At 38.1% G+C, this 60,948-nt stretch overlaps 1 protein-coding gene across 2 annotated transcripts; it reads right to left on the bottom strand.

The window, feature by feature from the left end:
* Positions 1-579: 579 nt before the first annotated feature.
* CHODL (chondrolectin) lies at positions 580-27,398 on the bottom strand. 2 transcript variants are annotated; one of them, XM_068931209.1, is made up of 8 exons: positions 27,265-27,398; positions 11,707-12,016; positions 10,814-10,971; positions 7,479-7,526; positions 7,008-7,091; positions 5,289-5,391; positions 2,764-2,842; positions 580-1,105 (listed from the first exon to the last, which is right to left on the bottom strand). In XM_068931209.1, the coding sequence occupies exons 1-8, from the start codon at positions 27,362-27,364 to the stop codon at positions 1,103-1,105; spliced, it is 885 nt and encodes a 294-aa protein (XP_068787310.1). In that variant the 5' UTR covers positions 27,365-27,398; the 3' UTR covers positions 580-1,102. The 2 variants fall into 2 exon arrangements, with proteins under 2 accessions (XP_068787310.1, XP_068787309.1); XM_068931208.1 differs by lacking the exon at positions 2,764-2,842 and having other exon boundaries at positions 27,265-27,390.
* Between the last annotated feature and the right edge of the window lie 33,550 nt (positions 27,399-60,948).

Here is a 60,948-nt window from a genome sequence, read left to right as displayed (position 1 = left end):
AAGACAACTTTAAATGCATTATAGTTATAAATCTGCTTATCAATTAATATAATTAATACTTTTCTGGCTATTAGTCTGAGTAATGTTGAGATGGATATTAGTGCAAGAAAAGCCATTTGTCTTCTCTCCTTTGACCCAATGTTACATTATTCCTAACGAACTATTATTAGCTATATTGAAACCATATTTAACCTCCTTTTACATAGATTTACCTAAACAAGTAATTTTAATCTTAAATTCTCAGCCATTGTGATACTTACCTTTTTTTCCCCTTTAGAATAGAGTACACAATGTTGTATTTAAATAACAACTAACAAAAGTTACATTCAAAGCATACCTCATTAATGTTGTATCACTGACCAAATGATCCGTGTTGTCTTTGGACCAACAGATATGGTCTAAAGATATGGGCGTTTACTGGCAAAGGGAATTCATCGTGTCAAATGACTTATGAATCCTTGAATTTTGGAACAGCGGCTCAATCAGTTGTCTCTACCAGTACGCATAATTTATGTAAGATAAGATAAAGTCTGGGAACCGAGAACTGTCTTAAAAGTATGCAAATAAATCCTGAACAAATGTTTTGTATCAAACATTTATGCAAAGATAAATAATTTTCTTACACTGTAAAATTGTCAATTCAATTTACAGTACATCAGCTAAGTTACAATGCAGGAGAGATTAAAGAAAACAAAGAAGTTGTACTGAACTACAAACAATCTTAAAACTGACGTACATTGTAGATATTTCCCCATAAAACCTTCAAATGTACTGTTCATTTCATCGCTCACTACTAGCTCACTTATGTCTCTTAGCAAACATATATCCTATATTTAGCATGGCATATTTTGTTACTGAATTAATAATCAAACATTATAGACAAAAAAATGATTTGAACATTTGCCTCAAGGGGGAGCTTACAGTTCATCTTGTTGATCCTTTGCAATTTTCAAGCCATTCCAAGCTAATGTTCTGAGATGACACTATAACACAGGCTCAGTCTTTTCAGTCATTAAATCATTATACCTCCATGCTACTGTCCTTCCTAGGCGTCTTTGAAATCCATAGTGTGGACTGGTTTGGACTGGTTTTTGTTCTTCCTTTACTGAAAAATAAAAATATAAACCGTTTTCAGCATGTGTGTCCCTCCGTGGTCCTCATTCAGGTTTGTGATCAAATCTGGATATTTCATCCCTACTTGAAGGCCATCTTTGTTGTTTACATAGCATAAATACCCCTTCTACAAAAGTGTTACGCCCATGCTGCACTAAGCATATCACCACAGTGGTCAGTCAAGGCAAGTAACCGTTACCAAAGCTATTAGACCACAGTGTTTAGGAGAGCTTCTCCCATGAACTGAAGTTATTCAGTCTATTTATTGCTTTCAGTTCACAATCATCCACACCTACACATATTGAGTAGTCTTTTCCAGAGATGGATATTGACGCTGTTTGACCTGGGTGGTGGGAGGCTACATGCTTCCCTCACCACAGGCCAGTACAATGGGGGGCCAGGAGCGCGCGCACCCCAGAGCCTGCGTCCAGTGCGTCCGGGCTGGAGCCCACCCGCCCAATGAACTACTGCATCCCTCCCCACCCTCATCCTGCAGCTGCACCTGTGTGACCACGATACACCAACGGGTGCTACCCTGTACACCTAAGCCAGAAAATCTCTTCCCTTCACCGTTTGACCTAACTTCTAATGAAATAATGGGATATGAATCAGACTCCTACTGATGAATGACTGTAGTAGAAAGCGTCCTTAAGCCTAGTTTTCACTCAAAACTGTTAGGGTTTTTGTTAATTAAAAAGATAAAACTGTTCCCAAAAGTACTTGCTCTGCAACATTGTATAATGTTCGGTCTCTAATATGAATAAGAAGCCCTGAGGTACCCTTTAAGTCAAAGCCAGTCTTTCCCCATGGCTAGCATCTTGTCTAGTACTACTGCCACAATGCACCACCTTCCCTCACTTAGATGGCAGACACTGACACTGCACTGTAATCTAGTGAAAAGAACAGGCACTTCATAAGCCACTGCAGTTGCATTTCAATCAAAAGGTTTTAGACCTTGGCCAGAATATTTTGCACTTTGATATTTTTTCCAATTATGTAAAAACCAAAGGAGGAGTACCCTTGTGCTACTACATAGTTCTGTAAATTGGAAGCCTGGGAGTCAAGAACCCAGCAGTCCTATATATTCAGATGCCAGTAAGTTTAAGTGAGTAATGTGAGTGAATTTAAGCTGATTTAAAGTGTAATTTAAGGGAGCAGATGGTACAGTAATTTTTAGTCCCTCCAGACTTACCTCTGAAGTCCTACAAAGTAATGCATTATGTACCTGAGCCCATTGAAGTAGCTGAAAAGACTCCCATTGATTTCAGTGGACTTTAGATCAGGCAACAATGCTATAAACAAAGCAATTGCAATGGATCAAACAGTTCCAGTATTCTTTCTGTAAGAAAGATTCACTAGTGCCTTCCAGATTAATACACCTAAAACCAGGCATATTTTGTAAAATTGTAATGAAATGCCTTGAATGGAGGGTCCTTGCCACAGAGCAAGAACAATTTCCAAACACCTTGGATCAGAACTTTAGCTGTCCCCACATGAACATACCTTCAGCTAACCTATGCTAATTTTCACCAGCTATACATCTGGTTCAGGAAATAGGTTTTAGTTAGAAAGGTAATAAGGTGCCATAAACAGCTTGAGGATATTACTGTTTTTACTATGAAATGTAATCATAGAAACTGAGAAGTATACCAGGTTGGAATTTAAACTTTCTGCAAGGCATTCAGATGATAATGGAGATGGGTCTTTGAAGCAGTTTCTCCTTGCTTCCCTGGAAGAAATGAAAGGGAGAGCATCTAAGCATGAATGAGCTGATCATTTCTACTAGCTACGAGGAAGATGTTTTTGCTTTGCCTTACTACTACCCTTTAAGAGCCCACGCCAGGCAAAATTAGTCATGACCTTTCAAGCTAGGCATGTCCTGGTTGGCCATGGATTGTGGCTTTCAGAGGAAAGATCACCGTGTTGTGGAAGCCTAAAAAAGAATGAGAAGTCAGGTTCATTTGGAAAGTTGGGGATCCCTCCTTCCCCAGCAGGACAGAATTCCTTCTCTAAAGCTCTGCAGCGTCCAGCTGACCAGTGAAAGTGGTTACTTCTTCTTTAGACTTGCTTTTTGCCCAGGAATTGTGTATTTGTGATGAACCAAAGTGATTGGCAAAATATTGGGTAAATACAGATGAAAATAAAGTGAGAAACATTTTTTTAAGAATTAAAATTCTTGTTTTGACAGATATAAAAGAAAATACTTACTTTGGAGATATTAGTATATTTTCTTTTGACTTAAATAAATTTGAAAGAAAAAGAAATTTTATTTTCTTTAATCAGAAGTTTTGGTGCAACCCAAAAATGAACACTCTGAAAATAAAAAAAACTATTTTAGTTCAAAATTTCCCCTTGTTTTTGTATCAGTTCACCTACCAAATCAATCAGCCAAACAGAAAAAAGTACAATTTTCCAAGCTGATTTCCAATATCTGTGTCATGCAGTTTCAAATTCTTGGAAGTTCAGAGGAATCATTTCTGGATCAATTGCTATAGCAAAGGCCTGATCTAAGCCCACTGAAGTCAACACTGCCGTTGCTATTGATTTCAGTGGGCTGTGAATCTCATCTTCTTGCTAGGACTATTTGAGAGCTGAACTGATCCTTACTTCAGCCTCATAATCCTTCTTTTTGGGGAGAAAAAGCTGCCAGAAGAGGTATCAACATGTATGCCATTATACTTACCAAGAAATTCAGGAGCTCTGTAATGTGTCCTAGATTTAGATTTAAATAATTACTATTGTTATACATAGGATACCTTTATTACTGTTTCTGCTCTGAGTTTCCATCCTTTTATCCAAACCTCAGCACTGGGACTAGAGAAACTTTCGTAAGCATGAATTTGCCCGCCATAACTGAGGTTGAAAATGCACATTTTTCTTTTCTTTATAAGAAAGTGCATGTAATTAGGATACAATTTGTTTTCCAATGCAGATCTCAGAATATCCTTTCTGTATGTTCACTCCTCTCAGTGGGACATGTTACTAAGGAGCATTGTGAACACCAGTGTATAATGATACAGATATGAGCAGACTGACATTTGAAGTGTTTTCTCACTTACAGTAAGGTTTTAAATATTTGCAGAAAATTCAAGATGAAAAGCCACAAAGATGGAAAATAAAGACTTAAAAAGAAGATGAAAATTTTTTAAATTTCCTAAGATATTCATATCAGAGAACCCTTATTAGTATTCCTTCCCTTTCAAGAGGGATAACAGAGCTTCTCAGATTATTACTGTTCTTGCTATTTTACCAAAATTTTTAGCCATAAACATGTTTCAGTCAATTATTTTTTTTCTGAGCTACATTAACATGAGAACACTTCCTGGAAAAAAAAAAAAAATCACAGAATGAAAAATATTCTCAAAAGTTTCAGAAAGATTAGCCCAGGGGAAGAAAAAAAAAACAAGCAAACTTATGTCACATCTTGATAGCATATTTTGAGAAAAGTAAAATGTCAAAGGAAAAAAAAGGTTAAAGCTTGAATTGAAACACATACCCTTTCATAGGCTAAAGGGTTTCTCATTTGTGTAGTAACACAACTGTTTGACATTGAATCTATGAAAGAAGATATAAAAAGTAAACAGAAATTGCAAGGCCTGTGGCTCAAAACACATTTTTGCTTTTTGTTTTCAATGTGTCTGCTATAATGGCCCTTTCTTTACTCTTACAGGATGTGCACTGAAACAGAAGTAACCAGCTGCTGGCCTCCCGCATTTATCCTTTGAATAAACTGCTCTTTTGGTTAGAAGATGAGGTGAGCCCTCCAGTTTTCCCTCTGTCATTGGAGACCCGACCCGACCCGACCCCCCCCCCCCCCCCCACCAGTTATTTCCCAAAGCCCAGATGCTGTATAGGTTGGAATCACATTGAAAGAGGTGAAGTGAAAATGATGACAGTGGCTCAGCATATCAAATGGTCAAAGATACACTTTTCAGAAGTAGGTAAAATCATAGTGGCAATATATACTTGGAGACCTAGAACTATTTTAGATCATTGTGGAAAGGCCTGAAGGCGAATGTTGAGCTGTAACAGCTGTAAACCGCTTGGATTTTAAGAGATGAAATGATATTCATTTGCATATTTGGCAACAGATGTAAGCAGTCTTTCAGTATGAATAGCTTGCCAATAGAAGTATGAATCCTGCATTATAAAACCAGTTCAGATCAGTATTTTACCTTTTATGAAGCATCTGGAAACAGCACGTCCCAAAAGCCACCAATATCAACAGCAGTAGCGGTATAGTGGGTATTACAACGTATATTAGATTTGGAATTATACCTACAAGACAAATGTTTCTCATTAATGCCTCCCATGTTGAAATATTCTTGACCATGTCAATAAAAGAATCTAGAGCAAAATATCAGAAATACATTAGCTTAAATAAAAGAACACTTCTGCATTCCTTCTATAGGAACAGATCCCAAAAGAAGAAAGATCTGGCAATATCAGTAACAAAATAATGCTTCCCCAGTATTATGTAAAATATGACCTTAAAAACCTAACTTCTGATATTTTCTTTGTGCATCAATGCAAAATTTCCAGCGTTGTGATTCCAAAGTCACGTATTTAACAAAGTACATTTCACAGCCTATTATTTTTACAGTGTAAATAACCTGTCTACTCAGTTGTCCTTAGATATTGGATTCTCACCCATGCAGGACCACAACAGGGCAAGCCCTGCTCTCGTCCCCTCTCATTCCTTTCTACACGCATATTTATACTGTCCCTGGCTAAAGGGGGGAAAACTGAAGCTACTCCCCTGCAGGTCTCTGGGAAAAAGGAGGAGGAAAGTGGTATGAGGCCAGGACTCTTAGTCACTGCATAGAACAGCTGACTGGGTTTAGTTTCCAGAGAGGATCCAATTGTTTTTCAGTAACTATGTGTCCATGTTTTATAGCAATAGGCATTTAAGGTACTTATTGTAGAGACTATTTCCTACCCATCATCCTTTTTTTGAACATATTTTCACTAGCAAGCATAAATATGAACATTTAGATACAACACCTGCTTGTTTGTTGAGTTTGTGTACAGCAGTATTAAGTTAGATATTGAATCTTTGCATGGTTCATGAAACTAGTAACACTGATTTCAAAATACTAATCACAAACAACAGTGGGAACATCAGTTAGGAAACTGGCTCAAATCTAGCCAACAGGGGTGGAAAGGGAATGACAACTTTCCATAATCCAGTGCTGGGGTATTATAAGATTCTGAGTGATGTGAGGAACACCTCAGAGATGTTCAGTTCTTCAAATTAAGGCCATGCTGCATTTCTCAAGAGTTGCCGGCCTCCATGCAGAACGTAAGTTGCTAAATACACTGGAGTGTGACAGCAAGTTCTTAGGCAGTCGCTGCCCACTTTCAAAATATCGAGCTTCATGGCTGTTGGAAACCTCAGCAAAGCATTTAGCTCATGTCAGCACACTGTCCTCCCTCAAAACACAGGCTACCTGGCAGAGCTATGGCACAGTCCTTATTTGGCAGATAACAGAACTTCATGCCCTATCTGTTAGGGAAAATTCACGTATGCCCTTTTTGTGAGTCCCAGTTATCAAATGTAAAAGCATATATGCACCATATGTTCGTTAGACACTTGAGCGTGGGTGGGAAATGAACAAGGTTTTGGCTATCACAACCTAGAAGATGTCCCATAGCTGGGTGATCACTGGGGAAATCTTGTGCCTTAGCAGAGATTCACCAAGTTCAATATTTGGTTTCTATAATTCAAAAAAAACCAAAAAAACCCACACACCACGATTAAAACTCTGGAAATGTTATTCAAGAGTATTCCTTTTCAAGGCATTTCCTGGAGCAATAGGTAGCTTCCTCCTATTGGCAATAATGGAAATTTTTAACTGTTTTACCAGAACACTAAATTCATATGAATACATTACCTGTTTCAGTAGCAATAACATGATACTGATCTTCTGGTTTGTTTGCATCATAAGGATTTCCAGCTGGCACTGTTGGAAAGATACCTGAAAAGGACATTAGATATTTTAGAACAACAGTAAGTACAAAATATGGCAGTTATATTGTTAAATAAATAATAATTACATTTGGAAAAGTGAACATTTGCATGTTCACATAAATGAACAATGTTCATTTATATTATTGGATATAAACATGTTAAAGCAATTTTATTGCAAAATTGGGATTACATCTGGAGCAAGAATTACAAGCACTGAACTATATCCATACATCTGCAGCTATTGTATACTCTCTACAGGATTCATTCCTCATATATTCCAGTGCTAATCTATGCCTGCTTTTCTAATTCATGCAATTTTTTGGGTTCCTGTAAGTTACTCTTACAATTATATATTTACCATTGCAACTCAATTTAATGCTTCAAAATATCTTACCATAATCTGGCTCCACTCTGTCTCCTAATTCTTTTTCCAAGACATTATCTGTTAAAATCAATAGTTGAACAATGAAAGAATGTGTGTAATAAATTTTGTACATTAGTTTGCGTGCAGTACCACAGAAGTAGATATAGTCTCCAAAACAAGAATTTCTTAATACTTCGGTATTTAGCAAGTGCTTCTTACCAAAGATTACTTGGAAATTAGTATCAATCCACTTTTAGTTCATACTTGTCTAAATTTTTTTAAAAGTGGTATAGTATAGCCTAGTTCCATTGTTTGGTGGCATCTGCTAGATTACTGCCTAAATCACTGAATCTCATACTATATTGTGCTGAATAAAACTCCTGGATTTAGTTTTTTAACATATCCAAAGTTTCATTCAGGCAGATGATCCAAAAACAGTTGGAGAGAGGAAGTGTTCTTTATTAATATTCAAGCCTTATTCATATTTTCAAGATAATGCTCCAAAAATATTAGCTATGAAGCAAAACAGAGAAGTGGAAGTTCAAGCTTCATTTGGTTTGGTTTTGCAAGAGGCAGCCCTAAAATACAAGCAACAAGCAGCGAGTTCTAATACATCAAACAATAAAGAAGTAAAGTTTCCGAAAGAGGAATGACAGCATCGTACTTGTAACACATAATAAACTGGACAATCAATTCATATCTGAGCCACACAGAGAGGCTTGTAAGTTTACCCATTGAAAGGATGGTCACAGATGTGATACCTGCATTATCGTTTGAATACCGTTCCTTTACTGTAAGATTATAATAATGCCACAGTACTACTAGCCTGCAGTTTAGAAGTGTCCTGATAAATGCAGAATGCAGAAATGAGAAATCAAACAGGCAATAAAGCTTGCTAGAACAAAAACAATTCTTTCATTTACTCTCGTAAAAACTGGCTGTATTTGGCCGTGATATTGCGTGACACCGCAATACCACAAAACTGAGTTGCTGGCTCTAGACAGCAGGAGAGGAGATGAGTTTTTAATTTGATTGCATATTCAAACCTACAGGAGCTGGTCAGGAACTAAATGTGGTTGCAATTGCCAACCTACAATTAAGTTTAAGATCTTGAAATGATCAATATGATTTAAAGCCAGACTAAACATTACAACACCAAATGTTGTCAAGGGAGGTACTATAAAAAGGACTTAAAGCAAAATAGAAATAACTACCAGAAGTGTAGCTGTGGCTTGTGTAAGACTGCCTAATGAGGCATAGCCCTGAATTCACTGCCGATACAAGTAGATGCAACTCCATTACTGCCACGTACAGCCTCTCAGTTTTGGCCTATGAGTGGCACCATACACCATATACTCAAAACAGAGGAAACAAATACTGCTGGTAAAATTGATGTGTTTTGTATTACAAATAACTAAAGCTGTTGCTATTACAGTAATTTGGAAGGAAAAAAGGTCTTTTGTGTGTTTCATTAACTTTTAGATAGTGAATGTACTCTTCTTACTTTGTGGTACTTTCTTTAGGTAGGTAAAGAAATGTCATATACCTATTTATATACATTTATATAGCTACTCTTCTCTTCCATGTGATAGACAAATACATTTCCGGAGAATAGTCTGCTTCACTAAAGAGCACAATTCCAGCAGCTTTGAAAAGTAAATAGCTACAATTTAGCAGTACTGCATTTAGCTCAATAACAACGTCAATCTTAACAACATTCTACCTATTGTTTGCATAATTGGTGTGACGTTACTCATTATACACTAGTAATCTACTTCTACATGGTAAAAGAAATATAAATTTGTTTTCACTGTTACTGTTCTGTCTTTTGTTTTCTGCTAACCCCAAGACACCTAGCATTTTTTGATGGTGAAAGCAACAGGAATTAATAATTCTGTATCAGATTACAACTGGAATGGGTAAGTAGCTCACTATTACAAAATAATTACTTCATTTATATGTTTTGTTTTTAAAAGATATAAAATACACTTGAAATTGAGCCATTTTAATCAAACCTGCATTTTCCAAATTAAAAATGTGAAATTATGTTGCAATTAGAATAACTTAAAACTTTACTTTATTCTCTCATTTCAAAATAATTGTGACTAATTGTAAAAATGATAAGGTATTGATTAGTTGCATAGGTCATTTCCCTGTATGGCATGTGTGACCAAGATCAGCAAGAGGCAGATAGTCACTAATATTTTTTTTGGTGAAATGTTTGAATATATCAAGCCTTCTAAGTATTATTTAGTATTTGCTGGCTTGATATCCCTTCTCATTAAGATATCAGAGAGTAAGAAAGTTATCTATCTGTCCAATAAGACTGGTGGAAGAAAACAGATGTGACAGATGTGTGTCTACTGATCTACTGACAGATGTGTGTCTACTGAGGGATTGTATTCATTGCTAGATCACGAATACAGAGATAGCAGGTAGGAAACTCTGCAGACTTAGATAGCTCAAATGGCTGCTAAGAGTAGGATTTCATATGCATGCTGATTCTGTTGAGCCAAATTTGTGATATCTCTATTTTTCAAAAGTACTTTGAAAATATTTGCATAATCCTGCTGAAAAACATGTTTTTCATTGTCTGTAAATACCACCAAAAGTAGAAACTGTTACAGACTCAACTTGAAGTTTGCTTTTCATGTCCTTTTTCTGTTTGCACAAAATTCTAGTTTATAGTCAAGTTTCCTATACTGGCATATGCAGAATCTATGTCATGTCTGGAAGTACGGCCAAATTGCATAAGATCTGGATTTTTCTGTCACCATCTGAGCTAGTATACATCTGCTGCTCATATGTAGATATCTACGTGTACAACTGCAGAATTTTCTTCGTGCTGTTCCAGACCTCTATTGCTCTCTTTAAGCCAAAACTTATAGAAGTAACTGTTACACATAAGTTCATATAAATTGTCAGAGATGTGCAATTGCAAGGACAGAACACTTTTTGCAGTATGACCAAGAGATGCTTTCGTCATCTTGCTTGATAAGGAGCAGGGGAATTAGGAAATGGCCACTTATAATGCTTTGTGGAGGTTAGAGTAACTAGGGAACGAGTTAAATCAAAATTAAACCAGGAATATATAACAGGTAAACTAATTTTGAAAAGAGTATTTATTATAAGGCCTCATTTTAATGGAGAAAAATACTGCATACAGATAAGTATGTACAACTTTCACTAGAGTACATGTACTACACCCCCTCTTAATGTTTAGTTGCTCACACACTAAATGAATCACTATAACATGCAGGTCTGATGGTGTCGCCACAAGATAACCTGCAGGTTCCTTCACAAAACAAAAGGCACTGTTTTTCTAACATTTCCCACATATGAAATATGACTTCAGTTCCACCTACCTGGGCCATACTTGCAGATAAAATTGTGCTTCATGTTACATCTATCATCATTCCATTGATAAAGATATGGCCCTCCCAGACCAGGGTTTGCAGTTGGCTGATGATACATCACAACACAGGCTTCACTTCCACAGGAAGGCTCATCTGTATACCAATTTCTAACCGCACACATAAGAATATTCAAATATTGAAGATTAAAGATTCATCAACACATCTAGGGAAGTAATTTACGTGCATGAAGAAATGTCAACCCCAGTGACCTCATTCTGTTTTAAGGTAAGCTGCATTTCCCACAGCTTCTCTGGGAAAGAGTTTAGGACGTAGGCTTCAAATCTCTAGTTCTTAAAAACATTCTCAACAGCCAAAGCACCTCTGCAGAAGTGACTCTCTGCCATTTCGTTATCTGTTTTCTTTCTTATCTGACCCTTACCTGTCCTTTCATTCTTTGAGTCCTGTAAGCTGCTACTATTCTGGCCTTTGGCTTAATTAAAGGCTTTTCAAAAGATGAGGTAGGAACAGAAGCATTTACATTAAGTAACATGCATTAATTTCCTTGCTGGCCTTCTGATTTGAGGTGGCCAGTCTTGCAGAATTTGTCTGCCTGCTTCCAGACCACATCCTAAATCCTCCGTGTGGGGCAGAAAATCTCTGAAAGCCGTTTAAAGGCAAACTGATGAGGTAAGAGTAAGGATAATTGTGGAGTGAAGCCACATCATGTCATCTTTCTATAGCTTCAGATACAAAACCTTGGCTGTCAGCTTCCTTTTACCTGAAGAATTTAGGAAGTCATGATATTAATTTCATGGGGCAGCATGTCTTCTTTCTTGTTTATAAAAAATTTAACTTGCTAACCATTGCGTTTTATTTCTCAGTGAGTGATTTCACAGACTCACCTAAATGGTGAAATGCTTCCATCAGCCCATTTGTAGAGGTCAGGACAAGCAGTTGTGGCTAGTCCATCGCCATTTCTCCACAGCCCAATCCAGAAATCACCATCAGAAATCCCAGAGCCTGATTTAGTGAGGTTTTGTAACATGTTTTCTATTAGCTGCTGTTCAGCTTCACTTTCCAAGCTCAGCAAAGCCCCACCATCCATTTCACAAGCTTGGCGGGCCTCCTCAAAGCCCACACGTCTAGACAAGTCCTGGAAATATGCTATCTTGTAGCACGCATGCTTGAAGTCACCATAACATACCTTCTGACCTGAAAAACACAAACACAAGAGTGTTTAGAGTATGGCAATAAATGTCGCAACTGAAAAATATAGCACAGCATGAATATAAGTGCTGTAGAAGGACATTTTTTGGTTTCTGTTTTTGTTTGGTTTGGGGGGTTTTTTGCCCCTCATTGAAAGGGCTGATAGTGATAGCGTTAACCCTGCTGAAAACCTTAGCTTGAATTTGCTAAAGTTTGCAAATATCACACAGTTCACAGGAATTGAGGGCTTTCTTCCCAAGGCCTGTAAAACTCTCCAAAACACTGAAGACTCCCACTAACTTCCAGAAAAATTATCTCTACTTAACGACTATACCATTGGGTCCCTCTGTTAAAGCTAGGATTTAGTTTGGAAAATACCCTCCAAACATTTCATACTAGTGGACCACCTCCACTTCTGCTAGATAATAGTAAAACTATTTGAGTGATCAGAACAAAGTATTTCAAATTCTCCATTTTTAGTGGCATGGAGAAGTCAACAGTTTCTTCAGTCTGTTATCTGACATTGAGAGGCTGTGTTCACATCACATGCATAGCTAAGTGAATTCACTTATCTACTGAACTCCATAAGGGGGAGAGGGCAGGGGAAGACTTCTGAAAATATGTAAGGAAATAAGCTAACCACCCTTTTTAAAAGATCAGTTTTTTTCAGCATGTGATTTTAGCATTGGAGAAGGAAAGTTTGTCAGTTTATTTTGCTAAGTAAGAACTACTGAAGAATACTTAAGTAACAACAACTACCAGACACTATCTAGACCATTTAGAAGCCAACAAATTCTATCATTTTACTGCCTGTAAATCTGAAATTTCAAAAGGATGATATTTTACTGTATCATACTATTTGTGCTCCCATCCTTAAGCTTTTACACCCATCCTCAAGCAAAACCAAATACATCACTATCAAGTAAATAACTCTTTGGCTTTACCTTTGAACAGGTTTTATCCTATCTTACCATTAAAAATATATCTATGTATAAAAAACACATTGTCACTGGGAAACAGAAACAATACCCTATAACTTTAGTTCTACATTTGCCAGTGTTTGTCTATACACAAAAAAAATAAACAGTAGTGAAAAATAAAGCCTAGAAGATACAATCATTCTTCTTGCTTTAGTGCTACTTCACGTTCATATTTAGCAACAAAGTAGCACACGCTTCTTCTGTAGCAGGTTGCATACTGCACAGTAGTTGATGGAAGTTTTGTCTCTATTTACAGGTGCACCGAGTATAACTTCAAGAATTTACAGAGAAGAATTGGGACTGCAAAGTTGCATTAACAAAGGAACATAAAACCATGATCATCTAATGCCTTCTAGCTAAATCTATAGGTAACTCAAATTGCTGGAATCTTTTTCATTCTGGAAATCTAAGTTATCTAAATCAGGGGCCGTAGGGATAAACACCCTATATTTAGTTTTTCTAGCATTTCCTATGATTCTTTTAACCTATCACTGAAACCTTTTCTTTATAACATCCTACCAAAATTCATCTGAGAGAAAAGACCCTCAGTAAGAGGAATGTCTTTCTGTCTCATTCTTATGTAGACTTGGCGAACAAACTTCTGAGAAGTCTTTTTTTTTTTTTTTAATCAGTAATTAACCTGACTAAATACTATAGGAATAAGAACAACTTAATGTAAGGACAAGCTTTTACCAGAGACCTGCCAAAAAAGCCAGACTGTGAGAGAGATCAGGAAGAAAGCACCTATTTGGACTTTCTCTGACAACGTCCTGACAATTCTGTGCATATCCTGATTCCCTTCCTCCCATTTCCCTTTTTTCTTCTAGATTAAGGGCCTTGTTATCAGTGAATGTAGTTAAGATCCACAGTCCCAGCTGGACTACGGTGCTGAAGGATCAAGAGTCAGACTCTCCATCATTACAGATGCATGTAAGATAATGTATTTGTTAAGACTTCTTTAACAAAAAACTAGCATCAGAGTAACAGATTTAAACACTCAAAAGCTAAATGTGAGAATGAAAGCTAAATCTGCAACCACAATTCATCCTGTGTGTGTGTGTGTGTACAAAATATATAAATGTATGTATGCCACAATTGAATCCTACTAACCTGATCACAACCTTTTTCTCTCCCTAGAACGCTAAGTCTCATTCACAGGATACAGAGTGCACAGTGAAAGAGAAGCCGTTCAACATTTTCACCCTCATTGTTTGGTGAGTGACTATGACTTATTGCACACTTATATACATATGTGTACATTGGCTAACAGCCAAAGGCCAGTACTGAATTACGTGAGACAAACATTTACAATAAAAGACGAATCACTAGTTCTAACGCACTAGTTCATATAATTAAAGGTTAGATTCAGAGCTTTAAATCAGGATCAGTATGTAGATTTATGAAGATTCCCCTGCCCATTGTTGTATTCTTTTTTCATTTTCCAGTGGATTCTTATGAATCTTTTATGACTTCTTTCATTTTGTGCACACACTTCCCATCAAACTTAACAAGCAAATTATGAGCAAATTCAGGTAATAAAATATCTCTACCATGATTTCACTCATGCAGGAATACCCAAATCAAATGAGTTGATTGGTCACTACAGATGTCAATTCGTACACTGACTCCCTTTCACGATAAAGTAGCTAGTTTCCCCATCTATTCCTTCCCTCGTCTCCTCCTCTCCCAATGTTTCTCATGCGTCTGAAGTGACCCTGTGCCCTGTTCCCATGCACGTTCTCTGCTTTCCAGTTCCCCCTGCTGGTGACTGTCTCAAAAATTGACTCCAATGACCTACCCAACAGGAAACACAAGTCCTTGCAGGCCAACTGTCTAAGCATCAAGAGCGTATTTATCTTCCAGATATGTGCTGATGGATCAGTCAGCTGCTGTTAGGAGACACATTACCAAACAGCACGTGCTTTTTGTGAGCAGCTAGATGGCTTACGTCCCTAAGCTGTACGCTCTGCTGTATACCAGTCCAATACTGAAGCGGCATCAGTGTCTAGGGTCACCTTCATTGCCCACATCAAGCTGGGGAAAGCAGGTAAGGGAATGTATGGAGCTGGGAGGACAGGCACTGGTGGTACACAAGGGCAATACAGCAGCTCTAGAGGTGCTGTTACAGCCCCAGACATACCTTCATTTTGTGGAGCCCAATAATAGCTTGCCACTACTATGCACTTGGAACAGGAAGCCTCCTTGGAGCTGTCCAGAATATAAAAGCAAAGGCCCAATCTGTGCCCAAAGGTTTTAACTTATTAAGCCTATTAGACAAAGCCTCAAAAATGTGTGAAGATCCTTATAGCATTTTCAAATTGATCTGAATAACTTTCGAGGATACCATTATTATTACAGATTTTTGTGGAGGATTAAGTAACTCTGTATATAAAGGTTCACTGATACATTTATTTTATAATAATGTTACAATCTAATCACTAAGTTGCTTCTGTCCCATTTGTTTCCCTCTACATCTGCAGCAAAATAAATAAAGTTTCTTCCTTACAAGCTGAGTGCTCATGCAACAAAATATAACCTCAAGACAAAATGGAGAAAACAGCAAGAAACTGAGAAATATTTGGGATGAAGACCCACCCTGTGTGAATGAGATGTCCGATGCAGAGCAGTAAACTTTTTGGAGAAAGCTGTGAATATTTGTTTATTCTAGTTAATTTAGTTCCTTCCATTTAGGAAGGAACTCTGAACTACTCTGAACTTCTCCTTTCTTCTTCTGAAGGGGACTTTTATCATCTTATCTGCTATAGCAGAACTAGTTCAATGTGTTAATGGAAATCTGGAATTGTGCATTAATAGCTAGAAAAATCAGTTGACATTTTAGTGCTCTTCTTGGAGCATGCTGAGATGTCAAGTTTTCAAGCTTCATTTTTAACAGCTTTGTCTCCCTGCTAATTTATGAACTACAAAGCAGAAACAATTTACCAGTGAAAAATGACAGAATGAACCACATATTGTATGGCAGACAAAATACACATGAAAACATTAACTATAGGCTATTTTGCCTTTTTCTAACAGCAGACAACAATCCACTCTTAATTCTAAAGTAACATTTGCTATTTCTACTTTTAAAGTTTAATTCCAATTTTCCTTCCTTCACCATGAATAGAAACCAATTTTGTATACAACTCTATTGGAACATCTCAAGCTAAGATACTATGCAACATGAATACATATAGGTAAGTCAGGCCTTTACAACCTTTCCACAAAATCTGCCCTAAGCTGCTTGGGAGATGAAATGAGACAAAGAAAAACATTGTGCTTCATCCCAGGGCATCCAGAAAAAGGACAAAAATGTAAATGTATTTACTACTCCCTTGAGCATGAGACCAAAGATCCAACTAATGCATTCTATAAGCTCTAAGAACTCATTCTTACTATTATCCCTTACAATATGTTTGGGCGTTTTCAGGCTTCAACCAAACAATGCCTCTATGTGACTTATCTGCAGATAGCGCATATGAAGGTGGAATGCTTATATCTTACTTTTAGGGAGTATATTTTCTCCTAATCTTTGACCCACCTTCCCTCACCCAAACGTAACAGCTCAGACCCTGGTCAGAAGAAGGCATAGGTACAGCCAAAACATTCACTTAGCTTGGTATCATGAACCCACATTACCTTTTCATCAACATCAGAGTCCTAGAAAGCAAACTTGCTTTCTTGCTTGTGAGAGAAGAGTGCAGTATTGAAGCAATGACTAACTGGCAGATGGGGAGACGGTGCTCTTTGCACTCTACCGTCTTTGAGCCGGGGTCAAAACAGCAAGACTAGCTCTCTTTGACTTCCTCACTGGTAGTTTCTTCAATTTTCTTCTTTCTCCTCCTGAATATATCAGGCATACCTCTGGCCTTGCTCCCTCAGCCTTGGCAATTTCAGTTGCTACAGTGCAGAGAAACTTGTCTGAAATTGCCGCACTTTCACTCACTTTGTCTCACTGTCCCATTAACAGAAGAAAACAGATGCACAGACTCGCTCTAAGAAGTGCTAGCCACCATCTTCCTCCACATGGAACACTTTTCATCCTTGGGTGTCACACAGCAGCTCCATAACAAAATGTTTTGATGACAACATTAAAATAAAAATAGCTTTTCATTCAGATGCTTGATACTTCATTAAAACATTTCTACAGATACTAATTTTGTGGAGAAAAAAATCTCCTTTAAGAGAATGAGAAACCACCAAACAAATAATCAGCTGGTATTTCAGTTAATTAGGTCTCCATTATGTCCTCATAATGATGCATCATTAAACACAAATAAGTTCTTTTAGGTCTGCCATGACAGATAAATTATACCAAAATGTCACTGAGAACAAAATTACTGACAGACTACCCAGCTCTAAGACTCATCCCCCTACGTGGTCCTAACCATGCCAATGGGGTGCACAAAGGTTGTATGGGAAAAGCATGCAGCGTGACTTAGCTTGAATTTTTGGAGATCTGAGGAGCTGCCCAGCAGAAGAGACGCTCTCCGCAAGAGAATCCTGTCACCCTTCCTTTCGAACCTGGGGAACAAACCTACAGTCCAGTGCCCCCTTCAGTTACTATTAGCACTCCCCTAGGAGATTAGCAGGGAACAGCAGCTGCACTCCTTTGTTTTCTCTTTTCAGACACTATGCACATACATAAAGCCTGCTGCAGCAAAGTCCATTATGTTTTCATACTGTGACGCCCCCTCCCCACTCAAGATAATGAATTCAGCAGAAAAAGCAACAGATGAACATTTGGTGCAGAGGAATGTGGAATATTTAACACTAGAGTCCCAAAGGTCAGAAGGAGGCTGATGGAGGCCTCTGAAAACAAAGTAAGAAAATAAAGACACAGACGCGAGTGAAAGAGATCGTGTATTAATGAAGTAATAATATGAATGAGATAAGAGTATGAGAGAAATATCAATATAAATTAAGCAAAATACTCCACTGGCTATATATGTTTCTCCCGTTGCATTGTAAATACTAGGCTTGGACTTCAGCTTGTGTGTATCAGCACATTGACCTCAGTGGCAGTGTAACCAGTGTTCAAAACACAGGACACAATTTGTTTTCATCTATCCTTGTTTCACAGTGTTCCCTGCTGAGTCCCTGTAATGCACTTTAGAATGTGGCCAATAAGTGGATAAAAGGCATTAAAACCTTCTAATTATATTTTAATTCAAATCTGATGCATTATATGTTACCTAACTTTTGTATCATCCAGTTAGATTGATTAGGTTCAGCTACTGGTCATGTTTTGAAATATTATGTTACAGCTGTTGATGTTTTACTGTAACATATTTGTGTCCATCCAGTCTACTGAATTTAATTTGTATTTTTGATGAATCATATTTTTTTTTCCTTGAATTACTATTGTGATAAGATTTCATAATTACATTCTGCCTTCATTTATGATAAAAGCAAAATTGCCATCTTCTCTGCCAAGGTTTGTAATACTGAAGATGCATTGCTCTCTAATTTAGTCATAGTACTCAATTTACAAATGTTTCCCAGTTCATGCGCCTGAGAAATCTAAGAAGTTCAGTGTGCTACCAATTTTGCTGTTTAAATACAAACTGCTACACAGATCATTTTGCCAGCCAGTATCTGTGTCAATATTCTCACAGCTATCTCCTCCACACCTTAGAAGGGTAGGCAAAAAGTACCTATTAACATCTACAAGTCTGCAGAAATAAGAGCCATTCATTATGGAGTCATACTATTTCTGGTTCAAGGGTTATAGCTAAGGGTCATAACAGTGTTTCTCTTACATAAGAGAGTGTGTGTGTGCATGTGTGTGTGTGTATAAAAAAAGTCTTTTTTCAAAGGTTCCGAGTCGCCTTCAAGGGCTTACATGAAGTACTTGGTACTTCATAGAAGTGCAAACCCCTCCTCCTCCCAAAACTGTGAGAGGCAGGGGCAAAGCCTACAGCCAAAGCCTGGCAGAAAGTAGAGTTTACTGGCTCATTGAGGAAAGCAAATCAGCATCTCCCCCAGCAATGAAGATTGTTTGTATGTGTCATGTCACTAGTTCAACAGTGCACAGACAAAGTCTAAGGTGGCTTAGAGTCTGGCTTCAGCCACCTGTAAGCCATTCATTGCAGAATGCATCTAACAGCCAGAGCTTTTACAATACTTTTCATAATAGAGTCCTTTTATTGATAAATTGTTAGGTATTAACATATTTAAAAGTGATAAGAGACAAAAATCTTGGTTGTCTCTCAAACAGAGGCTGGACAACCTTTCTTTAGTTATTAATCAACTAATATCCTATGAAACAGTAAAGATGATCTGCTAGAGAACCTCAGTCACCAGCAAAACAGCTACCTATAGGATTAATTTAATTCTCACACAGAAAGAATACAGGGAAAGATTGGAGAAGTTTTGAAGAAAAAAAAAAAAAAGTAATATTGTGCTGCATTGACTGCAGAGAGAGATTTAGTATAGTCAGGCAGAATATGTAACTACACAAGAAGCCGTTTGTCCAAGCTAAATATCTTTGTTTTCCTCTTTTGCCATAGATAAGTGGTCACGATTTTAGGCTCATCTACTGCTAAAATTGATTTTTCACCTGTAATGCCAGCCCTTATTTATATTATGGTGTTATGAAATGTTTTTGGGGACAGGGAGTTGCTCTCCTTATTTCTGAAGAACAGCTATTTCAGCTAACCAGCGATAGCTACAGTTGTATAAAGCAGAGCTAACAGAAAGAGCACAGTTTGGTTTGTAAAGTGGCACTGGGTAGTGCTGATATGAATATTAGCATTTTATCATTGCTCCCCTCACTAATACCTAACTGTTCCACGGATTTTGCCATCTGGCTGAATGCAACCTGCCTATCGTAGCAACAAGATAACTAGTCTGTAAAAACAGAAGTGTGCACATATGAATGCTGATATTCATCTGAACTGGTTACTTTTCTGCGGTTTATTAAAGCAAAGTAATTCTCTAGCCTCAGAATTTATACTGCTTTATTTCTTGGAAAGCTGGAAGCAAAGGCTCTTCATCCTGAAAGACATGGGTAAGTTTTTCCATTGTGCTGAATGAAGTGCTGGAAGGATTTGCATTTCCCAGAGCAGAAACCAAGTTTGTGTTGATTTTCAGAGTCAGGGATGCGATGTTTCAAACATTGGCCTGTTCTTGACAGGCTGGAAATAAGAATATCTGCCCTCATGAAAGGCTATCATTTTCCCCAAACATCAATAGGTTTATTCACTCATTTCACACAGAAAATATACACAAGTTAATTTCTTCTAATTAGCTTCACAGTACAGACTGCAGGAATCTCAGGTCATTGCTAAGAAGTAGCTTGATATCTAATCTCATTAGAAGCTAATCAGCGTTTCACTGTCCATGATTACCTTTGCAAAAAAACATACCATTACAATAATACCTATTTTTATGAAACAATGAAAGTTTTTAGTCACCCATTTGTCAGTGTCCAAAAAATAAGTTTATATAGTATCTCCCGATTGGTTTTGCTGGTCAAACCATTACAATCATGACATCTTTCTCTTCTAAGGGAAATACCTATTTTTGACACTGGTTCCATTTCAGATACTTAGCATTTCATAAGTGTAAAGCTCAAGACCTGTTTAGCTCTGTCAAAACTATTTTCTTACTTCTGATTATGTGAACTGTATGGGTGTAATAGCATAGGGCTGATTATGGCAGACAGCCATTCGCCTGTATAAATGGCAAGATGGTACTGCCCTTGGGTTTCATCCAGGCAAAAATGTCAACACAGCTGCTATGACAACCCTCTTAAATTGCAAGTTGACTTCTTTTCGCATGTTATGAAGGAACTGAGATGACAATGTCTGACCCATATTTCTTCCCTCCGTCTTTGAGGGGCCTGGCAGCATTGTCACTGTGAGGAAGACAGGGCCCTTGGCCTCCCTGAGCATGAGGAAGACTAGGTACTTCAGTTCAGCCCAGTTATCTACAGGGATTAGATGACTTAGGCTAGCATTTCACACAGAATATGCACCTTCTCAACGGGCACTGCAGAAAATCATCAGGAGCATCGGATATGAATACATCTTGCACATGAAAATGTTTATACTCTGGGACCTCAGTTTCCCTTACAGTTACACTTATTAAAAAAAAGAAAGTATTAACAACCCCATTCACCTCCATAGATTCAAGCAGAGACCAATAATAATACCTAAATGTCAATGCAACCTATTCAAAATAAGAGGAAATGATACATTAGAAAGATCTACACATATAGTCTACTCTGAGTTTACCTAGGAGTTAAACGCACTTACTACTGAAGCTGCTAGCAGTGATATCATTGTTTTCATTTTTCTGAAAAGCCTTCATCTTTCTGAAGTTTGTTTTATATATATACACACACACTATCAATATATGTACATACACATACATTTTGTTAAATATATCACAGCCTAAAGACAGGTCAAGAACGTTCCATTTGATCTGTTTAACAAAACAAGTGTAAGTACTAACATAGAAATGCTCTGACAAGACTACTGGCAATTTGAGTCTCTTCATTTATGGATTTCAGCGTGGCGGTAAAGATCAGAACAGATTTCCTATATATTTTTAGAAAGGGGTAACATGCCTGCTTAGTAAGTTGTGGTTAGCATTTTGCAGGCTCTCTTTCACAGAAAATGTAGGATCCAAATACCTTAAAGCAAACGTGTGACAACCTAGGGGAACAGGGAATGTAGTTATTGTCCTGTCCTAAACCAGCAGACATTTTCATACATACATAATTTTATATATATCAGTAATTTTACTCAACAGGATTTCTCAAAGGCTTAAATAAGCACTTTTGTGAGTTTTTCCCCTCATTCCTTATTTTTTATTTTTGTCTCTAGAAGGAAGTAGTTTGTAACTCTTTAGTCATTGAAATACATTTATCATTCATTTCTCAGGTATAATAAGGTATATCTGTTTACTTTATATCACATGTATATCACCCTGTACAGGAAAAAAATTAAGATACCTAGAGTGGGATTCATCACACAAATTTAGCCATCCACAGTGTAGCTGTGGGCATCTGGCCTGGCTCACCAACCTCACTGTACGAGCAACTGAAAATAAGCATTTCTGGTATATGCACTATTTTCATGCATGTTAAGATGAAGTTAATCACACTCTAGAAATTCCTACTTTTCCTTCACTGCCTATAAAATGAACCTAGAGTGATTAGCTGCATCCTGCAGCTACATTTACATTTAGAGCCATGCCAGCTGTTTAGTATGGCTCAGTATTCTTAAGATTGCTTGGAGCTGAAGGTCCTCCTGCCTCTTAGTGGTGGGACTGGGGGCTTCTGCAACAGTCTAATCATTTCAGATCAGTGAGTGCTTGGTGTGAGTACAGGACTGTAATGTGGAAGTGACTATCAAGTCATTGTTGCATCTTTTTTTCACATTAGTACTATATATTTTTTTCTAATCTATGAGACTAATTTATGACAAGAGAATGTCATTACCAAGAATTAGTTTTGAAATAAACTTACAGAATAGTGTTGTAAGTTTATAGATCCCTTTATGACTTAAGGCATATTTTCTGCAACAAAAAGCTTATGATCCAGAAGCTTCTTCTGCACAAGATCAGACCTGAACACCACAGGAGAAGAAAACTCGGAATCTGAGTCCAACAGGCAGGTGAGACACTGTTTTGTACCTAGCTGCTGCAGTGGGACAGCACAGTAGCCTGGTCTCACTGGGAGCAAGAAAAGGCCCTTAAAAGGGGTGCAGAACATTCATCCTGTCCCACATGTTATGGGTAGGAAAGTAGCCTCTCATCATCTCATAGTTCCCTTCATGCTTCCAATCCTAAATTTTTTCTCTTGAGATCTTAAGCCAAATTGAGGCATGGGGAGTACGAGGGATTGCCAGTCTCAAGAGTTTGAGAACTTCACTGCCTTACTCTGTCTTTGAACAAATCAAAGAGGGCAAATTGTACTCCTGGAAAGTGTAGTTGGCTCATCTGAGACAAGAGACCAACTTTTTGTCATTCTTTCTTCAGCCTCTGAATAGAGCTGCAATGCAGCCAGCCTGAATAACTATCCCTCAGAGGCAAGGTAAGCTTCCCAGAGTTGATATAGTGCGATTGTCTCTAATACATGCATTTGATTCCTGCAACTGATTTCTACCCTGCTATGGCATTCACCTACCATAAAGGAACTCAGGTTATCAAAACTATATTCTCATCTGAGAGATTGCAGTTTACCTAATACAAAATGTCTTTCCACAGGATATAAAGGCATTTCTTGCTTAGGAGCAGGAAATGCTCGGAAGAAACATTTATGTCCTAAAGTTATCATCTCATTTCACTTTAAGCTTAACCGTGTTCATTAAGTAGTTTCCAGCAAGTCATTGCTCAAGATAGGTGTCTAAAGAAAGAATTAATACAGGAGTTGAAGGGGGGTTAAGTGCCTGGCTTCCCTTGCAGTTTATCAGAAGGAAGAAAAAAGTCCCTAGTTTTTACAGAGACCTACATATGAACCAATCAAAAAAGACCTTTACCATGTGAATGTCTATTTCCATTAAAACCTTCTTTAGTATGGAATCAAATGCTGCCATTATCACCTTCATGACCTAGTTGTGAAAACATGGTAGTTTCACTCCTAAGTGTTGCGTTCAACTATGCAACTGTTACATGGATACCTTTTCTCAACTATGTTGGTAGGGTTTTTCTAATTTTCTAACTGTTTCAACTTCTCTCACATCTATAAATACAGTAAAACAACCTTAAGACTAACAGTCCATGTTCCTGAAAAGTAACAGAAGATTTTATCTACCAAAAACGCTCAAAGCCTGACAGGCCAAACTCCAGTTTAATAAGCAGGATAAACCAATTGAACTAAATTAAATCATGTCTTTTGAGAAAAGGTTTATGTTATCTCCACTCAATTCAATACCTGTGAAGGTACATCTTTAATTATCTTGCTTTACAATATTTTATGACCGTCTTAGATCAGGTCATAAGCTACATGAGTGAACACATCTATAGCCTTAAAGGCATCTGAAGTAAACAATCCTCTAGTTTAAGAGCAGCTTTTGTTGCTTCACAACCCGACAAATGTTTTTCCTCATTTTTATAGTGTTATATACCTAATTATTTTGGCATCAAAATAGACCTGTATTGCTTTAAAATACTGTACCACTATTTAATCTCCTGTGGATATTTTGCCATAGTGAAATATAAGATTTAAAAAGCCATCGAACTACAAAGTGCCAGCAAACAGCAGTCATTAAGGTATAATGTTTATGATTAAGACATAGGTTGTTAAATGGTTAGTAATAAGATTAGCTTGCATCTTTCCTGCCCAATAGATACTTAAAGTAATTGCATCTCTGCAAAGTGCATTATCATCACTTCAGGTTCTTTATGATGTCATGGGACAGCAAGGCGGACTCAGCTGTTTTTACTGACTCCACTTCGGTTTTTTCCTCCCCTTTAAGAATCAATTCTCTGGCAACACTAGATATTCTGATACAGGAGGCTGTGAAACATCTCAGTCCACTTCAATAACTGCAGTCCGTTTTTATTACTTCTATTTAACAACTCCCAGATTAAAGAGGACTGATAAATACCACCTAAGTGTAAGAGATCTGACACAGAAAATGTATTTGAGAGATTAACACCTTTGGAAGAAGAGAAATGTAACCCTGTTAGTTGAAGCAGTGGCATCCTGAAAAAGCAGACCCTTCCTTTTATGTCCTCCTGACACTATGATCAAAACTTACAATTCTGTAATTATTACTAGGTGTGATGCAAACTGAAGAAGTTCATGGAAATCTCTCCAAGAGTTTTGACTGGCACTCCAACCAGTCTGTTTCAAGAACATTCTTTGTGAGGGATGACATAGCTTATGCGGAAGAACAGTGGAAAGATTCCTACTTACTAAATATTACGGTGACTGAAGCATAAATAACAGTTTTCCAGTATGCTACATGTCTGTTTCTAGAAGACATAGGCTAATATGATTTGAAATGTGCACCTGTTTAAGTCTACAAACTGTTGCTTCTTATATACAGATAAGCTACATGAAGTGAGGAGAAAGTATACACTTTTAATAGTACTGCTTCTTGTTTGAAAGAGCACTGATACTGCTACACATGCACATATGGCAGGATAGGGGTGTAGTTCTTGCCAGAAACAGCAAGCTCCCCTGTCAGTATTTCAGAAGATACTTGTGCTCTGCAGGCATAATAAATACATTTGGCTATTACTGAACAGTATAGATCCCCTTTGTCTAATGCATACAACTGCAGCTAATGTATCTAATAAACCTTAACTTGTTTCCTCTATAACTGGCTTCAAATCCCCTTCTGTATTACATTAGCTGAGTATCAGTTAGCATAGTACAGTGACATAACAGATCCATCACATGCTTTGAAACGCTTCACAGTGAAAAATGGGGTAGAGCCTGTATACCTTCTAAAACCTGAAGTCTCATGTGCATCTAGGAACAGTTTGACTAAGTAGTATATATGTACATACGTTGTTTTAAAAATTGGAGCTCTGGTCAGTTTGGTATGTACGCCACTTAAACATGGAAGATTCAGTCCAAGGATTAAGGCCACAGAGCCACACATGTACTCCTACACAGAGGATTTTGATGCAAAATACAAACACAGGGATGAGCAAACTTCACTGTTCCTTAAAATAACAAAGCACATTGCTAAGGTCACATACAGTACAGCAAAGTTCTTAGGTTTAACATCATCATAAAGGTAAGTAGAATATTTCAGGATATACTTTGAGCAGGTATGATTTTTCTAGAAGTACTGCTACTTAACTATTGTTAAGTATGTAAGATGTGTTTGTATTTAAGATGAACAGTACATCTTCTTTCTACATATGAACTTGCTTCAAATAAGATATCACTGAAATGGTCAGCATCTATTCTACAGGTGACTAAGAGGAAAAAATACCTTAATTCAGTAACCAAGTGTGTTTAATACAAAAAACACTCTAAAACTAAAAACATGTTAAAGTCTTCTTGACATATCACCATTATAGCACATGAAACAATTTGTATACAAATAGCTTTTGTTGTTTTGGAACCAGTTTACAAAGACATATTCTTACCTGCATATACAGAGATTAACACAGCTTGCTAATAAGCAGTCAGATGTGTCAATCTTTATTTGAAGACAAGTGTAAGAATTTGTTTGTTCACTCCACATACATCCAAGAGCCTATTAGCCTTTCCATTAAGCCTAGCAGCTTCTGAGCATACATATGCTTGTGTGGCAGAAATGCACAACAGGATCCTAGAGCTCTTTAGCTAGCTTAAGTTCACGTTTTAGTTACGGACTATCTCTAGGGTACAGTCCTCCTCTTTGTTTTGTGGCAGCCCTCAAGAGACTTGTAACTATACCCACAGACAGTAAAGTTACAATTTATGCTGGATTTTAAGTTTGCTTCTTTAACTCCATTAGAACATGGAGAAACATTTCTGTATGGTTGCAAACAAGTCTCAACGTACTATTATTTCTCAATAACACACTGCACCAAGCCCATTCTCTCTTTTGAACTGCTGTGTTCAAACATAGGAGGAACTCTGTTCTTCAGGCTATCAATCAAATCTAAAAAGCTATCTGTAGAAGAGAATACCATATCGGCAGGAACTGATTTTAAAACGTTGCAGAAGTTTGACAACCTAGGTTTCTATCACTGAGGACACAGAGTTATTAAAGACACAGCTACAACAAGAGATGTGTAAAAAATGCCCAGTAAAAATATGAAGTTAATTTTGCCTACACACTCCAGAGAAAACTTCATTAACACCTTGCTTCTATACTCTCAATGAAGAATTTGGGTCCAATTGCCTTATTTTTAGTGATTCATCTTCCTTTAACCCTTAGATTTGTGCCTCCACTCAGTGCCTCGATAGCACAACCAAGCATGCAGTAACATCCAATGCAACATCCTCCACACAATTTGAAACCAGACCCCTTAGCAACACAGCTCCCTGTCTCGAGTACCATCTTTCCCCCAGCACACTTGCACACTACAGGGAAAAAAACAAAAACAAAAAAACACTACACATTACCAACACTGCCTAAAAGCAACCCGAAACTCCTTACTGGGCAGGTAAACTTCATTATTGCAACAGCGCCGGCTCAGCTGCCCAGACTGCCCTTTGAGGGGGTAGGTACCCCGAAAAAAAAAACAAAAAAAAAAGAGAGAGAGAGCGAGCGCCAGCAGCAGGGCTGCTGCGAGGGGGGGCTGCTGTCCTGCGCGGCCGCCCCACGGGGCAGAGCGGCGGCGCCGGCCCCCGCCCGCCCCGGCCCCACTCACCACTGAGGACCCGCACGGCGAGTCCGCTCGGCGCCCACAGCGCGGCGGCGGCCGCCAGCGCCAGCAGCGGCACCAGCCGGGCCCGGCCGGCGGCGACCATGGCAGCGGTGGCGGCCCCGCTGCCGCCCTCCCGGCGAGAGGCGCGGGGGCCGCGGACCTCAGCCCGGCTCGGCTCGGCTCGGCTCAGCGCAGCGGCCAACCGCGCACCTAGCCGCCCTCCGCGGCGCCGCCGCACATGCCCGCCGGCGGTGCGGTGCGGTGCGGTGCGGTGCGGTGCGGTGCGGTGCGGTGCGGTGCGGTGCGGTGCGGTGCGGTGCGGTGCGGTGCGGTGCGGTGCGGTGCGGTGCGGTGCGGTGCGGTGCGGTGCGGTGCGCCTGCCCTGCGCGCGGCTGCCGTGCCGCTGGCGCGGAGGCGCCGCGCTATATAGCAGCGGGGCGGTCCCGGCCCCGGCCCCGGCCCCGGCCGCCGGCAGCCCCCGCCCCGGAGCGGCGGGAGCGCAGCCTGCCCGCCTCGCCCGGAGCCGGCCCGGTGCTGGGGCGGGGGCCAGCTGCAGGGCCACGGCGCCGTGTCCAGGGGGTGGCCCCTTGGCCAGCTGCCCCGGGCGGAGGTGTGTACTGATCTCCCGCTCCCTGCGGCCGGGGCTGTCGCTTCCCCCTTTGTTCCTGAGACTCTTTGGGTCGTTTCTGCAAAATCCCGCGCTGCGGGGATCATTCGTCCGTAATAACTTACTGGCTTCTCCGTGTGGTCGAGACCCAGACCCGTGTGAATCACATATCTATATAACGGCTATCTAGATTTTTTTCTGTAATCTGTGTTTTCCCTCACAGAAATAGGAATAAATACTCTTGCCAACCTAAAAATACTTGTACATATGCATACGTACACGTACAAACCCAAAAGCTCCTTTTTCTCTCTACCCTAGAAGATCCTGTAGCCGGCCGGCTTCACGTTGTTGTCACTCTTAAAACACACTGTGACAGTCCTTTTCGACCTCTTCAAAGGATTGCTATAAAGACTTTCTCCTTCAGAGTCACGTTCTTAAGAGTTAAACGTGTACAGTTTGTAGATTTCCAAAGGCCCATATTCTTTCCATGCATCAATCTATTACTTGTGTACATGTGAATGGGCTGACTTTTAATGGGACAGATCGTTACAGAACATAGGTTTAAAGGATTTTCTGTATGCAAACTCTCCAATGGTTTACCAGACAACTTCTTTCTCAGAACTCAGCTAGAGATCATATATACATGTCACATTTGTAAGTCATTTTCCCTCTCGATGTTTATAGTCAGGTTTGAAGACGATATATCTCAGATTATTATGGATTTCTAAAACACCTGATGGATTTCCTAGCTGCTTTAAAGCTACCTGAGATCTTACTGATAAATCCACATGAAGTTTATAAGCAGTAGTGGAAAATTATTAGAAGCACTACAATGTTGTACTCTCAGCTTTTTTAATTTCTTAATAACAAAGTTATTTGTTTGTTTGACTGGTAGAGACTTTTCCCTATGAATTTAGGCTTCCAAGCCAATATCTGTTTTTCTCAAGATCTATACGTAAGTTCAACACTAGTCTAAAACTGGTCATACTGAGCAATAGGTACTGAAACGGAGAATTTACCTGAACTCTCCCTAGTATCTGAAATCTAACCTTTTCTTCATGTGAGGCTGATGGTATTGCAGAAGGAGAAAAGCATAACCAAAAAAGTATAATGAATACACAGAGGATTTTGAAAAATGCATGGTAACCAAAGCTTTACAGCACTGTATGTTTGTAACTTACTTGAGGGAGTTCAAGTCTCCCTAAATTCTCCAGGATCTTAAGTTATGTCCAAAGAAGGTGAGGAAAATAACAAGGATGTTAAAAATTTTCCAGAGTGCAGTAATCTCCTACTCTGTCAGGAATGACAAGTAGATAGTAAGGGATGAAATTCCCCAGATTGGTGGGAATCTTGTCTTAAATACTTGCCACAGATACCAAGAAGATCTTCCTACTTCTTCTTATGCATTTGCAAGACTTAGTTATCATCTCATAAAGCCACAGTTTGTTGAACTGAAATTATATCTGTCATATATTTACACAGCTAAAGAAACTATCCAGGTGGCCACAACACCGTCTCTTTTCCAGTGGAATTAACAGCATGCAGAGGGAAATATAAAACTAATTCTATCTTTAGTGAATTATCCAGCACTTTTTTGACATGCTTTATGTTAGTTTATTAGCCAAAATTGTATATACAGTGACTATTCCTGGTCTTGTGATGATCTTTGGTGCACTTATCATCACACAAGTCTCTTAGAGGGAAAAAAGAAAAAAAAAAAAAAAAAAGAAAGAGTATGGCCAGTTGTGTTTTAAGACCAAACAGCATTTCCATACTTTTCAGGTTCTTCTTCATCCTACAGCTACTTGTTCCAGTGGGCCTGCTGAAAGAAAACAGGACTTTGGTACTGCGTCAGAAGAATTTCCCTTATCGATGCAAGTTCCCACCACGTAAGAAGCTACCTATTTTTTCTGTCTACCTTCCCCTGTCCCTTTCATAGTCAAAGTATATTTCTTTTTTCAGGAAATGGTGTTTTCAATTAAAAATAATTGCTTCTCAGACCTGGCAAGTGCATAATTTGCAATTGTTTACCTAGGCCGATTAAAAGGCCCCTGCAGAGGAACAGTTGGTTGCTCACCTCAGGGACCACACTTATGGCCTTTATAATATGTTCACTCTGTGCTGATATCCTGCTTTCATTCTTAGTGTATATCACATTTCAGGACTGTGCATACCATACAATAGCATTGTCAAGTGACTGAGCAGCCTGGAATTTTAATAAAATCTGATTAACTCTGTTACGACTCAAACACTAACAACACATATTTTAAGGTTCTAATACCTAGAACATCTATAACTCTAGTCTCTTACATGTTAGGGTGTTCCAACTATTTCAAGTTTAAAACGATTGCTGCAAAATCCTAATACCGTGAATATCCATGAAACAGCTCTCTGAAAGATGGACTACCTTTTCTTTGGCAGCATTATTTTGCCACATCGCAGGTTTTGTTTCCTACTCCGGAGAAAACAAAATCAGAAAGAGGGTAGTTTAGCTGACATTAAGTTGTCAAAGTATTGCTATCTTCAAATCAGTGCTAGGTACCTTTCCAAGATGAGTTTTAGTTTAACACAAATTATTTGCCTAATTACAGGAGAAAATGGGTAAAACTGTACACTTTTATTCCACTAGATGTGTAAATCATTGGATGACCTAATGGTATTCAGCCTGTGAGTTTGTGAATTAACATGATCTTTAAATGCTGATGTGTGTCTCTCCATTACTTTTTAACACTTAAAGAGCAGATTTGGCCAATCTTAAAAGGGTACCATTTAGTATCAGTAACAAATTGTCAAACAGGCCTAAAATGGAAAAAAAGGCACTTATATCATACAGTCAGTCACCCTTTGCAGCTTCTTTTGAATTCCTCTATTTTAGCATTCACTAAAGTGGTAGTGCTTTATATCTTGTTTTCATGAAGTACTGTTTAAATGTCAGTGACACCTGTATGCTTAGTTAATTTGTCATCAAAGATTATTTTCATTTTCTTATTAGTTTCCCACCCATATCTAGATGCCTCGGTGTATAGGTAGGAGGAGAAAATAGTTTTGCTTGTTTACAGCAAGCTATCGCACATGGATAATTTGTTAAATAATATCAGCACAGTCTATCAGTCTGATATGTCATTGTCTTCCAAAACTGGTTTAAGCTACTTAGCTTCTCCTGCCAACTTTCTTGGTATTTTAACGGTATTATATTTTTTATGGTTTTTTTTCCCCTGTAATTATGGAAAAGAATTCAGTACAGATCCTGAAAACATTTGAGAAGATGCAGGATTTACTAAAGGGGGAAAGGGATTAGAGAAATTTTAAGTTTCCTTTCTCTCCTCCTTCCTGCAGGAGCACGTGAGGTACCATCCACACTTGGAGTTAATGCGATACAAAAGAAAAAGAGGAGAGGAGAAGAGAGGAGAGGAAAGAAAATGTAGCATTGTTTGCAGTTCAAGCGTCTAAAAGGTGACAGTGTCACTTAGAAATATCCAAGCTACCTGTGACTTAGTGGTCTGCGTAGCCTGGGACCAGCAAGCCGCACATGAATTCTGATGCCCCAGTAGCCCATTTCGAATGGCATTGTTCCCATGTTCATCCATCTAGCTCTGAAGCCAACTCATACAGCGCTAACTCAGGTATTTCTGCAGAGTGCTGCTTTGCACAGTGCAAAATACCATTGTGGTTGTACATGGAATGCAATACAACTGACAGTTACAGAAAGTCCTGCCAAGAAGCAGCAAAGTAATTTAATTTCCTTCAATTATAATCCATTTAGGTATAACATATAGCAGAGGTAGCTTTAAAAAAATGAATAAAACCTTTTAGATAAACAGGGTCTCTTAAAGGCCACAGGACATTTTTTTGCAAATTACTACAAACGTAGCAAATTCACAGAATTTTTAAACATTCTTAAACTGAGATATCTTGTATTTAGTTAAGTAACATGCTTTTTTCCTCCCTCAACATTCAGTTAAAAACTAGTTTTTCAGGAAAATCATAGTGGCTACAAACCTAATTTACTCATATTTCTTTGTTTTAGTTCAGACTAATCAGTAGAATGAAATTCTGCAAATGTTAATTAAGCCTGTTTCTCAAAATAGATGCAAAATATTAGCTCTAAGTGAGCAGCAGTTCTGTCCTAGACTGAGATAGTAAACCCTACTTTGAATTGCCAAGATGGACATTACAATAACTTCAGGACTTTTCTAATAAAGATGTGTTCAAGGCAAGGAGTTAATTGAAGACAGCTTTTATTAGAAAAAATCATCTTTCTAGGTGAAAATAATGGTTCATCAGAATTCACAGTTGTGTCAAATTTCTGGTGACTCTTCTTTCCCTATCCTCTCATAGGAAGTAGGAATTGCATAGAAATATTGTCCAAGTTATATGCCCAGCTTCAATGTCCCAGTGGCTTCTACCAGAAGGAGATTAATTTACATATCCTTGGGTGAGTACAAGCATATACCTCTGCTTGATTTGCTTGGATGAAAAGTTAATCCTGGTTACTGGTGTTCATCAAATATCATGTAGAAAAAAATTGGGCGAGCAGAGGTGTTAAGGTTAATGCTATTATTCCACTGTTTTATCCTGTTTCTCCTATGTATGAGGGACCATGATAGGACCCCATTTGGTCTTTAAGGTCTCTGTGTATTACAGACACAAGCAAGATTTGTCTGAGACTTGCCACTGCATCCAGCCTGAGAGTATAAACATTTCATTTTTATTGTGACTTTTGTGTAATATTACCTCTGTGTAATATTACCTTATGCTTATATGTTTTATTAAAAATTTTAGAAGTTTCTGTAGAGTTTCTGTAGAGTAAGGTTATTTGGTATGTTACAAGAGTCACTCATCAAATTTTCAGACCTTGTTTTTAGTGCTTCCTCTTAAATAGTGTTGTAAGAGCAATTGAGCAGAAGAGGTTTTCTGGGAGAACTGATAGGTGCTTTTGTGAATGAGTAACCATATAGAGAGAGCATAGATTTTTATCTTGTACTTCTTAGGTTTAGTTACAGTGTTGTTTTTCCCCAACAGCTATCTGTTTCTAAAGCATGACTGTTATCTTAACACACCCATTCTTCCCCTCTCAGCTGCTTTCAGGCTTGTGAAAAGAAGAGGTGATTAGAAGATCTGGCAACCAATAAAGGTTGATGACAAGTAGGCCTGCTCAGCAGTAAATGTGTGGTTGCTCTCTTTCCTTATTTTGCTTGTAGAGCCTGAGCTGGTTTGTTGTGCTTTGTTGTCTCTTCTTCCAGCTAGAGGTATTTGTATCTAGCAGGTGAAGGGTTTCATCCAGGCTGTTGAGAACAAAGGAATGGCTCAGGTGAGTACTGTTTTTTGTTAGGGTATATAGTTAACTATTTTCAGGTGTCTTTTGCAGTTGTATTTCTTATGAGTTTCTTTAATGTCTATCCTAAGTATGATAACTGTATGGGCATTATTGTAAGGATACTTCAGTGTTATTCTGCCTCCTTTGTTCTTTCTATGTTCCCCTGCTATTAGGGCCTGCACCTCATTCTTACTCCTGACACACTCGAATCATGCTCTATTAGCCTTGTAATACTGTGGAAGCAGGATGATAGTGCTGTTTAATCATAATCTCATTTGAATAGCAATGATATTGCCACCTGCAGAACTTTCTTGTTCCCTGCCACACCCAATTCACTAACAAAACTTTTTTTTTCCCTCAGGATCTGCTGCCCTCTAGTGCTGAGACATGGGATTCTGACATGTCAGATGAAGAGGTGAGAGCCCAGGCAGCCCTGACTGGTGGGGATGTCTTTTCTCTCCCTCCATCTCTGTAAGGGCTTAGTGTTTCCTAAGCAGAATAAGAAGTCCTGCCTGTAACTCAGCATCTGTTTTTGTCAGTGTTTTTAATGACCTAGGTGACTCTATTGCAACCCTACATTTGAGTGGAAGGAAGAAAAAAGGGTGCTTCACAGACTAGTTCCATTTCTTAATGGGTCCTAATCAAATTGTGTGATTTGTCATCAAGAACTCTTATAATACAGAGCTGTGAACTCGGTGAAGTTTATAATGCACCTGCTTCTATCTCCCCCAAGCAAAAGGGGAGGAGAAAGCGGCAATGCTGATGTTGACAAGTTACAATCCCAAGTCTTCCTCTTATAAGTAGCTGTTTGACTCTCTTCCTCCTGGCTTGGATAGGTCAGCCCATATCACTGAGCTAACCTACCTGATATGTTTCTCTATAATATGAAGAGTGAAAGAGAAGATGTTGCATGTTGTGTCTGAGCAGCCTAAATTATACTTAAAGTCAGGCTGGCTGGTCTAAAAGTGCAAGACATGAGTGCTTCGTGCAGAGATAATTTCTTGCATCTCTGCTTGTTGAATTGTGTGGACTATATGTCAGTCGGGTGTTAAGACCAATAGAAGTGAAAGTGCAAGAGCGAAGGGAAAGAGATATCAGAAATATACATGAACATAGACTGTCTTGTGTTGCTCCAGAGGCTATTGTACTCTGCTTTAAACAGCTGACCTCTCAGGCTTTTCTTGCTGCCCTTCTGATCTAGATCTTCTTGCCAGCACTGCTTGGAAGACCTCAAAATAAAAATTTAGTTTCAAGAGTAGAAGAAAATTGTTACCTTTCAAGGGTTCCTTGAAAGTTCCTTAGAAAAAAAGACCTGATGCAAGTAGGTTAACTTATGTTAGCAGTATGTAGTATTTTCCAGCCTTGATTGAACTTTCAGGTTGGCAAGACCTGCTTCTTTAAGGCAGAAACTGAAGTAAGAGCTCCCTAAATCTCTGACTTGCAATTCCTCGTTGGGCTTATGTAGGCTTATAGTCTGAAACTTTCACATATGCCCCCAGTTCAGGACACTCTCCTGTGCAGGCACTAGATCTGATCAATTTTTATCACTGTGTCTAGGTTTCCACTAAGAAAGAGTTTTACTCTTGCCTGGGAGAGGATAACCTGGATGATACCCTGGAGTATGACTTCTCTGGCCCAGCCTTAAGGAAAGAGATTACAAGACCTCAAACCCTGCAGATGGGGGGCGGGGCTGTGGCCTAACAACAGGCAGGAAACTGAAGGATAAGGACTAAAGGCTTCACATCTGAGAACTTTTTTTCATCCATACAAGAAGCCTCCCATCATCCCAATTCCCAATATTGAAGACTAGAAGTTGGGTGCCAAGATCCTCATCTCCTGTCTTCTCCTTCATTCCCCCAACCTGCCCACATGCGCTTCCTGCACAAAATAGGCCTTTGCTGTGCTGGCTTTGTTCTAGTCTAAAGTTCTGCCAAAAAAAAAAAGGGGAGGGGGGGAAGGTTTGGAAGTTGGATCCTGCCTCTTGCCACAAGGAAAAAGGTGGCAAGTGGTCTCTAGGTGCCTGTGACTGGTGGCATTCCTGTACAACTCCTGGTTTCTGACTTACCCTCTTTGTTTCAGGTGCTATCCAGGGCAACTGGATTTTGGTGTTTCTCTGGCTGGGCAGCCAGTGTTTTAACTATACAGAGAGTACAAATGTACACAAGTTTAAAATTAAAAATTAAAGAGACTTCTGTAATGAAGATGGATTGCTTACATACCTACAGCTTGAGGAAAGAGGACTGGGGGAAAAACCTTAGACTTGAACTGGAGTTCAACACAAACAAGATAACACCTGCAAAAGCACACACTTCTAGTGCAAACACATCTAACCTTTGGTGCTCCAGTTAAGGAAAGTACAGAATATCTGCACAATAAGATAATCACTCTTCATTGGTATACTACGTTGCTATACATACAGTATTGCCTGTTTTGTTTACTGGTCTCGTAGTATTTCATTTCAAAGACTAGACAGCATGGCTCATTAGCATGATCTAGTCCTCTTTCTGGAACTGAACGGTTTGGGATGCTAAAGCTCCAGAACAGGCTAAACCAAATGGCAAGTTGTTATTCTAACCTAACATGTAAAACAGTCATCTTGGTGGATTTGCTCTTTTGAGATGATGGTATTTTCCAGACACCAGGTCTATTTAGCCTACCCACACCTTAGGGGGCTACTTCTTTAGCCAGGAATACCTTAGTCACAGACACCTCTCTAATATGGAAAACTACTTTGGTCTTATAACCTTCAGTAATTCAGGTGCTGTGGTAACAAGGTGTTAGTGGCTTCTCAGTGTCTTGTGATTTTTAACTTCTGGAGAGTCAGGATCAATTCTACTGTGGTTCTCAAGGGTTTACTAGGCAGAGATTTTGCAGAGATGAAGTGGCTGATTCAGCAGGAAACATAAATGGTTTTCTTCAGGACACATACTAGTATCTCTTTTCACTAGCAAACCTACTTGTGATCCTACCTTGCGGAAGCAGGAATGCTAGTTATAAACACTGATTCCCTTCGTGGGAATGCAAAAACAACGTTGGGGAAGCCAGGAATTCTGAAGGCCTGGCTCTTGTTCTTCTGTCATGTGAAAAGATTATCTTTGCGTTATAAAGGCATGCCTTGTAAGTGATGCTGTAAAACTTCCATGACAAAACTGAGCTTTGGTAAATAATATCAGCTAAATATGCTACCAATTTCTAAACAGTTTTGCTTTCCTTCTTCTTTCATCCCTGTTTCCCTACAGGCTCCTGCAGTGAACTACTTTTTTTTTTTTTTAAAAAAAAAGAAAAACCTTCCACAAAAGACTGCAGCAGCTAGTTTCATGAATAGCTTGCATAAAATAAGAAATCATCCTCTAGAAAGTGTAATAAGTGGATTTTTAGTCCTGCTTTATTCAGTCCTCTCCTTAATCTCATGAGACTCTACATTGTTGAATTGAAGCTTCAGTTGTTTTCAGAGTGAAAGGATTTATTCAAGGAGGAAGGATTGCTGAAATCTGTAGTACAGATCTTTTTCTAGAGGAATGGGAATTCCTCGATGAAAAGTTAAATTACTAAAAGCCTGAAAAGAACGATATAGCTTTGTAGCAAGAAAGTAGGCATGCCAAATGATCTCTAGGAACAGAATAAAAGATTACTCTATCACAAGAGTACGTATTACTCGGGATACCACTTCAAAAGCAAACATTTGGGGGTTTTGCCTTTGCTAAAATAAAGCAAGAGCAAAAACTGACATACTAAGAATGCCAGCTACGCTTGCTATAATGAAAGCTCTATGTAGTAAGGTTGTGCAATACATATTCTAACTTTAAATATGTGGAATACCTTAGGGATATCTGCTTGTTAAGATGGTTTTTGTCAAACTCCACATTGCATGAGTTCACCCATGGTTTCACAAATTTCTGAATTTGGAATGCCTTCAGCTAACTAGGCTTGAATTCCAAATGACAGGCTGCATCCACAAGGGGATGGGATGGAGAGTGCTTCATATCCTCCTGGAGGAAAGGCACTGCAGAAAATTGCTTTGAATGTTTATTATTCCTTTTGAAGTCATCTGGTTGTCCCTCTGTATGTAGGCTGGTGAAAACTCTGCCCTTTTAGACTTATAAAGAGGTAGTAGAATAAGTCAGATATTGGACAATGTATATTTTGGAATGCAGAGTTCCATTTTGCTCACTCGCAAAGCTTCTATCATGAGGCTAGTCCACAAGTCAAGTAATGAAGGATTTCTCTTAACATTTTGGTATCATCTGCCCTGTGAAAAACATTTAATTAGTCCTGGAAGTGTCTCTGTTTTCCTCTTTCCCTAAATCCTGCTAATAAGCACTTTAGTGAGGAAAATGCTACTTAATTAACACTAAAACGGTAGTAACTCCTCATAGCTCAGTAAAAGTAAAGCATTACATTAAAATAGAACAAAGTTGGGGCTAAAAGTAAGTATAAGATCAGAATTCTATTACCCTCATACAGGTTAACAACTTCCAAAGCCTCAGACTTTAATAGAGCTGCTCATGTAAGTAGGGATTATACTTAAGAACAGCAACAGAGAACCTTTTTGTTCATCTTTGGAAGATCATGTTAAGGGCAAAAGTCCCCTTTTTTAGGGTTGTTGGTAAAATTATGATATGCTTCAATAGTAGAAAAAGAAAAACAAGCTTAAACTTTAGTACTTTGTTTCGCAAAAACCCCGAATGAGTCAAGAAAACTAGAAAAATCTTATTTTACAATGTAGTATTCCCTGCTATCCAGACAGTGATGATAGCTATAAAGTAAGGAAGTGATATAAGCACGACTTCTCTAGCTTAAAAGCAAAGCAAAAAGCTAGTAACATTTGTGTTCTATTTTAGTTGCTTCAGTCATAAAATTGAAAAAAAAAAAAAAAATCATTTAGGGCATATATCCATCCTTGTTGACATTTAAGGAGAATTTGACACATAGCTAGTACAGTCAGGAATATTAGGATGACATATCTTGCTAACCAAACTTTAACCAAAAGGTTAATTGTGGGTAGTTGTCTCTTCTAAGGACCTCTTTCTCCCCTGACAAGTTCTGAAAACTAATAACTTAGCACACACACAACCAACCAAATACATAATGTAAAAATAAACAGTGTGCATGTTTGGGGTAGGGGTTGATGGCAGGAATAAAGTACCTTTGTACTTGTAAATGTGTAGCTACTACTTTCCTGTTCCTATCTCATAATTTCCCCTGAAAACACCAATATCGGGCTATTTTCGTCTCTTTCTCTTCTTAGTTTCCTTTTCCTCCTTTATAGATGTGTTTTTTTTTTTTTTTTAAATGAGATCAATCTGCTCTTCATCTTTCATTGAGGTTGAACATGAGCTCTTGCACTCTCAACAGAACCATCTAGTTTTATCGACGGATTTCTTGACTCCTGCATACTTCGTGTTTAACCATTTAGGACTAACTTTCCCACTCATGAAGATGAGTCCACTTTAACACGTCATAATCTCTCACCAGTTGAAGTCCTTAGCTACTGCTTTATCTTTGTTTTGCTCTTCTTCACTGACATGACTTCCGTTCTGCTGGTATTTGTTGCATGCAGTTCTCTTCCTGTGGTCCCCTCCTCTCTGTAGAGAGAATGCTAATAACTGAATCTTTCTTTGTGGAAAATATGAGGTTATTTAGCCTTTAATGAAAGTAGGAGTCACTTTGGCATATAGAAGATGTATGTTTCTGTCCTGTGAGCAGGAGGCAAAACGGGTGAATGTATTAAGTGCAGACCTTCTTACTGTATGTGGCTCTTCCAGCTGCCTAATATGGAAAAGCTGAGAGCATTTCCTAGTGAGAGGGAGTAATGGATTGCCACCAAGTGACTGCAATGGAACAGTACTAGAAGTAGCTGTCTTAGTTGGCAGAACTGGCTACAAGTATGTTGTGCTGCTGAATTAGCTCAGGAAAGGGTTGGTTTTGATCTGATTAGAGATCAGAAAAATGTTACTCTACTCTACTAATGAGTATTTCCTAGAGAGGCTTATACTGCCATCTTCTGGGAGCATGAAAAGAGGCAAACTAAAGCAACATTTAGTTTGCTAAATGGGAGCTTAGGGAAATGAATTCTAACTTCAAAGACTAAAAAGCTCTTCAGTGACTTCTCAGAATAGTTTGCAGAATTCAGGAATTAGGGAGACTATTTAACTCTGTTTTTCATCTTTTTGACCTCTAAACTTGTACACTTATATTTCTGAGGTGTATTATCTTTACTAGTTAAAGTTTTTAGTCTGCTTTTGACATACAGATGAATAATCAAGATGATCTGCTTAGATCTTTTAATCTTTACTAATGTAATATGATGTTTATGATAAAAGCTGGCCAAAATAACTTTAACAACTTCTCACTTCTTACTTTAAAAAAAAAAAAAAATTAAGTTACAAGTTCGAGATGTTTCACTTTTACTTTCTTAAAAAAAATTGATTTTATAGAAACATTTTTTTTTTTTTAATCAGGAACAGGAACGTTGATCTGCAGAGGTATATTGGCTGGAAAATCCTCAAAGTAAACTCCAGAAACTATTATGCAGAAAATTCTCATTTAGTAAAATTAACTTTCACCTATGCTTCTTAATGGTTCTAATTACAAGGAATAGGGAATCTGGTAGACAAAATCTCACTTAAAACAGGCAATACTTTTTTTCCTTTTATATTTATTTGATTCTTTTGTATTGGCTGAAATTACCCTTTTTATTACTACTTTCACATTGACACTATTCGCTTTTTGACATATTTTCCAGAGTAGAACTTCTTATGCCCATAGAGTCTAGTCTTCAGAGAGTCTTAATGGTAGAAGTAGAAGTGGTGATAGTATGTCTAAAAGCTTTCAAGATTTAGCATGGTTTTTATAAGTAATGGACTTTTCATCCTATCTTGAGATCATCACATGTGCTCCATATTCCATAATTTCTATTTCATTGAATTTTGAGATTTCAGATCTACCTGCTTTTCCATAAAAATCAATAATTTATTAAGTTGTCATGGAAAGGAAATGAGTCATCACTGACTAACTTTACTTTGTTCAGTATGATACAACATTAACTTAATAGCTTCTGAACGTATCCTCACGTTTAGCAATATATCACTAATGTTGCAACTGTTTCTCCTTAATAGTGATCCATATACTGTACGTCTTCCAATGCTGTTGATATGCTTCTACCATTAATGACTACATAGCTCCAGCTATATAACATGTGTGCTACAGGTTCAAGGTCAGAAAGAAAAGTGGTGAAGGAATATAAATGTTGATTTACTTTAATGCATTGTTTATCTGCATTTGTGACCAACAAGAAGACTATGTATCCTTCTCCAAACATCACTCTGATACGAGCTTCAGATGTTTATTCTGAAGGAGCAAAAGAATATTACAAGGACAATGAGAGGGTCTGCATAAAGAAAAGTGTGATGACTTGTCTGCATAAAGAAACAGTGTGCAAGACTTCTGATTTTTTTGTAAGGAGTAAATCTAGAAAAGGGATTCTGAAACATCTCATTCAAGTTCTAGATTTGCTTACCTCTGTAACTGCACAGGACTGGAAGTGTTCTCTTAATTCATTGAATTCATCTGGTGCAGAAGTCAATAAATCATCCTTAGGAGTGCCTTGGATGCAAAGGTCAGACCTTTTAAAAAAAATTTTGTAGAAGTAATCCCAACCTCTGACTTGCTGATAAACTTGAGAAGCTTAGTCTTAAGCATATGTAGCCATTATAACGTTGGGTGCGCTAGTAAGTTCTTCATAGAAGCTATTTGTGCATTGACTAGATCTGAGATTTTCCTCCCTTAGTTGAGGGATACATCAGGTGAAAGTGCATTATTAAAAGTGAGCTGGAGAAGATGAACAGGGATCTCCAATTCTGTAGTCGGGAAATGTCTTTCAAGTTACTTGACTGTTGATGCTGAGAATTCCTTACTAAACAGAAAACAAGATCTACTAAAGATACTTCCTCAGACAAATATAGTTTCATGGTGTCGCACCCCATCCCTGAATGTTTGAGGCAAGGGATCAAAATTGTCACGAGCCTTGTGGAAAGGAGTATGCTGAAAACCAGACAGTCTTTTGGAATCAGTGGAAGTGTAATTATTAATATCAGTGGGCTCAGATCCATTCTGTAGATCCATTTGACCTCATCTACCTTCATTGGCAGAACACTGTGGTACTTGCAACCAGGGCAGGTGAAATCTGATCTACTGGGGAGAGGGAAGAACTATGCTGTGAGAACTAGGACACAGGACCACACGTTGCACCAACTGGCATTATTGGATAAATCCTCACTTGCTAACAGTCTTGTTCTTTTGCAATATACAAGAATCATCCTCTTAACTGTTGAATTATACCGTGTGGATGGCATCCTTGAAAATTATACCATAATGAGTATTCTGCTTTTTAAAACATATTTCCTGAACAGTATTATGTGAACAGTAATTAATTCTGCTAGGCTCAGAACAGGATTACACTACTACTGTCTAGTCTGTCTAATCAATTTATTGCATCAAAACACCAAATAAAGAAACAGAAATGGGGAAAAATATTGTCTGCAAACTTTGTTTTCTTGTACTGTGAATAAAAATGCCAGTTCCCTAAGGAGGAAGAGAATTATGCTGAAAGTCTGGAGTAGCATTCATGGCATGACAGCTAATATAATAATCATCATTCACGTCATCCTCAAGAAATAGAGGAAGAGAACAAAGGTGAACTAAGTGGTCAGAATAAATACTTGAGTTAAGGAAGGTACTCTTGCAGAATACAGCCTCTCCTACATGCTGTGGGTTTAACTTTCACAATTTATAATATACTTGATCAGAAAGCAGAATCTTCCCTCTGGGGGTATAGTCTAATTTTTCCACAGTTGGAACTCCTGAAATGAAATGTGAATGAGAAGAATTGAGAAAGAAGATAGTAAGTTGAAGCTATACATGTGGGAGCATCAAATACTGAGGTTTGTTTCCATTTTAAATCTGATCAATATACCTTACTTCTGGCTCATAAACAAACACAAAGCAGTTAACCTGAAAATGAACGTTGCAGTGGAACCATCTTCTAAGAACATCAAAACAACTGAATTTTTTCCTCCTGGGGGAAAGTGACCATTTTTGAGCCTCTGTTCTTGCCAGTGGTTTTGCAGGGCAGAATATCCTATGACTGATACTGGGTCAAACTCTCCTTCATGTTTTCCCTCCAGGTATGCCCTGGAACTGCAGAGTACTGCTACTCTGGTCTTTAGGACCAGAGTACTGGTCCTAAAGATCTGATATACATCTATTTTGTGCTCAGAGTAGAGATTTAATTTCTTTCTCTTCTCTTTCTTGTTTTAAATTTATCTAGAGATAATGTCCAAATGATGTATTTCATTTCATGCCACCATAATTACTGGTAAGCTAGCCTTAATTAGTTCTTGTTTCAGTTATCCCCTTCTGTCTCATTTTCTCTCTATTACCCTCTGCTCTCCTCTTTTACTCACTTCCTTATCTCTGTGTATTTACTTCTCTGAAGTTCACTTACACAACATCAGTTTACAAAGTGGAGTGTTACCTGCATTTAAGGTCAGAATCCAGGAAAAAAAGATCAAGACGCATGTCAAATATTTTGGCAAACGTCTGTCTGTTTAATTCAAAGTCTGAAGGTCCTTATATCTGCTAAGGAATGCTGTTTCCCTGAGTCAGCTGGGCTGACTACTATTTATCTGTAAATTGTTGTCATCCAATGGAAGTTTTGAGGCAATATGTGCAACCGTAACAAGATAGTAATATTGCATAACTTTTATTCTCATAGCTACTCAAAGCCTAAGCTTAGTATTAACTGAACCTTCCTTATTGTACATCAAATACTTTAAAAAAAAAAAAAAAAACAGTTCGTATTGAATTAAATTATACATTTCAAATAATCAGCCAAGTAGATACCCAATACCAGGTATCCAGTGTAGTAACAAAATGTTGATCTTCAGAAGAAGAACAGGTACAGCTGTCATACAGTTTTCAGTTGTCAATCTTGTTCTAACAATAGTTAACTGAAAAACTGATGAGAAAGAGGTTACTTTTGTCACCAGAGCTGAACTTGAGAGACTTCACTTGTAGTTTTCCAGCATCCAGGAATTTACTGGTTGGAATCAGAAGTACTAAAAGTAAAGATAATCAGTAAAGTAAGGATACACTGGTTATCTATGTTTTCTTTTTAAAGTGGTTTCCTCTCTGAGGCAGAAATGATTTCCTCCTAGATCCCACGCAAGAATGAGGTCACAAGAATGGTTGGAGCTTCAGGGCAACTTAGCTACACAAACAATGATGCTGTGTGCTAATCAGCAATGAACAGCTCACAAGCGTCTTAGCTTGTGCAGAGATTCTGAGTGTTTTGGGTTTTTTTAATGATTAGCAGTTTGTGTCTGCTGTTTGTCAGTGGGACATCATCAGGCACTTGGATGTGTTGGCAACATCTTCAGCTGACAGATACGGTGGAAAAGCAGTTCCATTTTTCTATTGTCCTCAATGTTGAAAAATCTCAATATTTATGGTATTCATAAGTCAGCTGCTTAGTATTCACATATCTGCAGTCACTTGCCTACCTCAGCTCTTTCAATAATGCTAACCAGTCAGATGAAAAAACACTTTTTATGAAAAATTGTATATTGTACTTATGGACAATATAAGTCCATAAGTCCTTGTGTAGCATATCATTTAGACAAATGAATTCAATCTAAAAAAACTGAAAAGTTTAGAAGGAATATAAATGGTAACAATATAAACTGTTTTATACTAAAAGTAACTGTGTGTTAAGTGCTGTAGTAAAAAGCTGAACATGTATAGAATACTGTAAAACTGCAGAAAGAGTTATGGAAAGTTTGTCAGAAAGTGATTAGGAAAAAGTGAAGCCTTTTTTTTTTTTCCCCTCTATCTAAATGCTTCTGTTGCACCTCTAAAGGAAGACAGTATTGTTCGGGTTGTGGTTTGTTTTATTATCTGCCTACCAATCCGAAAGGGGATGGAGTTTCAGATCTGATTTTCAGAGTTCCTAGTGTCTTCACAGAATGGCCAAGGTTGGAAGGAGCCTCTGGAGATCGTGTAGTCCAACCCCTCTACTCAAGCAGGGTCATCTACAGCAGGTTGCCCAGCACCCTGTCCTGATAGCTTTTGAATAGCTCCAGCAAAGGAGAGTCCATAACCTCTCTGGGCAACCCGTTCCAGCACTCATTCACCCTCACAGGGAGGAAGCTTTTCCTCATATTCGGACAGAACTTCCTGCGTTTCAGTTTGCGCCCGTTGCCTTGCGTCCTGTCACTGGGCACCACAGAGAAGAGTACAGCCCCATCCTCTCGACACCCTCCCTTCAGATGCTTGTACACATTGATGAGATCGCCTCTCAGTCTTCTCTTCTCCAGGCTGAACAGGCCCAGCTCTCAGCCTTTCCTCATAGGAGAGATGCTCCAGTTCCTTCATCTTAGTAGCCCTTCGCTGGACTCTCTCCAGTAGCGCCACGTCTCTCTTGTAGTGGGGAGCCCAGAAGTGGACACAGTACTCCAGGTGAGGCCTCCCCAGGGCTGAAGAGAGGGGCAGGATCACCTCCCTCTCCCTGCTGGCAACACTCTGCCTCCTGCAACCCAGGACGCTGTTGGCCGTCTTGGCCACGAGGGCATATTGCTGGCACATGTTTAACTTGTTGTCCACCAGGACTCCCAGGTCCTTCTCGGCAGAGCTGCTTTCCAGTAGGTCAGCCCCCAGCCTGTACTGGTGCAGGGAGTTGTCCTGATTAGATGCAGGACTCTGCAAAATTGTTAAATGCAAAATCCAGAATTTTGAAGTTTATTCTGATTTTTGGTATGCTGCAGCTGTGAAAATCCATTGCCGTAACATCTTTGGCTTTATATTTGTAATCTCTTTCTTTCTCTTGCACCTTCTGTAGAATTGCACCAGCTGTAGCCAGTATCAGAGGTGAGACTTGTACTAATTGAAGCGTGAGTGAATTAGGCCATCAGAGACCTCATTGCTACTGGAAAAATGTATGAGCTGGAAGATAAAAGGAGCTTGACTTTCAGATTTAAGGATTCTTTAACAGAGCTGCCAGTAATAAAATCCAAACAAAATACCATTTTGCATGTGAACAGAGCAAATTTGATACAAAAGTTACTGACTCAAAATGCACTCAGAAGCCTGAAAGCAGTGGGGTGTGGCATGAACATATGGCCTTTTTGAGGGAAGCTATTTGCCATACACAAGTCTTACAAATTATTTCTATGTACTGTTTTAAAGAACTCTCTAATGGGTTCTGTATGAAAAACAAACTGTAAATGACTGCATGCTAAAGGAAATAAATGGAGGTGAATATGCTTGATCATAATAAATACATTTGTATAGATGTATTTCTAAAGTATTTTCTACCTAATACACTTATGCCCGCATTATATATCTATACAAATTATATACTTATAATACACTTATGCCCGCTACAGATACCACTTTGTTGTAGTGGACAACTTGCTCATCCTATCAAAGCTTTTGACAGAGGCCAGGGTAAAGGCTGTCTAGCCAACAGTTCATCCTGTGCCCTGAGAGTTAAGTCTACCAAATGCATCCCTTTGCTCTCTGGGCTTTCTAATTTCCCAGCAGGCCACCTGAAAAATATATAGTTTAAACCTTCTGCCAACTATGTTAGATTGTCAAAGGATCACTTTGCTAACGTAAGGTTCTGGCTCAAAAGCAACTGTAGAGGGCTTTTTTTTTTTCCCCCTCTCTGTCCATTTTGGAAGAATAAAATAGATAAAATGTATTTTCTATTTTAATTCAGAGGAGTAATTCTATAGGGCTTAGGTTACAAGAGCCTAAGAAATTTTAGCATATTTAAAAATTGATCTTTATTATTACATAAAAGCACACTTTTAGTGGCTCACTGCAAAAATTACAGTTAAAGATATTATCTTAGACTATATTTCAGAGAATTCTATTATCTGGCAGAGTACTTTAGCTGGTAAAAATTTTGTTTGATGTATATACATTACTTTATTGACTTCCACTTTACTCTGTGATAGATTTATTCCTTTAAGTGATATAGAAAGTAATAAATTATAAGATTTCAAATGGGAAAACCTTTTTATTGGTGCAATGGAGAGAAAAGGCAAAAGCAGCGTATAAAATCTTGGCACAGGCAGTCTACAGTTGTGAAATGAAGCCAAATTAGGAAGGAGAAACTGTCAAGAAAGGAGCATCAGCAAGCTGTTCACTTTCCTATGTTTAAAAAAAGAAGAAAAAAAAAAAAGAAGGAAAGCTTGGCTGTGATTTTTTTCACTGCAATGCAAGTAGTGGTATATTTCATTGCATTATGGAGAAAGAAGGGTTTCTCCTACATTAAGAAATAGCTCACAGCGCTATTTGCAACAAAATTCATTACAATATATGTGGGCTTTGAGAAAATGGAATAGCTGTGTTTTTAAATGGTATCTTTCACACAGCCTATAGCTTGAGTGGTTTTCAAAATTAAATTTGCTCAAATTACTGACGTAGAGACAGAGGTCAGGTCTTGTATGCATAACAAGAAGCTCAAGGGCTCTTTGGTCTTTCTTACTGAGATTTGAAATAAAGGCAGGCTGTATAGAAACAGGAAGACTGAGAGGTTTTGAGGAACTGGAGTTTAGACTCTTAGGAGTTAATATGAGTTAACTTTAGAGCTTTTCAATTCTAGTCCATTAATGATTTAATGCAATGAGTCTCAAATCAGTTTTCACATGGGGTAGTTTAAGATCTATATTATTCAGTAAACCAGTGAAGTCTCCTGATTTTGCTGCAGTAAACTTGATTATCACTGTACTTCATACACTATCCATTATTTAACTCCCACCTTACTTTATTTCATTTCCCCTTCCATCCTTTTTTAAATTCACCACTGTTAATATCTATCATGCAAGCATACTGAAGTCAGTATAGTCAATGGGAAGTAGTGAGCAGAGGTTCATGTCAAAGGATAGCATTAAGATGTCAGAGGTGCTCGGACTTCCTTTGTTTCCCTTCCATCTGTTTTTTTTTCCCTTTTTTGTCTTGCTCCTGCTACTTTATGAACACTTTGCACTTGAGCTGCCCCTGTGTGATAATACACTTTTTCTCCTCCAGCTCTATTCTCATCCTCAATTCCTTTATTTCTGTTATTCCTTTATTTCTATTATTCCTGCAAATAAAAATTTGATATGGTATGAAATAGTCAATGAAAGCATTCAAATGGACAAAGTCAGTATATCTTGGCCAAAAGAGATGGATAGACAGCTTCTAGAGAACAATCACTGTTTGACGTTCCTAGTCTATGGCTGTTTGCACCACCACTTATGTTTTTATGGTTGGTCTTTAAGAAACTGATTATGTGACACTGCGGGGATGGTCAAGGAGGAAGTGGAGATTTTATTTGTGTAAAAGAGGTCAAATGTAATCAAATGCAAGTAGCTCTTATGTTTAGAGACATAATAAAAATAAGTATATTCAAAAATTATATTATTTTCTTATAAGGAGATCAAATCAAATTACTTTAGTAACAGCACATAAGTCTCTCTCATCCCTTTTAATATTTCCTAGCAAAAGAAATGATTCTAAAACTTAAGGCGAAGATGAGTGTTCAGTTGGTGTTAAGAAAGCCAAACTGAAAGAGAAATTAAGTAACTGCTGTTCCTTATGACTTAAGAAAGCCTTGCAGGTGATATCTTAGGGACAAATATTATCACAGGTCCTCAATTGTTCTAATTCTTGGTCTGGCCACCCTTCCATCTCCCTTGCATTTCCTGTTTATTCCTCCTCATTGAGGAGGCAAACTTGCTTATTTTGTCACAATTAGTTCTTTGTTCCTGCATGGCCCTCTTTATTTCAGCTACTGTTGTCCTCAGAAATGACTTGGTCTTAGACATATGTTGCTTATGCCTTGGTAAACGTGTGACTGCTGACGTGACTAGATGCTTAACAAGAGCAAAGTATTTTTATGTAGAACTAGGAACCAAGACCAAAAAAGGGAGATTTTTTAAGGGAAGGTACCTCCAAAGACTGTTTTAGTGTCCTGTTATCTTTTGTCTGGTTACAAGTTTGTCGTTCTCTGCTCCTTATTGAGGCATCTTATTTGGCCTTCTGTGGGGATATAGCTATTCTCTTTCCTTGCTTAGAGGCATTCATGTAGTGCTTTGTTAAACTAGCTTTAAGGCTGTGTGGTTCTTTTTTTTAGTTATTTTTGTTTGTTTGTTTTGTCAGCCCCCTCTGGGTTAATCAATACTTTTTTGGGTTACCTGAAATGTAATTACCAACAACGAGGTTTCATTAAGGCATTTGTGAAAGTCTGGGCTGCAAAACTGTGTGGCGTTGATCGATTTATTATTTCTACATAGTGAATTAGTCCATGTTAAACTCCCTGCTCTTCTAGCTGTGTAGTTTCTATCTTTCAAATTAGCTCGTTTTAAAGCTAATTTCAGTGTTTCTCTCTGCTGCCATAATACCTGTACTGTGGACACACCCTTGAACTAAGACTAGAAATTCAAGAATCTAGATTAAATAAAATGTTTTAAAAAACCCCAAAACTCCCCCTACCCATTCCAGCAACCTGCCAACTGTGTTTGTTTTCTTGCCTGATCAATTATTTTAAGATTTTTTAACTGACCTCAAAACAGCAAAGAATCTGCAGCATTGAATTAGGAATATAAAAACATCTCATCACAACAGCAGATCAGCCTATGTGATCTGAGGACACTATCTTGTGGCTCTTCCTACAGCTTTTTAAATCTTTCTGACCTAATCACTCATATTATATATTTGAAGTGATACAGCTAATTGTGTGTGTTTAACTAAAAACAGTGATGCATATTTCACTGATAATTACTTTTTCACACTCATTTAGATAGCTGATAAAAAAAAAAAAGCAGAATATTATCTTGTTGGTCATTTCGTTCAATTTTAATCTTGAATCAGTTTACATAGTGAAAATAATGAAATTTTTATTCTATGAACTGGAAATCTGATGACAGCACAATTCAATGTTCCCTTGGAAAACTGTTTAAATAATTCTAATTAAAATCTCTCAGATTTGAGATGTTGAGATGTTTCATGGCTAAGCTGATGAAACCAGACATACTGGTGGTTTAGAAGCATTTTTGCTTCACTAAATCTTAAATAAACTTCCTGCCTAAGCTAAATCAGTCGTGATGCACCAAACGGTATCCGTGAGAAAGTAAGCTGTGCTATGATTGATGCAATGCTAGCATTATTCTGGTAGCTCTCCATTTGAAGATCCTGGCTCATGGACAGGTTATTCACCTGAATTACTTTGCCCATGAGGTCACGTAGTAGCTCAGGAAGACATTGGAGTTTTTTCCTTAACTGGTTCTAGTATCAGTTCTAATATTATAATTGTAAAGTAAATAATGAGAGTCTAGACAGATGGGACTATGTTATTAGGGAACCTTTTTTCTATCTACCTCTCTGAGAGCATCTGTATTTCCACCATTCTTCATGGACTTTCCTCTCACTCATACGTTGTCAGTCATGGTCTATCCAAATATATGTTTACAAGCCTGATGGACGTGTAATGCTGACTTCTATATATAGACATGTGAATAGAACATGCTTTTACTGGAGAGCCATAGCCATAGTCAGCAGTTAACAGATCTGCAATGAGGAAGACAGAAATTTACGTTTATTGAATCAGGATTCAGAAATTTACGTTTATTGAATCAGGATTAAGCTTTGCAGGTGCCAACCCATAGAAGCTCACAGAAACTTCATGACCAGCAGCCATGAAAATTCAATATCTACTGAATAGGGTGTTAAATTAGCAGGGCTGCTGAAGCAGGCTTGCTGATACAACACTGTCATATTTTAGTCCGTCAGAACTGTTCTGTGCATGCTTTTGACAAAAGAAATGAATTTCACATGACAGATCTCTTATTTGGAGAGATGCTGGGTGATTAAGTTGTTAATACAGTTTTTTGTTATTCCTTTAGAAGTATTCAAAGATTATTTCTTTAAATACAGCTCAACATTATGTGGCAAAGGTTGAGGCACCTGTGCAGCAGTGAATGAAGGTTATCTAAATATGAATGACTAATTATCATGGAACGGGAAAACACTAGTTTTCTTTCATAACTGAAATGGCTTCATCCTATTCAGAGTAATCTGTTGGGAAAATAATTAGCATAAAGAAGATGGAGTTGTGAAAAGTAACTCTGATGTTCATAATTATAGTATTTTTTGTATAATTTCTTTCATTTATGCTCATGTTTTATTTCAATTTTTCAGTCATAAAAGCTGATATTAAATTTTAGATTAAAGTGATCTAGCTATAGGCAATCTCCTTAGGGAAGCTGTTCTTTGTATGATAACAATAGATTTAGCCAAATTTACTGTTAGGATTTCCTTCCATCTCTCTGAATGTCTTTCCTCTACCCTAATAAATCACATAGAATAGTTAGTGTGGCAGGAAGTGTCTAGAAGTAGCAAATTTAACAACATGGCATGAAAAAGAACCTTTTTTTCACTTTATTTGTATGCTATTCAATATTCTAGGCAAAAATGCCAACCGGTGTTGAGCAATGAAACGCAGAAATATTTGGATTATTGTGCTATTGGAACAGTAAAGGAGAATCTTCCTGACTTAGCTCCTAAATATGAAGGAGTAATGTCTGTCACAGAAGAGTTGCCAGCCTGTACTGTGCTTGTTCTTGTGCTTAGTGATATAAAAAGCTTGTTATGCTGTCTTCCTTTCTGTAAGGATTTATAATGTATCTCAATCAACTAACAAATCTAAATTTTTACACATAGCATTTACACAAAACTAGGTGGAAAGCAGTCTAGACATCAGTAATGCTTTTCAGATCCATTTAAATATGACTGTACTGAATAGTTGCCACATCACGCCTCTCATTTGCTATCTAAGAAATTAACTACTAGGTTCTCCTTGTAGCTAATTTGGAGTTGAATTGCTCATATTGTTCCTCTTAGCAGGAAACAATACCAATAAGGGAGGCTTTTTCTCTTCTTTTTCATTTATTTCAGTGTTTGTGTGCATGTGCTGTTTAGGAATGCATGGAATTTGGAGTACTTGCTTCGTGGAGCTCTCTATGGAAACAGCATATTAAGTGTATTCTGTTACTTTTTTCACAAATTCCACTTACACAGGAAAAGTTAGCATGATCTATACAGTTTGTATAGGTGAAATATACTCCTGATTACCCAGAACTCAGTGATTCTGGCTACATTACAAGAGGAAGACATACGAAACATAGCGGGATTGAAGGATGAATTGTTGCATATGTGGTCTCTTCATCAGTAAGCTCTTCCAGATGCCTGTGCTTAGTGCTTAGTTTCAGGGAGGAGAGCTATGGTCAGTGAATGAAGAGAGTCAGAACTTATAAGAACTTGATCTATACAAGAGCGTGGGACCTGATGGACTACTGCAACTGAGTGTTGAGTGAACTAGTCAAAGTCATTGCAAGGCTCTCATATTTGAAAGGTCATGGAGATTGAGGGTGGTCCCTGACAACTGGAGAAAGGCAAATGTCACAGCTGTCACACTAAATGTAAATCTTTGGAGGAGGGTGTTAACCCAGAGATCTGCAGGCTGGTCAGCCTTACTTCAGTCCCAATGAGCAATTCCCCCCTTGGAACACATTTCTGGACATATAAGGGAAAAGGTGGTAACAGGGAACAATGCATGTGGATTTACCAAGGATAAATAGTGCCTAACGAATTTGATTGCCTTCTATGATAAAATGGCTAAGCCTGTGCATGTGGGAGGAGTTACGAACATTGCTTACCTTGACTTTAGCAACGCTTTTGACGCTGTGTCCAATAATATTTTGTATCCAAGTTAGGACATTACATTTTGGATGGGTGGACAAAATTGGTTTTATAGTTGGGCTCAGAGAGTGTTGGTTAATAGGTCATACTTTAACTGGAAGTCAGTAACAATGAAGTACCACAGGAGTTTATCCTGGGACCTCTTCTGCTTGACTAACTTATTGATGACCTGGAGGAGGTGGTGGAGTCAACTCTCATTAGGTTTGCAGATGGCACTGAATCAGGAGGACTAGGCAATATACTTGGGGGCAGGGCTGTCATCTAGAGAGATTTAGGCTGGAGGAATGGACCAACAGAACCCTTATGTAAGACAAATGCAAGGCCTTTCCCATGGGAAGGAAGAACCCCTAGCAGCCCTGTAGGCTCTGAACTGACTGGATGGGGAGCAGCGCTGGAAAAGCCCAGGGAGCTGGGATGACGGCAAGTTGAGCATGAGCCAGCAGTGTCCTGGGCTGTATGAAAAGGAGCACAGTTGGTAGGTTGAGAGGAGCGGTTATCCTCCTTTCCTTGTACTCAGTAGATCATGTCTAAAATACTGCATCGAGTTTTGAGCCCCCCAGTGCAAGACAGACACTGATCAACTGGTGCAAGTTCAGCAGAGGGCCACCAACATGGTCAGGGCTGCAGCACTTGCCTTGTGAGACAAGGTTAAAGGACCAAGGCTTGTTCAGGCTGGAGAAGAGATGGCTTTGAGGAGAACCTAATAGCCACCTCTCCTTACCTATGGAGAGGTCACTGAGAAGATGGAGCCAAGCTGTTCACAGTGGTTCATGGCAGGACGATGAGAGGCAATGGATGTAAGGTGGAACAAGAGAGGTTCAGACTGGATATAAGGACATATATCTCCTTTTTCCCCATAAGGACAGTGAAGAAGTGGAGCAGGTTGCCCAGAGTGGTTGTGCAGTCCCTATTCTTTGAGGTTTTCAAGATTTGACCGGACAAAGTCAGTCACAAAGTCAGCTGAGCAACCGGCTCACGGCTTACCGTTCTGGATGGTTAAGCTGGAGGTTGGACTAGATACCTTCAGAGGTCCCTTCCAACCTGAATTATCCAATGATGCTGTGAATCTAAGGATGGTTTGGAGATTCTGATTTACCCTAAGTCACTGGCAGATTGGTTGGTTAATATATCAGTTCCATGAAATTCCACCTTTCTGTGATCTTGATTTGGCTTTCTTAATGACAAATTGCGTATCTCCACTAATATGGCAGAAATAACATAAGGGTAGAAAGACTTGTGAAAAAATACAGTCTGATGACCTCTCAAAAAAGTTGATTCAATTCCAGTTCTTTTTCTGATTACATAGAATTTTTGTGGACATCACAGACTAGGGAAAAAAATGTATTTGGCATTTTGAAGCCAGATTCCTTAATCCTGTAGAATTTATTTTCCAGAAAAATACACACTTACATTTTCTGATTCCTATGCATCAAGGTAAAGGAGTTTTTTTTATCACTTATCTCAGAAGTCTACAGTAATAAGTAACTTTCTGAAAATGAGAATAGTTACCTTAATAATCAGGCTAGGTTGCCTGTTTATTCTTCCGTTTATTTTTTATACTATCCACGTGCAGTTGCTACCATAAGTAGAAGGCAGAGGGCCTTCTTAGTGACTTGCTGCTACCCACTAGCTCACTCTTTCCAGTTTGCAGTTGACTCGCCAGGAAGTAAGAGCTGTTTCCCTATCACGCCTTTTTGGGTCTGGTCTCTTTCTATACACAATGTAGTTTTAACTTTCTCTTGAGGTCTACATGGCCAGGATACTTTTCAAGAACATTCAGTTCTAATTTGATGTTTTTGCTGTATTGGAGACTGCTGAACAAGAATGTTTTGATAGCACAGCTGTTTCCTAGGAGTTCCAGATTCTGAACCCTGGAGACAAAATACAAAGTCTGGAGAATCTCTTCTGGGAACTAGACTTACTTCAGGACTGTTTAGTGACAAATAATAGAAGGAGTCTCCATTAATTTTCCTGAGATGGCGAAGCATTTCCTAGATTTCTTTATTTACTAACAGGAGCAACTAGCAAAATAAAGCAGATCTTCATCTATAGAGTATAATGTGGATGATTATATTTGATAATTCAAAAACTTATTTTAAGAAAATTAATGGGAATTCGTCAACCACATTGTTCTATAGCTTCCAACTGATTAAGTTACTTATAACAGGGCAAAATAAATGCTGTGAAAAATCTAAGGATTAAAAATTCTGCTTGTTTTTATCATTGTAATGAAAAATGTAAATATCTGATAAACCAAAAAGTATCGAACTCTATATCAAGCCACTGATCTTTCAATTTTTTTTTATAATTTGAAAAACAAGGTTTGTTTTTTAATTACATATAGTAAAAAAAGGAAGAATTAGAACATCTACTTAGTGAGTCTGTTAGTACAACTAAAGAAAGATGTGATGAAATATTTGAAATTTTAACTGAATGATAGCAGTAAGAAAATTAGAAATTGATGTGGCAAATAGCTTTAAGCCTTCACTAAAAGCTATCTCATTAAAATATTGAAAGTCTTTCATCTGATCTGAATACTGTCCTTAATTCTTCTGCAGAAAATAGCTATTTAATTTAATAGTACATTGAGTTAGAATAACTTAACAGGAAATGGTGTTTTTTCTAATGTATCAAAATACTTAAACTCATACTGAAAGACTAGTCCCTGTCAGGGGGAATAAACTTGGTATAAGTGCTGTAATTTTTTTTTTTAAAAAGGAAGACAAACGTGTAAAAAGAACAGTATTTGGCATACATCCATAATCTATTGCCTTCATTGGCTGTACCTGCTAAATCAGAATCAGCAATTGCCACACAGCTTAGACTGGCTTTCAGTTATATGGTGTTTTGATTGTCAGGATATCCAATAGACAGAAAAGGGATTTGTCATGTCTCTCTTCCTTCCCATTGCTTAGATTCTTTTTTCTTTCTCAATATCCTTGCACTACTTTCTCCTAGGTACTTCCTACTTCTTCTCCCACATCATCTTTATTTCAATGTGCCCATTTTTATCCTCATCTTTTCTTTCTCTCTCTCTGCCTACAAGTCTCCAACTCCTCCAAGACACATGCGCACAGACTGCTTTACCACCTTGATTTCTCCTTTCTCCTAATTCTCAAATTTCAACACTTCTCCATCAAAATTGCATCTTTCATTTCATTCCTTCTCTTCCTCCTCTGCATTCTACCATGGTGCCTATTCTAACTGGTAACATCTCAAAAACTAAAATATATTGTTGTCCTTTAATCTGCACAGATCAATTCTAATTGTATTATTTGTGTTCTGGAAATATTTGTTATAGATACCTTTTTTCAATGTCATCTTGCAAGTAGGATAAGCTCTCTTAAAATACTGGGAGACCTGAAGGTGCTCCTGGTCTTCTATGTTTCAGGAACAATAAAGAACCACAAATGCTATATAATATAGCTAGTCAATGTAATATATATTAGCTTTTGCTTTTTGTTTTCTTGTAGTCTGGGATCTTCACACTACTACTATTCCTTTTTTATTGTAAAAAGCAAAAGAATACAAAAGCTGTAGGACCAAATAGGAAAAAAAAGTCTGGAATTTGCGTGATTTAAAAAATAATACATCCAAACAGAGGCAGTGAAATTTCATGCTTAGCCATGCTCTTCAGGTATTTTTTTCTGGAACAAAACTCCAGCACAGGGTTCTAGTAGAGAATAGAAGAATAAAGATGAGTGAGTTTGAATCAAAGCGCCAAGTACCAGCGCAGATAAATATATATGCAAGCAGAAAAGACATTGTGATTGCCTAGCAGGTACTGTGAGGATTATCAATCAAGAATATCCAACATTTATCCATGCTGAACTTGTGACATATTAAACCATTGCACAATATAACCAGTGCTTTAGTTTTACAGCAAGTCATCATTTGTTCAGATAACAAGATACAAGAAGAATTTTTCCTACTGCTTTCATTGAGTATGAATGAAGACAATGTCTTTGTCATGCTAAAACATTATTGAAACTGCATCTTTAATATATTTGTCTCCCCTGAAAAAATGGTTCTAAACTATTGTAAAAATATTAATTGAATCATTATGATAAAACAGAGAACTCTTCTCTTAAAAGCAGTAGTATTTTTCAGTCTAAACAGCTGCCAAAACACTCAATTTTATTGCATTTTTCCTTATAATATTACTGTCATAGCCCTGCTGAAGCTGCTTGGTGAATTATTGCATTTTTTTCTAAGTAAGTGCCTCCTTCCTGAAAGACCCTTAGTATGGTTATATTTGAAGCTTGAAGTTCATATAGCTAAATCAATTCTCTCTTATTTTGTATATATATTCTATTCGTCTCAAATCAGAGTTAGGTATCAATGATATCATGATGCACCATGAATTGGGCTATGTAGCTGTAACTTATGATATCTGCAAATGGCATCAACCAGAGCAATTCCAAACTTATATGCTTACAGTTTGCTTACTTGTTGAGTTTGGCTCAAAAAGTCCATCTAGACTTGTCACTTGCAGTGACTTGTGCCTGAACAGAAGCAACAAAGACACTCAAAGATTCACATTGGAATATGACTCTACAGTGAATCATACCTATCTTTCAAAGTAATTCTGAATTCCATGCTGTCAGAATACAAAATAATTTCAAATGTATGATTTATTGTTCATCTGTCCTCCCTGCTACAAACAGAAAATCTATTGATCTTTTTGAGGCCAGTTTTTATTGTGGTGTGAGACAATATGATTGCTATTAACTATGATATCGTATGGATAGTGAAATAGCTGGTGCTATTAGTTAATGTGCAAGCTAATATCGACCAGTAATTTTCAACAATAAATGTAATGATATGGGACATGAGTGTTTGTTCAGCATTTTATTTTGACAATCCAACAACTAGAGAAAAACTCAAGGTAGAAATCTAGCTATGCATTAAAACTTATGCTGTGATTTTCATCCATCTAGGTTTGGCAAATCTGGCTTTGAACCAACGGTCTAATGACTTGAGCTCTAGAAGAAAATCAATGATATGCAAATATTTATTGAATTGTCATAGACTAAACAGTGCAGCTCAAGGATTGAAACAGAAGGATGGGTCTTAATTCAAAGAACAAAGACTTATATTTCCCTTGAAATCTAATCAGTGTTTGTGTCAGTGGTCTTTTTGTTTGCTAAAGATCACCACGCTCTTAAAAGAAAAATGCTAGGTAACTGAGTAGCAAACGTCTTTAAGACAAAGTATAGCTTTGTCTTAAACCATGGAATCATGTTAACTCTCTGTCTGATAGAGACAGAAATATTTTACCTTGTGCATGTGAGAACATTTTTTCTATGAATCCCTCTACCATTCATTAGTGCAACGATAGACCCTGTGGAATAGAGCCTCCCCTGATAGAAACTCACATATTTGATTTCAGTGAAGCTGTGTTTGCTTGCTTCAGTGAAGGCAGTAACTTTAGGGTTGTGCCCACAATGCGTTCAACACTGAAGTATTGCTGCAGTTCTGTAGCCCAGTAAATGTGATTTTGTCATTACCAGGGGAAGGGAGCAGGCTTTGGTTCCCTGCCTGCACAGGGTCTCTGGCAGTAGCTGGGGTCGCTGTGGCCTGAGCTAGGTTTACCAGGTGCCTTGTGGGCAAGTGAATGAGAATGGCTTGTTCTGGTAAAACACCTAGATTTATAAATAGCAAAAGGAATTCATATTTTTAAGACCAAATACTTTTATAATTAAGTAAATTAAGGAGACTGTTTATTCGGTAGCCTCCTTTCAGGCCTAAGTAACATCCTTTTTCAGTCTTCCGAGTCTGAGTATTGGCATTAGATAATACAGTAGTTAGACCTGCAGACAAGTGAGAAATAGTTGCTACCTATTTTGTATCACATAGGAAGTGGTGAAATAAAGCAGAAGAGTGGCTGACCTCTCTATTGAAAACTAAATGCTTTTTCTGTTAACATTAGCCTATACCACTAAAAGCTGAGAGATTTATTATCAAATTACTAGGAAACACAAAGCATTCAATTAAGATTGGAATCTGTGGCTGCATGTTTTTAATTCTTCATCACAGGCAGATCTTCTTGAATCGCTCATAAGTTATGAAATACATTGTGAGAATATGTATAATGTTCATTTTTGCAAAGAAGGAATTACAAAGAAGTCAATTATTTTGATGACTTTACATTGTTAAAAAAATTATTTTTCATCAGTTCTGCCAGTTTTTCCTGTGTGAAATTAAGTACAGAACAGTTGTATTCAATGGATTTTTTCTTCTTTTAAATTAACAATGTTGCTTTGTAGCACAGTAAACATGCTTTTTGCCATTACCAGTGGGGAGCGGGCAGGCTCCAGGGTACCTTGCGGGTGCAGGGTCTCCAGCGGCATCTGGGCTTGCCATGTCCCAAGCTGGGCTGGGCTGACCAGGCGCCTGGTGGTCCAGTGCCCATTGCCCAGCCTGTTGGAGCTGCAGCTCGGTGAGCGCCACCAGGGAAGGTCTGACAGCCCCTGGGGCTGCAGGGCAGCTCTCATCCCTTTGCTGGGGAGCAGGAGGAAGGGGCAGGAGGGGTAGAAAAGTGTACTGAAAGAAAACCAAGTGGACCCTGAGACTGAGGTGAGGACAGCACCAGAGACAAAGGGTAAATACTAGGAGGTTTCTTTCATTTATAAAACAACTTTGTATTATTAATGTGGCTTTTTTTGTATCCTATAAACTTAAAGTACTGCTAAAATATTAACTGGACAAACAATAAATGGCATGCTCCCATTGCTGATGACAGTATTTTGAGTGTAGCAGTATTTACCACAGCGGTGGCAATAGAACTAATTCACATTACTTACATTAATTAGCACAACTAGCCATTAATTTATTAACAAATTTACATCCATATTTCAGAAAGTACACAACTGATGAATTGTTTCCCTTGTGCAACTAAGGGTAGTTAAAGCAACCTTGTTCCTCAGTTAATTTAGACATTAAAGACTCTTCAGATGTATTTTGCTACCTGTCACCAAGCTTTCTTTGAACTTCACCAACCCACATTTCCCTTCAGTATCACAAATATCTGACTTTGTCACTGTCTCCAGTGCATATATCCTTGCAAAATGCTTGTGAGACAGGAAAAGTACTTTATAGCTGAGCCACAGAAACTGTGCTTTCACGAGCCGCAGAACAGTGATCCACAGAAGTTTGTGACAAAGTGGGGAATTAAACTTTGACACTGTAAGAGTCGAGGTTCAGGTTCCTGCTGTCACAAGCAGTGGAGCTGGTCCATAACATTAAGCATTCATAACAGTATTACTGACCATAATACTAGCTAGGAGTTACAGGGGGAATGGAGCCAGCTGCAGATCTTGAACTGATCTTGCTCTTGAGCTGCCAATTGCTTAAGAGGAGCTCATGGTCTGGAATTGTATATGGTCAGTTACAAATACAAGATCTGTCTTCAAAACATCAGATGTGAAATAGTCCATGTCCAAATAATTGTCTGCCTCTAGGCAAGAGAGATTTCTTGAGTGCTGAAAAGGGGTAGTTTTCTGTAGCTCTCCTGAGCTGAAAAAAATGCCTAAAATGGAGAGTCAGAAGCGTTAAGTCACTGTTGATAAGAAAGCATACTATCCACGTTCTGCCAGGATTTGTACTGGTTGTGCATGACTTCCTAACTGCCAGTAACTCTCTTCTCCATCTGTCCTTTCACTGAATTGCTTTCTCAACTCCATAACGAGAATAAAGTGTCCCCATCCCTCTTCCCCGGAATGAGAGGAGCCCTGGTGAAGTGAGCAGATTCCCTAGGAATCATGTAGTGTCTTTAGCACCACCACATAAGACTCTGGAGTGACATCTGTAAGATGACAAATATCAGAGGTGACTCTTTTCAGGCTGCCAAGCATGAATTCAGAAGGGTACGCTAGTGGAAGTTATTTGCTAATACGATATTCCTTCTCTTTCAGTTTGAAAGCTTTTAAGTGCAACAGATGGCAGCACTATCAACCTAATGTAAGAAGATAAGGGACAGTAACTCTTCCTGGAGCACCATTGACCTGACTGAAATATTTATGAATTGAAGAGACTTTTTTAAAAAAAAAAAAAAAAACTTGATTCCCTTAATCAGGCAGGAGTTATTTCCAAAGAGGGGTCATTGTAGTTGGAAGTCATCTGGAAACTATCCAAATTTCGCAAAGGTCAAATTAAATGGCTAGTTTTATATCCAGTGAGATATATTTCAAACTGTAGGATCCCATCGCAGTTGAAGCAATTCTGAACCTTTGCTGGCAGGGGGAGGGGAGAGAGACTTCATGAAGAATTATCAGCACAGTTTCCTGAAAGATCAGGTGAAAGGGGTTAAAAGTAAATGGATTTAAAGTATCTTTTTGGTGCAGATATCGATTCACTTTTTTATCTCATCCGTCCCAGTTTCATTCCTTATCATTCCAGCAATCACTAATAAGAGCCAATCTTATTTGATGTATTTCAGTATTTGCAGGATCTTCAAGCCATCAATTTTTACCAGAGCTGCTATTGTGAGTTCACTAAAAAAGCAGAGCGCATGAACTAGTACTAAACTAGACACACATCCAAGACCAATGATAATATTAGACAAAAGGCACAAACCGACTTCATCCTCAGTTAATATACATCACTGAAAAATATTATCTGGGTTGTAATTGTTGAGTTTGATTCTTCATATTAACCTATCTAATACATAATGATTGATGGAGCACTGTAAGATCTTTAAATTTTGACAAGTAAATCAAATATCTTTGCTACAGAATCCAATCTAGAATGTAAACTTATTAGCTTTTAGGGATATCTCGCCAGTAGGAAATTATTTAATCTGTTTATTTTAATTCTTCTGTCTGTAGGACATCTCTCTATGTCTTGGAAATAGCATTTGACAAGGACTTCAAGATTATAATGTTAGGATTATAATAATAATTAGATCCATTTGCAGCATTTCCTAGTCATATTATAACATAATAGTACTCTAGTAAGA

Source organism: Struthio camelus, chromosome 1 (assembly GCF_040807025.1).
Source record: "Struthio camelus isolate bStrCam1 chromosome 1, bStrCam1.hap1, whole genome shotgun sequence".
Lineage (NCBI taxonomy): Eukaryota > Metazoa > Chordata > Aves > Struthioniformes > Struthionidae > Struthio > Struthio camelus.
This window is presented reverse-complemented; position numbering and strand designations above follow the sequence as displayed.

Coding starts and splice junctions, on each gene's coding strand:
- CHODL (XM_068931208.1), bottom strand. CDS start 27,364: ATGGTCGCCGCCGGCCGGGCCCGGCTGGTGCCGCTGCTGGCGCTGGCG. Junction 12,017..27,264: donor CGCCGTGCGGGTCCTCAGTG/GTGAGTGGGGCC, acceptor TGTGTTTTTCAG/GTCAGAAGGTATGTTATGGT. Junction 1,106..5,288: donor TTCCAGATGCTTCATAAAAG/GTAAAATACTGA, acceptor TTTATTTTTCAG/TAAAGGAAGAACAAAAACCA.